General features: G+C 37.2%; 1 protein-coding gene and 1 pseudogene across 2 annotated transcripts; both read left to right on the top strand.

Moving 5' to 3' along the window:
- The first annotated feature begins 12,117 nt into the window (after window positions 1–12,117).
- LOC131071120 (bark storage protein A-like) lies at window positions 12,118–14,359 on the top strand (annotated as a pseudogene).
- A 26,287-nt stretch (window positions 14,360–40,646) lies between these two features.
- On the top strand, window positions 40,647–45,993 carry LOC131071119 (bark storage protein A). Of its 2 annotated transcripts, XM_058006831.2 has the most exons (6): window positions 40,650–40,942; window positions 41,028–41,095; window positions 44,041–44,196; window positions 44,694–44,933; window positions 45,044–45,223; window positions 45,331–45,993. In XM_058006831.2, exons 1-6 carry the CDS (start codon window positions 40,720–40,722, stop codon window positions 45,487–45,489), a joined length of 1,026 nt encoding a protein of 341 aa, XP_057862814.1. In that variant the 5' UTR covers window positions 40,650–40,719; the 3' UTR covers window positions 45,490–45,993. The 2 variants fall into 2 exon arrangements, with proteins under 2 accessions (XP_057862815.1, XP_057862814.1); XM_058006832.2 differs by lacking the exon at window positions 44,041–44,196 and having other exon boundaries at window positions 40,647–40,942.
- Window positions 45,994–72,089: the final 26,096 nt, after the last annotated feature.

Below are 72,089 nucleotides of genomic sequence, written 5' to 3'. Positions count from 1 at the left end.
GAGATGGATTGTAGTTGGGTTAGGATATGGAATTTGCATGACAACTTCCTCCAATATGACAATTCTAAAAAGTTGGAGAGATTCAACACTAGATGGTCGATCCCTCCTCCCTCATGGTTTAAACTCAACTTTGATGGTGTCGCTCGCAATGGGGTTGCAGTGGGAGGTGGAGTTATAAGGCACAACTTGGGAAATTTAGTTTTGGCCTATGCTGGAAATTTTGGTTCACCCTCGAGTAACATGGTTGAAGCCTTAGCGCTCTTTTGGGGTCTTAAATTGGCTCTCACTATTGACGCTAAAAGATTGGTCATTGAGGGAGATTCTAATCTGATTATTGAGGCGACTAAAGGTGTTTTTTGGATCAGCTGGATGATTCACAATGTTATCAAGAACATATGGTCTATGATTGTTTGGCTGGAAGAATTTCATATTCAACATATTTATAGAGAGGGCAATTCGGTGACTAACTCCCTGGCTGCAACAGGCCTTGAGATGGAAGGCATGAAGTGCTGGAGACACTTGGCTTCGCTCTCTGTCAGACAGAAATCCCTCATAGGGAGAGATCAAAATTACCTTTCCAACCAATGAATTTCTATGGTTTATGTTACGAGTGGATATACTTGTCTAGATCTGGGGGATCGTGATGAAGGCGGGAAATTCAAATTTGAACTGGGCGGGTTTTGCCAAGGTGGTTAACAGTGGTCCCCATGCTCTTCACCACTATGACCTAGCAATGACGTGTTTGGCCACCTATACTTGTAACACCGACGGTTTGTAGCTGCATCTTTTAATCATTATTATGATAAACTATAGTAAGTACAATAATTATTGCTTTAACTAGAGTCCGAGATTTTTCCAAAATGAAGTTGTTAGCAAGTTGGTGGAGGAGATAAAGGTATCATTTCACATGCTTATCGGAGCTGGTGGGTACTTGCCTTGGGAAGCACCATAAATGATAATTATTGCAGTTTTTATTACACTTCGTCTAAAATTTTGTTGGCCATTCTTGCTCTTCACATTGGTTTCTCTCTCTACAAGTCCATATCCAGTTCGACGCTGCTTACCAACTTCACTCTGGAGGAAACTGATATGGGTGGGGATTTAGTCTAGGTTGAGCCAGACATTATCGATGAGAGCATTCGCAATGACCCTTGTGTGTGGATGTCAAGGAAGGGGGCATTGTTCCATTCATGGAAGCCATGACAAGGTTTGATGAAAGTCTTTCCATGCAGTTTGTTAATAGCTGGAGCGACAGGAGATTCGTCATGGGTGATATCACTTTTCAAATTAATGAGGATGTCATTGCATAGGCTATAGGTCTATCTACCAAGGGAAGGAAATGGAAAAAGGCTAGCAGGGTCACCAATGAAACCAGTATGTACAGATTCTTCAAAAAGGATGAGGAGCTTGTTAAGCTGCAGGGGGGCTTCAACAGATATTTTCTTCCTTATCTGTGGGACCAGGTGTGTAAAATTGCCATGAAGTATTTTACCCTTGAAGGGAGATATGGGGTTTTCTATTACTACCACTTCCCATTGCTTAATCATTTCTGTAACCATGATATTATTTCCTCTCCATTCTTTTTACTGCATGCTTTGGAGTCCACTATTAAGGATGTTAGGCAACATGTATGAGTCAGGACAATAATTTCACTATCCTTCACCAGGGTTTAATGTTTTGTCTCTACAATTTCCACCGGTCCCTCTGCCCGCCCAAACCTATCCCTGTTCAGCTTGCCCCCTCCTACCTAAGTCCCTCTACTAACCCTACTGGTACTAAAAAGGGAAATATGAAGACCTCAAAAAAGCCCATTACCCCCTTGTCAATCCCCTGGCCACACCCCCCTCATTTCCCCTCCTAAAATTGGGGAAAAAAACAAATGTAACCCTTCTGCTACCAAAGTTGCCTCCAAAAAACCCAGGAATGAACCCAAGGTCTTTTTAGTTAAGTCTGACGCGGAAGATGGTGTGACCCCTCGTAGGTCCAATAGATTTGCTGGTAAACCCTGTATGAAACAACTTGTTGTGAGAAAAAACTATGCCAAAGATGATATGGAAGACCCAGAAAACGAGGACAATGATAAGGCCGAGGATGACATGGAGGACACTGAGGCTTCTGAATCTTCTAAGCTTGACACTAATGCACCTAACTCTAAGACCTTGCAGGAATAAAGTAAGAACACCTCCCCTTTATTAGCTACTTCCCTCCCCCATGATAAAGGTAAACAGATCTGTGAGGAGGATGGGAGGAAGTCTAAGGGCTTTCAGACTGCTATTGATGGAGGTGAAAAGGAGGAAGCGGTCCAATGTGCGGGATGTAAAGATATTTCCGAGTAACTGAACAATATGAAAAATAAGCTGGACTCTCTGGATATGCAGGTTAACAGAATTGCCAAAGTTACCCTGAAGGTCATGTATTCTTCGACCACTACTCTGTGTCTTCTGCATCAGGACAAAGAGAACCAGGGTTGCTTGGGAGGCGACACCACGAAGGATCTATTTGAGTTACTTGCTAATGATTGGAGCGGTTTGTTGCTTTCCCAGCACATGGTGGCTGGAAAAAATGAATAATGGGTGTTTTTTTCCATTTTTGTTTAAGGTTTTGATGTTGGATCTATTGGATCCTGCTTATGTTTAATTTTAGCATCAGCCCTGTGTGGCTTGTTAAAACTCTTTTATTATGACCAGATACTGTAGTACGAACAATTTTCTTACCACTAGGGTTAAGTGGTTTAATGATAGTTTCTTTATAGATATTTTCTTTATTAGACGTTATATGGACAAGATTGCCATCAATCTTGTGATTTTCTATAGTAGTAGGTGGATTATGTTTTTGATGGTTAATATAGGGATTGGCTGAGACTCTGCCATTTGGCTACTATCTATGTGCTTTTAATGCCCTCTTTGAGACTGGTTGTGTAATCCGGGCCAGCCCCCTTGTTTTGGTTGCTTTATTATAAAAAAATAATGCTATTAATTTTTTTTTGAAATTTAAAAATTATTTTAACTTGTCATAAATTTATTTTAATTTGTGGTAACTTATTGTTTTGAAATATATTAAATATAAAATTATAAAAAATTATTATAAATTAAAATAAATGATTGTTATCATTTTTTTTATTATTCTTTATTAATTATTCTTTATCATTATATTTTTTATTGAAAAGATTATGAATACAATACAAAAAAATGATTTTTATCCTTTGTTTATATTATTCTTTATTAATTTTTTTAATAAAGATTATATTCTTTATTAATTAAATTTTATTAATGAGGAAGATTCCTTTAGGGTTTGGAATGAATCTTATTATTCTTTGGAGATCCTAAAATAGTAGAAATATAATTGATATCTACATAATTATGTTAGAAAATAGATTATTGAAAAGAAAAAACTATAATGGATTAATACTTCTTCATCTTAATTCCTAACCCTAACCCTAACCAGGACATGGACACTAACCCTAGCAACAATCCTAAGCTTGATCATAAAACTAACCGTAACCCTAATCTTCCAAGCCTAACCTCAACCATAATGTAAATACTAACCCTAACCATAACCATATTCCTTCCTCTAAGGTTTGGAATGAATCTTATTAATCTTTGGAGATCCCTAAAATGGTAGAAATTTAATTGATATCTACATAATTATGTCAGAAAATAAATTATTGAAAAGAAAAATCTATAATGGATTAATACTTCTTCATCTTAATTCGTAACCCTAACCCTAACCATGACATCAACTTTAACCCTAGCCATAACCCTAAATCCTAAGCTTAATCATTAAACTAACCCTAACCCTAATCATCTAAGCCTAACCTCAACCATAATGTAAATCCTAACCCTAACCATAACCATATTCCTAACCATAATCCCAAGTTGCGAGTCTAACAATAACCCTCACCCTAACCCTAACCATGTTGTAAATCCTTACCATAGCCATGATGTAAATCCTAACCATAACCTCCTAACCCTAACCATAAGACTAACATTAAAATTATACAAATTATTATAATTAAAATAAAAGATTGTTATGGTTTTCTATATTATTCTTTATTAATTATTTTGATTATTATAGTTTTTAATTTTTACTATAAAATTATTATATTATATTGATAATATAAAGTATTAATCTTGTAAAAACTATAATAATAAAAATAATTAATAAATAATAAAAAAAAAAGATAACAATCATTTATTTTAATTTATAATAATTAGTATAATTTTAATTATTATAATTTAATATTTAATATATTTTAAGATAATATGTTACAGACAAGTTAAATACATTTATGACAAGTTAAAATAATTTAATTATTTCTTTATATATATATATATATATATATATATATATATATATTTTTAAATTTTTTTAAGTAAATAAATAATTTTATTGTAAAAGATACAAGCTAGAATAAAAATGATTTAAAAAATATAAAATCCAAGAAAACAAAAAACAAAGCATTTAATTTGTTTTACGGGAAAGAGAGCCTGAACGGACTGGAGGTACTGAAAGAAGGGGCCATCACGTCCAATCAAACCGTACACATGGCATGGGGGCATGGAGAAGGCATGGCATGGGGTGGGCCCACCCGAAATTGCACTGCATTCACTGATTCACAAACCTCATGGATGCTACTCCACGCGAATTTCGGTTCGGTTTAATATTTTTTTGTCTCAAAATAACGCTGACACGTCTCATTGTCAAATCAGATCATTTCATTTGCTATAAAAGCAGGCCAGGACAGAGAGAAAAAAATAAAAATATGGGAGTTTATTCAAATTTGCAGTACATCTTTCTTTTCTCTCTCTTTGTTTTTTAAAAATGCTTGTAGGGTATTAATAGCGGGTCAAAAAATTGAAGTACTTTTTGCTAACCTGAGTCACTGTAATAATGGAAAACCTGTTACACTGGCAAGGCTCCTCCGTAAATAGATGTAAACGTATCGGATGAAGGTTATGAAAGCAGGTATTATTGCCAGGTAATTAAAAGCTTTGGTACGCATTGGTCAAATAGATCTTTCGTATAGTGTGTTAGTGACAAGTTAGTCAATCACAATCGTTAATTGTAAAATCGACGGTGTAAAATGCGCGACTAACACTTCGTACTGTCTTTTTGGAGTCGGAATAGACGTGTCCTTTTCCATGGCCGCAGCTATTCTAGCTCCAAAATAGACCTTTCGTACAGCGTGTTAGTGACAAGTTAGTCAATCACAACTGTTAATTGCAAAATCGACGGTGTAAAACGCGTGACTAACATGCGTGTTAGTCACTCCATACTGTCTTTTTTGAGCCAGAATAGATACGTCCTTTTCCATGGCCGTAGCTATTCTAGCTCCAAAATAGACCTTTCATACAACGTGTTAGTGACAAGTTAGTCAATCACAACCATTAATTGCAATTGACTAACTTGTCACCTCATTTCTTGAACTGCTATTTTTTTTTAAATCTCCTTTTATTTTATTTAATAAAAAAATATCTTAATTATAAGATGAATATGAATAATATGAGACACCTCAAAAATGGTAATGGCTATCCAGACAGATAAAACTTACTCAATTTAGGGGAAAGGACCCAGTAGTCGTGCACCCTAACTTCACGCTTCTCAAAATCCTACTTGGAAATTTCGAATCACTCCGATTTTTTTACAGCAGCTTACTTGGCAAGTCCCCTGCTTATAACTAAGGTTTCAGGGCCACATCATCAAATATGATGCCACATCAGCATGCTTTTTGCCAAGGTGTCCAAAACAGCCCCAAAAAAAAGTGAGACCAATAGGCGTGCAAAAGAGACCCCAATAGTTGTGCAGCCGATGTGGCATCACCTGATTGGTTACTTTTTACAATATTAGTACATTTCTTAACAACTATTGGTACATTTCCTAACAACTATTGGTACATTTCCTAACAAAAATTGATATTTTTTGTTTCAAACAATAGGTTTTATTTGTTCAATTTTTGGAACAAAAGCTATCAACAACCCTCACAACAATTGGAACATGCTCAACTACTGGGTCCTTTCCCCTAGTGTAGTGCTTGCTGAAATCTTTATCCGTAACATCGAGGAAGCATTGATTTCAAACGAAGTACCTTTCAAGGTTTTAATGCATGTCATAATTTTCTATTTTCTTCTCATTTTTCCTTCGTTTTCATTAATTATAGTTGTACAATGTGGTAATGATATGGGTGGCAGCCGTAACAATGTAAAATGTTTGAGATTTTTTAATTATTTTTAAATATTATTCATTTAATTCATATAAGATGATAATCCACATTTAATATTTTGAACGTTAAAAAGGTAATTCATGTTTATCTGTTAATGATATTTATGAGTTTTCAAATGTCATATTGAATTGTTGATGGATGCACAAACAAATTATTCAAGTATAGGGGAAAGGACCTAGTAGTTGAGCGCATTCCAATTTTTGTGATAGAAGTTGTTGATTTAATACCCAATACTCGCTGATTTAATATCCAACCTTTGTATAACATTGCACCAATAGTTGTATGATAAGTATCAATAATTGGATGAAATATACCATTTGTTGTGAAAAGTAACCAATCATGTGATGCCACATCAACTGCACAAGTATTGGGCCCCTTTTGCACAGCTATTGGTCTCACTTTTTTTTATGATGCCTTGAAACCTTAGTTATAAGAAAATCAGAGTGATTTGAAATTTCTACATAAGATTTTGAGAAACCCGAAATTAAGGTGCACAACTACTAGATCATTTCCCCTATGTTGCACATCGTACAGAGAGTAGATTACCTCACTCCTATGAATTAAATGTAAGATTATTGAAGTTGTTGCTTTTGGGCGGGATGGATTTACGAGCTACCAGAGTCTCTGTTCGAACAACACACCGTTCAAGATTTTAATGTGCCTTAATTGTTTTTTATATTTGGGAATGCAGTATATGGTTAGAAATACTATCAATTAGTCTTAAATATTATCTATTTTAATGGAAAAATTCAATTTTTTATAAATAATTTTTATATTATCATTTATAAAATATTATTATCTATTCTTATAAAAAAATCATAAAAACGTTTACATTTCTATTATTCATAAAAATATTAAAAAATTTAAACAACAAAAATAATAAAATCAATTTTTTCAATAAAATATAACAAATATTAAATTTAAAATTATTATTTTTAATTTATCCATTATTGAAATCACTTCAATTCAGGGTCCTCTAGACACTCTATCTTATATCTTCCCTTAGAAGCCCCGGCCAACTTCTCGTCGTCATAATTTGAAGTTCGTGTTAGTTGCTGCGTGTGATGTGTTCTAACAAATACCATTCCGTCTGTTATTTTCTGTTTTATATTTTTTTGATAGTGCACAATAAGTAATTTTAAATTCTTTATAACAAACAGATGGAATTTAAAAGGATACCCGTGTTCTCACGAACACCAGAAGGATATCGTTTGGTAACGCTTGGTGAAGTTAACGACAATGGGGAAAAGCTTAGGAAACGAAGAATCCTTGACAGCTGCTCAGAGGCGCGTGTTCTAAATGGCATTGCCCGTGACACCACCACTGATATAAAGAATGCTGGTCGCAATTTTCAAGTTTTCTATGGCAAAATTCAAGTTGATTCGTTGCCTGAGACTATGATCGTCTATGGGAAGACCTCTACGCAAGTGCCAATTACTCCAGTTATGTAATTAATATTTTGATTTTAAGCTTTTAAAATAGTTACCTTAATCAGGCCGAAATCTGACACATACAGGTTTGCTGAGGAAGGAATTATATTCCAAAATTCCCCTCGGAGATTTGGGGAGAATTGTGGCATTCAGATTGTCGTTCTTTTATGAAGATATAGAGGTCATCTATTGGTTACGGTAATCTGCAACTTAGTCTCAGTTGGAAGACTTGAAAACTGAATATGATAAGTATAAGGATGATACTAATGGTTTCTCCAAGATTGTGATGTGGCTTTTGTTTGAGAATGAAGAGATATAAGGGAAGGATATGTCAGTCGCATGAAGCTATGCTTTAAGGGATACAGCAACAACGGATCGCGGATCTTGCTAATAAAAGATTATGAAAATAATAGAAGCTGAAAGATAATAAAAAACACAATATATTCATAACTGAAATAGAACAATCAGTATTCTGAAAACTGAAAGATATATTGAAAACTTGAATTCATAAACTTAAAAAAACAATTACATAATCTCTCATGTATAAAGAGAGCTAAAGAGAGCTAATCACCGGAAAGAAAAAAAAAAACTTAAAACATGGACTGGAATGTAGATCAGTACATGAACTTCAAGTACAAATATTTGATTTTTTTTCCCCTTCGAGTTTGACAGAGTGACCATGCTAATAAGATCACATTCTTCCAGCTCAGAAAGTTTCAAAACCTATATATAAATCGACCATCACATCGAGGTATATTAGATCAGAGTTTTCTCTCTACATAAACACATGGGACATTTTATCAATTCTTCCACATGATCAATGAAAACAGGAAAAAATAAATGGAAAAATGATCACCTTATCAAAATTGAAATAACAGATTTTGACCTACTTTTAACACAAATAATTGCAAGTGAATGCCCAATTAATATTTTGGCACTCTACAAAATGCTTTGTTAAGAAAAAAATAAACACCGGGTGAATAGAACCATATATTTTTAGCTCTTCCAAGACTTTTGGGATTTTGCATTTCAAGAAATGCAGATCGACTTACCCTATATGCTTATTCGCCTTCATCATGGTTAATACATATCTGACATCTCAATCTGTTTTAAAGTCCTGAATCAATTACTGTAACAAGAGGGCAAGTGCAATCTTCCTCACTGGTTGCCAAAGTATGACAATGTCCCGTGTACTTCACAAGACTCACATCCCTATCAAATCTCTGCTAGTTTGTGGCCGCTCTAATCCAAGTGAGTTCCTCCACCATCTCTCTCATGGACTTTCTTTCATTTGCTTTCACTTGCAAACATGCTTTGGCTAACATTGCCATTTTCTCCATCTACAATACATTAGGATCAATAATTTCTAAGTTGTCATTAATTGTGGAGAGGAAATGGTCATACAAAGTGCACATAGATCCTTGTACAGACAACACAGGTCATAGACCAGTGAGAAGCTCCAACAAAACTACACCAAAACTATAGACAACACTTTTATCTATAAACTGGTAGCTAACCTAGAGTGGCTGATGGAAACATGGTATTCAAATGTGTTTCAATAGAAGGCCGATCAGGAAACATGGTACTCGAAATGTGTTTCATCAGAAGGCCGTAGATGAGAAATACCAGTCTACTACCTTTGGTGTAAATTGTTACCTTTGTTATGCTGCATTGTCCTCGATGACAAAAAGGTTTTGGTGACTATATAGCTTTATCTCTATGAATAGTGGACAGGTGTAAGCAGATTAATTTTTGGTATTCATTGATAGTGAAACTTTTTGTGGAAGAGAAGAAGGTAGGTTCAGTGACCAGTGGTTCTTCAAATTCGCATTGTGGTATTTTTTGATTTAATAATCTACAGGTATGAATGCTTCAGATGGTAATATTTTATGGCTAATTTTGTGGGGATTTCTCGCAATTGTTTTAGCATCAAATTGTCAAATTGTTATTTTTGCAGTATGTTTTGTGAAACCGTGAGGGGTAAAAAGTAAAAAAGGAAGTGAAAGAAAAAAGAAAGAAAGATAAAAGTGTTTTCTCTTGTCAAACCATGAAGGGTAAAAAGTAAAATGGAAGTGAAAGAAGAAAAAAAAATAGAAAGATAAAAGTGTTTACTCTTCTATTTTTAAAAAAAATGAAAAAGATGGTCCCTAGTATTTTTCCAGTTATAAAAAATGCAAAGATTAAAAATATCTTTCTTGCTACTATATTCTTCCAAAGAAATAATCACAAGTAATTTTTTTTTGAAACAAAAATTGGGAAAAGGAAAGAAGTATTTCTAAAGAGATCCTATGCAGTACATTTATTTTGGTGATAAATTTTTATTAACTCCAACCTAAGTTAGGGTTTGGTAACCCTACTCAAGGATGAACACACAAAACAGTTTTATTCCGGTTGTGATTCAGTTCTATAAAACCCGTATTACAGTTTGGGAACCTGATTTTGGAGCGTGGTCAAGGAAGAAGTTTTGTTAGTTGGTTTTGCTTGATGAAGGATAGATCTCTTGAATATAACAGGGTGTAACAAAAAAAAAAATAGAGATGGCGGTGATAGACCATCTTTTGTATTAATCTTGTTCAGTGATTGACAAGTTGAGAGTTGCATAATATGATGCACTTCTGAATTTATCAGTGCTCGTAATTGGAGATATTTTCTTGATATCATTTGTGACATAGGGGTTGGTGCTCCTTGAAGTTTGAGACTTCTAAATACAGTGTAAGGAGTGGGTGCTTCTTGAGATAATAAAATATTCTTTTATCGAGTGGTTTTTCTACCCCAAGAGGGTTTTCCACTCATGAAAATCTGTGTTGTGTGCTAATCCACTTTATGTGTTCCATTAGATGAATGCTCTGATACATTTATTTATGCTTCATTGTTGTTCTACAAAATTTAAATTCTTTATGCTGGTCACTTTGTTTTTTAATTAATTCTACCAGTCATAATTTGATGCTTTGACGAGTTCAATAAGAAGCATATCAAGATTACTCAATTATATATATTGTTTAATCAGAAATGCATGCTTCGATACAAGTTAGGGTGTCATATGTGTGTTAAAAGAGTTTTCCAAAGTAAGAAAAAATTAAAGAGAGTTAAATTGATTATTGACTCTGATTCACCCCCCCCCCTCTCAGAGTCATGTAATTTGTAACTGTTCTTTTTAGTAATGAAAGATATAAAATTGAAGTTATAAAGGTAGTTGAAGATATAGCTGAATCACAGAAATCCAGAAATCCAGCTACAAGGACAATAAGAAAAAGACAATGATTACATAAGATGTATAACATCTTTATAAGGACTAAGCCTATTCTCAGACTGAAACTTCTTAACTTAACTTGTTCTTTAATTTGTTATAAATGTTACTTAATTTTGACATTCTTCTTGCATAATGTTTAGATCTGTGCGAAAAAAAAATCACCTAAAAAAATATATCAGAAGAAAGCCTTAGAATAATGTAATTGTTTATTTTTCTCCTCTCATTGTAATTTTTACTTTGAAAAAAACACTACTGAATCCTCTCTCAAACGTTTTGAAGATAATTGGAACCAGTAACTCAACTGATTATTTTTTTTTAAGTCTAAATCTTAGGTCGAAGTACAGAAAGCCATAATCCAATACAGCTTTAAAATGTTTAAACTCTTCCAATAGAGATTTAAAATATCTGTTTAATCATAGCAGTTGAGGGAGGCGGGTCCATATAGTTTCCAGGCATATCTGCAACCTGAAATTTCTGATCCAGAAGAAAATGTGTACAAAAATATTCATGGACTTGAGTCCAAATATAAGTGGCCTTCCACACCCTTTGAAGGCCAATTAGTTGTTGTACATTTCATAACTTATTCGTTGAGACACTACAGCCCTTCATTTCCTATCGTCCTTTCTCTGTTCATTGCAATTATTTTCACATGTTCGATACAGACCTTCTGTCAATAGGGAAAATGTCATGGTGGGTCAAGAAAAACGTGTAGTAATTTTCACATGTTTGATACAGACCTTCTGTCAATAGGGAAAATCGCGCGACTAATGGTTTTTCTTTTTTCTTGTGGGCCAAATATGTGGGTCTTTACCAAAAAAAAAATCTGTTTTTGTTGGATAGCTGAGTTTAAATATTCTACAATATAAAAAACAAAAATAAAAAAAGAAAAAAGATAAGATTTATAGTAAAAATAATAGAAGTGGAGAGAATGTAGATTAGGTGTTTGATACAATTTTTAAATAAGATATGATTTTGATTAGGAATCCAAATAATTATAATAAAGATAATTTTATTTAGAAGTTGTTTTTTCTTTAATGGACCTTGTATTCTTTCAAGGAGATGGCAAGGAGTGTAACGCTATAAAAATGTTAAAATAAATAATTTAATACATTCTATAGATTTAATTTAATAATTTACCCACCCCAAATAACACCTAATTCTAGATGATTAATAAAAGCCCTTCATTCCTTCTGGGATTCACACCCAAATCTCTCTGAGGCACAAGTTTGTTTTGTTTCCTCAGTATGGCTCTTAAGTTGTTTGTGTATATTCATATGCTCCTGCTCATTTTCATGGCCGGTGTATGTAATGCAGAGTATTCAGCAAAGGTTGTGAGCAAAGTCAATAGATTCAACAGTCATGGCCCTTATATGGGCCTGGTTATTCCCAACGCTTATGAAATGGACCCCCTACTAGACCCCTCAATTTTTATAGTCAATAAAAACGTCTCCTACATAGATCTTTCTGGTAATTTTCTTGCCTGCTCTTTCATACATGGCACTCTTTTTAGGGTTATATACAACGTAGTTATATGTATACTTGTTGCTACGCAGGAAGGAGATTCCATGTAGGAACTATTGCAGATCAGAGGTCATTGTGGTGATGACAGGGCTGGCAATGGTAATTACATTTAAAAGAGTCCAATTTTTAATGGGTTATATCGTGTGCCCTAAAAGACAATTGCGACCCCAAATTTTGGAGATTGAAAATTTCCCTAGTTAGATTTTCTTTCTTCTATAAAACATAAAACAAGAAATAGAAACGTTCATTTAAACAAGCTTATGGTAGAACACAGATCTTATTATTGCTTTTTGACAAAAGTTTATTCTGTCAGTCTAAATATTTGATATTAATGTTGTATTAAAATGTTGATTGTTCTCTTTTTAGTTTTGTATAACGATGATGGTCATCTATTTAAGACGTAAATGTAAACTAATTAGTTATAGAAAATCAGGACATTCCTTACCCTTTTACCTTCGATCAAATTAATCTCAGACGTATGAATAATAGTAGCAGGCCTTAAGCACATAACCCACTAATTATGTTGGTATTTGGATGCACAGATGAATGCAGCAATAACCACCCAGCTTCTCTTGAGTTTCTTCAAGATAAAAGGAGTTGTGCACTATGGAATTGCTGGAAATGGAAACTCTGACTACCCTATTGGTGATGTTACTATTCCTCGGCAATGGGCTCATACTGGCCTATGGAATTGGTAGGTTCTAAAAAAAATTATACATTTATTAATAGATTTTCTTCTCATTTAGTGTTTGATTAGGAAGATAAATAGCTTGTCATTTTTATGAATTTTGGTGGTTTAAAACTGGTGCATATTAGGATAGGTTTGTTGTCCTGATCTATGTAGAGACCAAATTGGGATTTTATTACTGGAGAGTTTTTGTTTGGTTTTGTAGATTTTCTTTCCCTTAAAGATATATATCATCATTATAAGGTGAAAATGCCTTACCATTAGGCCTCCATAGGCTGTACTGAAATGCTAATTTTATTGTACAGAGACATGGACAAGGAGTGAACGATGAACTTGCCTTGGAATCCAATGGAGACTACACTCGTAAAATTGGGCATATTCATTTTGCCAACTACAGTACAGAAGAAGGCGTTGACAATCTTTTAAATAATGTTTGGTACAACCCAGACGAGATTTTCCCTCTGAGTGGCACTCCAGAAGTTAGACAGCATGCATTTTGGGTCAATGTTTCTGAAACCTATTATAACCTTGCAGAGCAGCTAAAGGTAATTTATTCATATTGTTTTATTCCTAACTCGCCAAGACAATAAATCATTCATATGATTCTAATTAACTTTGTATTTGAATCTGTATTATAACTCTGGAACAATAAACAGAATATAACACTAGAGTCCTGCACCAATTCTACAACCTGCTTGTCAACCAAACCGAAGATTGTGAAAGTAGAGAGAGGATGCAGTGCCAGCGTCTATCTTGATAATGCTTCTTACAGAAACTTTCTTCATGGAAAATTTAATTGCACTCCCATTGATATGGAGAGCGCAGCAGTGGCACTGGTAATAATATATTTTATAATGGTTTGTGATGCATTTCTATAGTTACCTGATAACAGCTTCTTATGTTGTTTTTATCCATATTCGATTTGCAGGTTAGCCTGAGTATGGAGAAGCCATTCATAATAATCAGAGCCCTCTCTGATTTGGCAGGTGGATCGAGTGCAGGAAATGAAGCTTCTATTTTCGAAAACTTGGCAAGCAAAAATGCTGTGATTGTTGTCACTAAATTCTTTAATCTGCTTTCATCCGTAGCTGATAAACCTACAAATTTTAGGAGTACATGATATGTGATTCGATGCCGATTCACAAGCTACTTAAATAAGAGGGTATAATATGTCATAGCTAGAAGAACCATCTAGCTTTAGTATCTACAAAAGCTTAGATTACTAAATTGATGTAGATACTTTTCTAAGTATGGAATAATTATTATTATTAGAAGTATTAAAATTTTATCAAAATTTTAAAGATGATATGCTACCTAAAAGGATTGATAGTTTGAAATGATTTATCTTTTTGTCAGAGGTTTGATAGCTTTGAATGTTTCAAGTACAGTTAATACGAAGACAGCTTTGAGGGTTCATTTTTAATCTCAACTATGGCATTAAATCAACAAGTATGGGTATTAAATAAACAACTACTATCACAACAATTGAAATGCTCTCAACAATTGGATCCTCTCATCTATTACTTAGTTCATCTTAGGAATATATGCATTCACAAAAGCACCCTAGAGCTATGGGATGGGCCCACAAAAAGATGCAATGGAAGAATGAACAAGAATTGGAAACACAGTTGAACAATTATGCAACCTACATGTTAATTTTAGAATTACACATTTATGTAATTCAATTGAAAATGATATCTATGAGTGGAAATTTGAATTTTAAAATGCATGAACAATCATATATGAGACAATAAATCCAAACTTATGCAACCCACAAGTTTAATTTTAGAATTATAAATTAGAATTTTTGTAAATTTAACCTCTAAATTTATGTAATTCACTTGAAAACAAAACTTGTAAATGTAAATGTGAATTTGAAAATGCATAAACAATCAAATTTGAGAACACAAATAAAAAATTAAGGTGCAAGAAGTCAGGTTCACCAGAATGTAATGGTGGTGAACACTAGCTATCAAATGAATATAACTATAAGTGGATAAGATATATGTTTCATAAAATGATTGCAAACATGAATCAAGTTGATGCAGGAGCATCGTCGGTCTATGATAAATCTTGCATCAACCAAAAATATTTCCTTTCAATTTAGTTATTGTTTAGTTTAGTGTGCAGTTTTCTGTGTTCTTACTAGTAGGTACCGGTAGTTGCTTGATTTTTATTGCAGATCCTATTTTTGGTTTTCAGTCTAGTTCATGTGCTTAATTCCATATTTTTCATTCCATTTGGATTCTTTTCCGACTAGTTATCGCTCCCGATTGACTGTTTCTGGGTTCCGGGACAGTTCTTGTGCTTACCAGTTAACTTCCCTTCATTACCGGAGCGGTTCTTGGTGTGTGGATCTATTTTGGGTCTTGTCCAATGTTCTTTGGCATGTGGCCAACTTTCTTATTGAGCCACACTTCTTGGTTGTTATTTTCCAGAGGAATTTCTTTCATTATTAGGGCCGACCTAGTTACACATTTCATTTTCCCGCATTGGTAAATGTAATCTTTTGAGGCTGATCTATATATGTTCTGGAGGGCATATATATGAAATTATGTAATCATTTGTAGGATAGAGAGGAAGTAGAAATCGAAACAAGGATTGAGATTGTTGATTAGTGATTCGGTTGATTCTAAGAGTCTCGGTTGGATTGTATCTGGTTGATAGCCTGCATGTAATCGGTTAACTACCAGATGTTCTAAGATGATTGTATGATGATAACCGGTTGGTTTTCGAAAGTTCTAAGGAAATAATATGATCTATTTGTGTAATCTTACTACATTTTCTTATTTCTTTCGTTGTGTTATTCTTGTTGCATAAGTCAGTCAATGCTCTTTTGAGGGTTTCACCGGTTATGGTTGCATCAAGTGGTATTAGAGTTGGTTATGAACCAGTTAGTGGAAGAGTTGTTTGCGAACCTTAAGGCATTCCTTTGGGTGGACAGATCACCGATTGTAGGCAAGTTTCATGTGTGTTCAATAGATCGTCAAGGGGAGGCAATTGAAATCAGTAGTCTGATTGTTGAGTTGACGCAGTTCACCAGAGCGGAAGAGGAGATGTCACCGAGAAGGACAAACCCTCGAAGGGTAGAGCAGATGATGGAGGACTTCAAGAATGAAGTGAGGAACAAAATCCGAAACGCTTTGGCTAGTTTAGGGAGAAACCCTAAATCTGAGGATGAGTATGAAGAATTTGGTGAAGAGCTCGAAGCGGAAGAGGCTGAAGGACTGAAAGATGGAAGAGAGGAAATATTCCTGAGAGTAGTGGCACAAGCGAGTAAATTTCATAAAGTGGAAGTTTCAAACTTTTCTAGAATGCTGAATTCGAAGGATCTGATTGATTGGATTGAAGAGTTGGAGGATTACTTTGAGTTTAAGGATGTCAAGGACCCACAGAGAGTTCGGTTGGCATAGACTAAGTTGAAAGGGCATGTTGTCTTGTGGTGAAAAGAATTATAGAAAGACTGAGTGGAGAATGGTGAAATGAAGATCACGTGGTGGAGACAGATGGTTGCAAGATTGAAGGCCAAGTTCATACCGAGAGACTATGAGTTGGAATTGTTTAAGAAGTTGCAGAACCTGAAATAGAGAAACATGACTGTGAAAGAGTACACCGAAGAATTCTACAAGGTGGTGATTAGATCTGGACATAAAGAGATGGATAGAGAAAAGGTGGCAAGGTACATAAATGGACTTGCATTTAACATTTAGGATGAGATGAGTATGTTGAGGGTTTCCACAGTTGAAGAAGCTTACCAGTATGCTTTGAAGGTTCAGGAGAAGATGAGAATAAGACAATCAAATAACCTTAGAGGGAAGGAGAGATTCAAGGGACAGATGAGTAGAGAGAAGCAGGATGTTGAGGAAGAAGAAAAACCTAAGTGGAGTAAATAACCGGAACAAAAAACACAAAGGAAAGGCATTGGCAAAATTGGTAGAGAATTTCTTGGCAAATATCTCAAGTGTGGAGAAACTGGACATAGACTTTATGAATGTAAGCAGGGAATGGCAAGAAGTTGTGTGGCTAATGAGGAACCAAAAGGTGAAGTTACCGAACCTGGCTGTATACCGGAGCAAGGAGAATCCCTTATGTTCAAAAGAGTCATGATGGAATAGAGTAGTGAGGATACCGGATCTACTCAAAGAAAGAATCTTTTCTGGACTATGTGCAAATCAGGTGGTAAGTTTTGCAAGGTTATTGTGGATAGTGGAAGTACTGATAATTTGGTATCTGAGGAGATGGTTGTGACGCTTGGATTAAAGAGGCTTGAGCATCCTTGTACTTACAAGGTAAGTTGGTTACAAGATGATCAAAAGATAGAAGTAAAGGAACAGTGTTTGGTTAATTTTAATATTGGGCCTTTTAGGGATGAGGTTTTGTGTGATGTTGTATCTATGAGTTCTTGTCATGTATTGTTGGGAAGACCTTGGCAGTTTGATAGAGGAGCTATTTATGACTATAGAAGAAACCTAATCACTATTCAGAAGGATGGGTGGGTATGTGCACCAAGTTGTAGTACCAAGAGGGGGTCTTAAGATGCCACTTTTTTTCTGAAATCAACAAAGTTTGAACTTCAACAACAAATTGAAGATAGTTACACTCCAAAATTTGAAGATGCAACAAGAACAAGAGTCAGAGTGCTTCGAGTCTACTTTATAAACTACTAATGTTTTTTGAAAATGGTGGAGATTAAGGGCTTGAAAAAGGGGGGCCACAAAAAGTGGTCCTATTTTTATGCAAAAAACATAACATAGCATATCTTGTGGCCCCCCTAAAGTGTTAACTTTTTTTTTGAATTTTTAAAATTGCTTTGGTGAGAAATTAGCTAACACCTTGTAGTTAATACCAGATTTTTCAGCTAATTTTTTAATGAGTATATGAGTTTTTACTAATTTTCAAAGTGGACACATCCTAAAAAACAGAAATTTGAGTGTGCTCCCCCCTAAAATCATTGATAACTAATCAAAAATCAAAACTTTTTTTTTAAATTGTGTAGAATGGAGTCTAGTTTCTAAAAATGTAAGTTTCTTCAAAATTCGATGAACGTGTAAAAAACTATACCCAAAATAGTGCATGTTGGTTTTTGACCAAAAATGGACATGCTAACAAAAGAAATTATAGATGAAAGCCTTAATGAAATCAAAATGTGAAAAGAATTACATGCTTGGATAGCTAAGAGAGAGATCAAGGTCTCTATGGTGTTTTTTTAGTTTTATTAAAACACGTGCAAACCTAATGGAGAGCATGGCAAAAAATATGTGAAAATTTTCTAATCTTCTGTTAAAAACGTGTCTCAGGTTTGAAATGGTCATCCAACCCTTTGGGTCGGATGCCCAACTACAATCCAACCTAAAGGGTTGGTGGTTTCCAATGCAGACCATTTGGCGAGCGCCTAATATCGCGCTCACCCTATTTGGCACTCGCCAAATGAAAAAATTTTACTTTTCCCATTTGGCGCGCGCCAAATTTGGCATGCGCCAAATGAGAAAAGTCAACTTTTTTCATTTGACGAGTGCCAAATTTGGCGCACACCAAATGTCCCACATTGTCCAATTTGAAGTTTTTGTGATGCAATTTTTTCAACTTGGGCACAAGTTATACCCATCCTGAGAGGAGAATATATACATGAAATATAACATTTAAGTATAAGTCACTTTAAGTTATATTTCATGTATATATTTCCAATGTTTGAGAGTGGTTTCAACTTTATAGGAGTTATAATAGAGATTCTAGTTTTTAAGGATCATATTGAATTTCATACTTAGTCAAATTTCAGTAATCAACATGCTCCTATTAGCATTCTTTAGATCTGTATCTCACTATCTTTATCTTCACTAAACTCTACACATATCTCTCTCCCTCTCTTGTCTCTCTCACTTTTATCTCCCCTCTCTAGGTATATCCCACCCTCTTTACCTTTCATCCCTTCCTTGTACCCTAATTTATATCCTTGACTCCCTTCCTCTCCCTTCCTCTCTCTTCTCTCTCACTCTCTTATTATTTCTCTCCCCTCCCACTCATTTATCTTGTTCACTACCGATCCCTTCTATCCTCTCTCTCCCCATATCTAGGGCTCTCCTTCCCTCCCTATTCACTTCACTACCTCTCTCTCCCTATATTATTACCCACCTCTCTCTCTCCCTCTAGGTTTCTCACTTATCTAATTGTCCACCCTCTAGTTCTCTCCCTCCATATCCACCTTTCTCTCTCTTTCTCCTACCCCTATCTATTTATGAACACTCTCCCTCTCTTCTCTATCTCCAAACCTAGATCCATCTCCTTATTCTATAGGTCTCTCACTCCCTCCACTTCTACCTCTCCATCCATCCCCTCTTACTCATCTCTTTGTTCTTATATATCTTCTCTTCTCTCTCCATTCCCTCTCTAGATCTCCCCTTTCCTTTCTTCCTCTCTCCATTTATATCTCCTTCCCCCACTCTCTCATTATCTCTCTTCTCCTCTTAATCTATATCTTCATTGTCTATTTCATTAACTCTCCAACCTGCGCTCTCTCCCCTCTCTAGGTTTCTCCCTCCCTTCCTCTCCACCTATCTACCTTTGCATATAGGTCTCGTTATCCACCTCTCTTTATCCCCCTCTATCTATCTCACTCCTCTCTCACAATCTAGGTCTCTCACCTATTTATATGTCCCCTCTATAGTTCTCTCTCTCCCTCTCTATCTCTCTCTCCCTCCTCCTTAACCCTATCCATTTATGAACTCCCTCATCTTCTCCTCCTCCCCTAACCTCTTTATCTCCTCCTTCCATAGGTCTCTCACTTCATGTCTACCTCTCCATCTGTCCCCTCTTACTCCTCTCTTTTTTCTTATATCTCATATCTTCTCCCTACCTCGCCTCTCTAGGTATCTCTCTTCTTTTCTTCCCCTCTCCCTCTCTATCTCCCCATCCATACATACCCCCATATATATCTCACTCCCCCACTTTTTTATTCTCTCTTCCTCTTGTATTCTCTCTCTATAATCTATGTCATCGACTTTCTCTCTCCCCTCTCTAGGTTTCTAACTTCATTCTTCTCCACCTATCTACCTCTACATCAAGTCTCATTACTCACCTCTCTCTCGCCCCCTCTATCTATCTCAATCCTCTCTCTTGTCATTGAGGTCTCTCATCTCTCTTTCCCCATATATTATGACCCCTAACAACATGTAATGGATCATATGGTGCCCTAAGGGGTCATAGGACACCATATGACCCCTTAGGACACCATACAACCCATAACAACACCATACGGTGTCCTAAGGGGTCATAGGACACTATATGACCCCTTAGGACACAATATGACCCCTAATGACACCTAAGGGGTCATAGGGTGTCCTAAGGGGTCATAGGACACCATATGACCTCCTAGGTTACCATACGAACCATAACAATACCATATGGTTTCCTAAGTGGTCAGGACACCATATGACCCATAACGACACCATATAGTGTCCTAATGGGTCATAGGACACCATATGACCGCTTAGGTGTTGTTAGGGGTCATATTGTGTCCTAAGGGGTAATATGGTGTCCTATGACCCCTTAGAACACCATATGACCCTTTACTACACCATATGGTGTTGGTATGGTTCGTATGTTGTCCTATGACCTCTTAGAACACCATATGACCCCCTAGTATACCATATGGTGTCAAAATGGTCCTATGGTGTCCTATGATCCCTTAGGACACCATATGATCCCTTAGGACACCATATGACCCATAATGACAACATAAGGTGTCTTAAGGGGTCATATTGTGTCTTAAGGGGTCATAACACACCATATGACTAGTTAGGACACAATATGATCCCTAACGACACCTAAGGGGTCATATGGTATCCTAAGGGGTCATAGGACACCATATGACCCCTTAGGACACCATACGACCCATAACGGCACCGTATTGTGTCCTAAGGGATCATAGGACACCATATGACCCCTTAGGACACCATACGACCCATAATAACACCATATTGTATCCTAAGGGGTCATATGGTATCCTAAGAGGTCATAAGAAACAATATGACCCCTTAGGACACTATGATCCTTGACAACCCCTTACGGGGTTATAGGACACCATATGACCATTTATCACACCAAACAACTTATAATGACACCATATGGTGTCCTAAGGGGTCATAGAAAAACATGTAACCCCTTAGCACACCATACGACCCATAACGATGCCATATGGTGTCCTAAGTGGTAATATGGTGTCCTAAGGGTTCATAAGACACTATATAACCCCTTAGGATACCATACAACCCATAACGACACCAAGTGGTGTCCTAAGGGGTCACAAAACATCATATGACCCCTTAGGACATAATATCACCCCTGGCAACACTTAAGGAGTCATATGGTTCTCTAAGGGCACACCATATGACCCCTTAGGACACAATACAACCCCTAATGATACCATATGATGTCCTCAAGGGTCATATGGTGTCCTAAATGGTCATAGGACACCATATGACCCCTTAGGACATAATCTGACCCCTAATGACATCTGAGGGGTCATGTGGTGTCCTAAGGGGTCATATGACACCATATGACCCCTTAGGACACAATATGACCCTTAACGACATCTAAGGGGTCATATGGTGTCCTAAGGGGTCATAGGACACCATACAACCCATAATGATACCATATGGTGTCCTAAGTTGCCATAGGACACCACATGACCCCTTAAGACACCATACAACCCATAACAACACCATATGGCGTCCTAAGGGGTCATAGGACACCAGATGACCCCATAGGACATCATATGACCCACATTGAAACTATATGGTGTGCTAAGGGGTCATAGGACACCATATGACCCCTTAGGACTCCATACAACCCATAACGACACCATGTGGTGTCCTAAGGGGTCATAGGATACCATATGCCCCATTAGTACACAATATGACCCCTACTGGCACCTAAGGGGTCATATGGTGTCCTATGGCATCATAGGACACCATATGATTCATAAAAACACCATATTGTGTCCTAAGGGGTCATATGGTGTTCTAATGGGTCATATAACACCATATGACCCCTTAGCACACCATAAGACCCATAATGACACATATGGTGTCCTAAGGGGTCATAGGACATCATATGACCCTTTAGGACACCATACGACCCATAACAACACCATATGACCCCTTAGGATACAATACGACCCATAACGATGCCATATTGTATCCTAAGGGGTCATATGGTGCCCTAAGGGGTCATCAAACACCATATGACCCTTCAGGACACCATACGACCCATAACGACACCATATTGTATCCTATGGGGTCATATGGTGTCCTAAGGGATCATAGGACACAAAATGACCTCTAATGACCCCTTAAAACACCATATAGCCCATAATAGTACCATATGGTGTCCTAAGGGGTCATACAACACTATATGACCCCTTAGCACACCATATGACCCATAACGACAACATATGTTGTCCTTTATTTGATACCATACGGTGTCCTATGGGATCATATGGTGTCCTAAGGGGTCATAGGACACCCTATGACCCCTTAGGACACAATATGACCCCTAACAACACCTATGGGGTCATATGGTGTCCTCGGGGTTCATAGGACATCATATAACCCCTTAGGACACAATATGACCACTGACGACACCTAAGGGGTCATATGTTGTCCTAAGGGGTCATAAGACACCTAATGACCGCTTAGGACACCATACAACATGGTGTCCTAAGGGGTCATATCATGTCCTAAGGGGTCATATGACACCATATGACCCCTTAAGAATAGAGAGAGAGAGAGAGAGAGAGAGAGAGAGATGGTGACCTTGAGAATGGAGAGAGAGAGAGAATAAGAGAGTAAGGAAGATATATGAGAGAGTCATATGGTGTTTTATGACCCCTTAGAACACCATATGAACCCTAACCACACCATATGGTGTCCAAAGGGGTCATATGGTTTCCTAAGGGGTCATATGTTGTCCTAAGGGGTCATATGGTGTTCTATGACCCCTTAGGACACCATAAGACCCCACATGACACCATATGACCCCTAATGACACCATATGGTGTCCTAAGGGGTCATATAGTGTCATTAGAGGTTATATGGTGTCCTATGGGGTCATATGGTGTTCTATAACCCCTTAGGACACCATATGACCTCTAAAAACACCAAATGGTGTTCTAAGGGGTCAGATGGTGTCCTAAGGGATCATATGGTCTTCTATGACCTCTTAGGACACCATATTACCCCTAACATCACCATATGGTGTCCTAAGGGGTCATATGATTTCCTAAGGGGTCACATGGTGTCCTAAGGGGTCATATGGTGTTCTATGACCCATTAGGACACCATATGACCCCATACAACACCATATAATCCCTAACGACAACATATGGTGTCCCAATGGGTCATATGGTGTTATATGACCCCTTAGGACACCATATGACCCCTAATGATAATATATGGTGTCCTAAGGGGTCATATGGTGTTCTATGACCCCTTGGGACACTATATGAGCCCTTAAGACACCATATGACCCCTAAAAACACCATATGGTGTCCTAAGGGGTCATATGATGTTCTATGTCCCCTTAGGATACCATATGACCCCATACGACACCATATGACCCCTCACGACACCATATGGTGTCCTAAGGGGTCATATGGTGTCCTAAGGGTTCATAGAGCACCATATGACCCCTTAGGAGACCATATGACCCCTAACAACATCAGATGACCCCTTAGGACACCATATGGTGTTGTTAGGGGTTATATGGTGTCCTAAGGGGTCATAGAACACCATATGACCCCTAACACCACCATATGACCCCTTACGACACCATTTGACCCCTAACAATATCATATGGTGTCGTTAGGGGTTATATGGTGTCATAAGGGGTCATATGGTGTCTTAATGGGTCGTAGAATATCATATAACCCTTAGGACACCATATGATCCCTAACGACACCATATGACCCCTTAGGACACCATATGACCCATATTTGAGGGATCATATGGTGTCACAAGTGGTCATGTCATGTACTAGGATGTTAAAAGGGGTCATATGGTGTCCTAGGGGGTCATAGAACACCATATGACCCTTCAGGACACCATATTACCCATTAGGACAATATATGGTGTCCTAATGGTTCATATGGTGTCTTCAAGGGTCATATGGTGTTGTTAGGGGTCACATGGTGTCCTAAGCAGTCAAATGGTATTCTATGATCCATTAGGATGCCATATGACCCCTTAGAACACCATATGACCCCTAAAGACATCATATGGTGTTGTTAGGGGTCATATGGTGTTCTATGACCCCTTAGGACACCATATGACCCTTAAGACCACAATATGGTATCTTGAGGGGTCATATGGTGTCGTTAGGGGTCATATGATGTCATTCGGGGTCATATTATGTTCTAAGGGGTCATATGGTGTTCTATGACCCCTTAGGACACCATATGACCCCTAACAACACCATGTGATATCCTAAGGGGTCATATGGTATCCTTAGGGGTCATATGGTGTTCTATGATCCCTTAAGATACCATTTGACCCCTTAGAACATGCCATATGGTGTTGTTAGGGGCCATATGGTGTTGTTAGGGGTCATATGGTATCTTAAGGGGTCATATGGTATTCTATGACACATTAGGACACCATATGACCCCTAAAGACACCATACGGTGTCGTTAAGGGTCATATGGTGTCCTAAGAGATCATACGGTGTCCTAAGGGGTTATATGATGTTCTATGACCCCTTAGGACACCATCTAACCCCTTAGGACACCAGATGACCCCTAAGGACACTATATGGTGTCCTAAGGGGGCATATGGTGTTGTTAGGGGTCATATGGTGTCCTAAGGGGTTATATGGTGTTCTCTGACCCTTAGGACACCATATGACCCCTAACGATGCCATATGGTGTCCTAAGGGGTCATATAGTGTCCTAAGGGGTCATAGAACACCATATGACTCCTTAGGACACCATATGACCCCTAATGATATCAAATGACCCCTTAGGACACCATATGGTGTCATGAGGGGTCATATGGTGTCATGTGGGTTCATATGGTGTCCTAAGGGGACATAGAACACCATATGACCCCTTAGGACACCATATGGTGTTTTTAGGTGTCATATGGTTTCCTAAGGGCTCATATAGTGTCCCAAGGGGTCATAGAACACCATATGACCCCTTAGGACACAATATGTTGTCATTAGGGGTCATATGGTGTCCTAAGGGGTCATAGAATACCATATGACCCCTTAGGACACCATATGTTGTTGTTAGGGATTATATGGTGTTGTATGGGGTGATATGGTGTCCTAAGGGGTCATAGAACACCATATGACCCCTTAAGACACCATATGACCCCTTAGGAAATCATATGACCCCTTAGGACACCATATGGTGACGTTAGGGGTCATATGGTATCCTAAGGGGTCATAGAATACCATATGACCCCTTAAGACACTATATGACCCTTTAGGACACCATATGACATGTCCTAAGGGGTCATATAGTGTCTTGAGGGGTCATAGAACACCATATGACCCCTAAGGACACCATATGACCCCTTAGGACACCATATGTTGTTGTTAGGGGTCATAGGGTGTCCTAGGGGCTCATAGAACACCATATGACCCCTTAGGACACAATATGACCCCTAATGACACCTAATGACACCATATGACCCCTAACGACCTCATATGACCTGTCAGGACACTCTATCATGGTCGTAGAGGTCATATACTACCATATGACCCCTTATGAGACCATATGACCCTTAGGACACCATATGACCCCTAATGACACAATATGGTGTTGTTATGGGTCATATGGTGTCCTAAGGGGTCATATGGCATCATAATGGGTCATAGAATACCATATGACCCCTTAGGACACCATATGACCCCTAACGACACCATATGGTGTCCTAAGAGGTCATATGGTGTCCTGAGGGGTCATATGGTGTTCTATGACCCCCTAGAACACCATATGACCCCTTTTAACATCCTAGTACATGACATGACCACTTGTGACACCATATGACCCCTCAAGACACAATATGGTATCGTTAAGGGTCATATGTGTCCTAAGGGGTCATATGGTGTTGTTAGGGATCATATGGTGTCCTAAGGGGTCATATGGTATTCTATGACCCATTAGAGCACCATATGACCCCTTAGAACACCATATTGATGGGGTTCACCTAGCTTGCTCACTCTTCACCTAGTTGGTGTTGCTCAATTCCACCAACTCTCCAGGTCTAGCTATGCTCTAAGACCTCCAAGTCCTTCTCAATCTCTTCTAGGGCTTGCTTCTTGTCAATCTCAAGGTGTTTGCATCAAGTGTTTAACTAGGAACCCTACCATTTCAAGGTGTTTCCCACATGCTCATCATTGTTGTCTTGGCCTCAATTTGTCAATTTTACCTCCTATTGTTGTGAGTTGTTGCAGAGGTGTGGATGTGGCTTCTAACATAATTTTAATACCAGTTGGGTCCATTTTAGGTTTGCAACCATTAGTTGTCTTACCGATTTCACCATTTTGCCTAGGAAAGGGCTACAAGGAATGAGCCCCTATTAGGCCTCCAAAATCCGGTTTTCTAGGGCTTGGAGGCAAATGGTCCAGAATACCTTGCAACAAGATTGGTTTTTCTTCAAAGGCTCACCTATCCCCAAGTGATTTTGATGATTTTGGTTTCTCAACCCATCATACAATGCCCTAACCCAATAATAAGGGTTTTGAAGGGTTTCTAGGCCTTCTAACTGGCAGTGACTAGTCAAGTTTGTGAAATAGGAATTAAATGGTCTTGAAAAGGCTTCTCCTTGTATTGGCAACTCTGTATGAACTTCATGAAGCCCTCCAAAAGGTTTGGTTGTGGTTTTATGCTTGTATACACATAAAAATGGCTATGAGTGATTAAATAAATATTTTATATTTATTTAATGATTATTCTTCTATTAAATAGTTATTTTGAAAAGATTAGTTTATTTAATTCATTTTTCGTGTCTTTCTATTAATTAATATTTTATTAATTAATTCATCTATCCCATTCTTCTAAATAATTAAATATCTAATATTTAATTATCTCCTCCAATCAATTAAATATCCAATATTTAATAGTTATTCTCTTATCCTATAGTCTCCAATATTAAATGATTTCTTAAATTATTTAATCTTTTTTCCAACTCACCTTCCATCTCCACTTCATCTTTCCTTTGCCAACTCATCAAACATGTGGCTAAGGAAATTAATATTTCTTAAATATTAATTCATCATTTATCTTCAACCTCCAAACTTAATGAATCTTGTGTAAGTACACATATTTCATAACCATCTCCTATATTCTCTCCAACACCCCCTACATCTTAGGAAGGACTTGAGTCCACTTGTCCTATCATGCCTAAATCTTTTCCAACTATCCCTAGATTCTCTCAATCAGCAACCCAGTCAAGGTGAGATGAGTGACACTTGTCTTCTCCTTCCCCCTTTCTCTCAACCTTCACCTTTGCTCACAGCCATCCAAATCTACAGATCTGATCATGACTGTTGATCTGAGCCACATCATCTTATCCTTTCAAAGTCTATAAAATCAAGAGCTTTAGTTAAGAGAGAGTTAGACTTCAAGAGTCTTCAAGTGCATTTTCAAGCAAATCATTTGTGAAACTTATGCATCCGTGAGTTTTAATCTTGAAGCAAATAACAATTAACATTTTAGCATAATCATGTAGTATTGCATATCATAGTATCAATTAACTATTAGTTATCAGTCCATTCTTCATATGTCATCTTGGAAGCTATCAGTGCATTGTCTGAGAGCACACCATCTGTAACTAGGAACAATGGAGTTAGGACACAATGAGACATAAACCATGAAGGTAATATTAGTATTTTTATTTCATATGTATTTCATTTAGCTTCATTGGTTGAGTTTGGATTTCCTATAGCATTTCCATTGGTATTTTGTGAAACTAACTTGTTGCAGGTAACATTCTGAGGATGAAATTCAAGTTGACACATTCTGGTGCCCATCGTGGGGCTCATATACCTCGCATATACCTTTAAAAATCTTGCAAAAAGTAAAATTAACGCATTTGTAATGCAGATTCACACATATGTGAATTCTAACAGTGCTTTTGCTCATAGGTTAGTGCATTTACATCACTGGTTAGCACATATGCCATGCAAGTTAGCGCTTTTGTCTGAAAATCTGCACATTAGCATCATCGATTAGTGCTTTTGTCTTCTAGGTTAGCACTTTTGTCCTCTAGATTAGCGCATTTATTAAATAAATCACGCTTTTGTATCCGCAGAGTAGCGCTTTTGTAGTCTAGGTTAGCGTTTTTTCTCTACAGGTTAGCACTTTTGAGGAGAAAGATAGCGCATGTGTTAGAATAGTGCTATTGTTTCCAATTAACAAAATTTTCTTCCAGGCCCAAATGTCCAAGAAATTAGATTTTTCAAACTACTAACATGCATGTGCAAGATGGTGTTTAAGGCAAATTTTATGCATTTCCTCATCTAGTTAATTAAAGGCCTTTTTTTGGGAAGCAATATATCATGTCTTGTTCATTTAGTCTAACTAAGAGGATAAATTGACAGCATGCAACTTGCATTTTTAGTAACTTCTCTAAAATAGTTGCACATAGACTTCTAAAAAGGCTAAAATAAACACCATGCTTGTTGGAGCAACATCTCCAAATAGGACTTAGCCAACAATTGCTTTGAAAAGGTTAAAAAGAACACTTATATTTCATGTCTCGAAAGTGGTAGGTATATGCTCTCCCCTTAATTGGGTGACCAAAAAGCTAAACCCACTCTTTTTTTAACTTTCAAAGCAATTAAATCCTTTAGAGGGCCTGCCTTCCCAAGTTGCCTTGAGGGGGCCAGTGAGATGGGAATGACCTAAAGTGGAAATGGGCTAATATCGATTCCTTCCAATCCACTATAAATAAATCGTGTTTGTGACAAAAGTCCCAAACAACATGTGCTGATAAGTTCATACCGACACTATGTTTCCCCATAAACCATATGGAGCGTAACCTCTATAGGCTGGGAACACTCTGTATTTACAGAGCTGAAAGTGTCGCATGTATGGTCACATGACCGGAAGCCTTTACTAAAAACCACTTGTACTAGTTTCGAAAATCCTTCTAGTTGTTGGCGCAGGAGGTCGGACCTCTGAAGCAGCTCACACACATATAGTTCCTAGTAGAGATATAAAGTTTTTCATGGGGAATTTTCATGGAAACTGGTGCTTGGTTGCCCCGAAGAAGTGAGTGCCGAGAGTGGGGCCAGTGGGGTCAAGCATCTAAATATCCGCTTTGAATAGCATAGCCTCGGGGGAAACCCCATGTGAGATTCAACAACTATTGTCTCAGCCTGCCATAAGATTTGTACTTGCTTGTGCATTTTGTTTATTAAACATTGTGTCTTCTATGTCTGTTACATGTTCCAAATGGTCAAAAAAATGAAATTATCATCTACGCTTGAGCAAAAATCCAACAAATTGCTGAAAAAGTTTGATCAAAAGGGTAATACAAAATCTTTCCAACACTTGAAACACCAGATCAAAACTAAAGTATCAAAACGTCAGTATCAAAATACTTCTTGAAGTAGGTTTGTCTCTAAACCATCACGTATTTTCAATCTAGCTCAACAACTAGGTCACTAATCCAATAGGTTATTCCCAAAAAGTTCTATAAACATCAACATTCAACAAGCTATTGATTCAAACATCTTAAGTGCAAAAAAAAAATCAACATCATTATCAAGTCTCTCATCAGGATAATAAAATCCTCTATCACGAAGCTTGATCAATCTATACTAGGTTCATAATTTTGGATATATCTTTCCTATTTTGAACCTAGGTTATATCAAAATCAAAATTGCACCAACATTGGAATCAAACAAACTTGTAAATTGTCAAATGATTATATGACTTTTAAGTATCACCTTAAGAAAAGAAAACCCAGTTATAAAGCTACTTAGAAAAGAATAAGATTCTTCTATATCAATCGCAAGATCTTATTAAAACATTGGATATTCCTACACCATTTTTGTCACTACTTACGTGGCTGCGGTTTGGAGTTTGACGGTGAAATTTTGCAAAGACGTTATTTTCAACAAAGAGATGCTTTATCACAACGAATAAACAATAGCGCTAAAATCAACAAAGCATATCTTCCTAAACCAATAATCACCTATTGACTTTGTTCTTTGGATATTTCAACAACTTTGAAATAATCGCATGCCAGTTTGGACTAGAGCCCAATACGAACAACTTAGAAAACAACAACAAATGGAGGAAGAAGATAATCTTGTATTCCAAACTTTTGGGTTTACCGCTGCTGACGAAGAAGCAGTCAATAACACCATTAAAGACCTCGAGAAAGATTTCAAATTTGATAGGCTAATGGAAAAATTGTTGGCAAAACAAAAATAGAAAAATCTCTTGATGTTGGCAAAATCTGGAGCTAAACTACCACAAGACTTTAACATAGAAAGCTTGAAACAAGATGTAGAGCCAAGTAACACCCAAAACATAGATGATCCAAATAACAAAGATATGAACAAAGAAAGTCATGAAGAAACAATGAAAGAAAGGGATGACACAAGAAAAGAGCAAACTGATAAAAGAACTCACGAAGAAACAAGAAGAAACTATGTGGATAATCCATTATCAAACCTTACCCAACAAATGCAAACTCTACAACAATAGATACAAGACATGCAAAATGGAACAAGCTCCAAGAAGTATTCATTAGAAGATATATTCCCATATCCTTTCGATAAGAATTTGAATATGATACCATTTCTGCAACATTGTGAGATTCCTAAATATGACAAATACGATGAAAAATCCGATCCTCCAGATCACATTAGGGAGTTTTATACTATGAGCATGGAATTTGCTCATGATGAAACTTACCTTATGTGTCTTTATCCTAGGAGTTTAAATGGACAATCAATGGAGTGGTTTTCAAGATTACCATCCGGAATCAAATCTTTTGAAGAACTTGTGAATAAGTTTATTTCACAATACTCCTATAATATAAGGAATGAGATAGTGATGCTGGATCTCTGCAATGTTAAACAAAAGAATGGTGAATCTTTTATGATCTTCTTACAATGATTTAAACTCATGTTTAATAGGTATCCTCGAGATGTACCTAATCAAGAAAAAATGGACATATTCATTGATAATCTTATCAGTAAAATGAGTTATCAACTATGAATGTAATGTCCTCCCTCTTTTGCCAAAATGATCGAGAATGGTCTGAAAATAGAGAACGCAATGGTAAAGAAAGGAGAACTAAAACTTTACAATAATTCATACAACAACAATTCCAACAACAATTCCAACAACAACAACAATAACAATGGCAAACCCAAGTTCTGGTCAAAGAATAGGAATGTCAGCAATGAAGGAAATAACGATAATAGTACTACAAAACAACAACAACCAATTTTTAATCTATCAAGTCAAATCCCAAGCAATAATAATCTAGAAAACAATAAAGCCAAGTCCTTTTTCTCCAATCCTCGAAGGAAATTCACAAAAATTAGAGAACCTTTGGAATCAGCTCTATAAACTCTGCTTGCCAACAAATTGACTGTTTTACCAGAAGCAAGAAGTTATGAACCACTAGTCAAGCCAAATTGGTGGAATGACAATCATTTTTGCAATTACCATCGGAATAAAGGACACCTAACAAATGATTGTCAAAGATTGAAACACCTTATCCAAGATCTAATCGATAATGGAACCATCACAGTGGAGAGCCATAAGACAAACGAATCACACCTAGCTTTCAAAACTCCACTTCCAAATTATGACAAAGGTGAACCATCACAATTAAAAGATGACAAAGGGAAAGGCAAAGTGAATTCCACTTATACATATGATGATGTGGTAAATGTGAATATTGTTAAAGATAATCTATCTTTAGAGCCAATCAATGTTATTACTAGAAGCAAAGCAAAGGTTACCTTTCCAGGTATAGCAAAAGATCCAACATCCACTTCACAACAATACAATTTAGTAGAGCAATTACAAAGAATACCCGCTCAAATATCAATTCTATAACTTCTCAAGGTTTCACCTATGCATAAGGAAATTTTGGAGAAAGCTTTAGTAGAAACAATAGTTTCAAAAGATTTGGATATAGATCAATTCCAAAACATGGTAGGACACCTTATAGCTCCTCACTGCTTATCGTTTTTTGAAAATTATGACGCATCCTTACAACATCCTCACATTGCTCCCTTACATGTTGAAGTTTCCATTAATAAAACTCGTGTAAAACGTGTACTCATAGATGGAGGAGTCGGCTTAAATATTTGTACATTAAGTTTGATAAAAGCTTTGGGAAATTCAGAAAATGCAGTGTAAGTGCACAAAGATGGTGGTCAAAAAGGGGGTATAAGTGGACACTTTTTTTCTGAAATCAGGTGAACCTAAACTTGGAGGCAAAATTTGAAAGTCATCCACTCAAGATATGAAGATAATCAAAGAACAAATATTGTAGTACTCTGAATCTAGTTTCCAAACTATTAAACTTTTTCAAAATTGGATAAGATTAAGGGGGTCAAATCCTTCGCACACAAAAAACAAACCCTGATTTTTTCAGAAAAACATAACATAGTGTTTGACGTGCGCATCAAAAAAGTCATAGTTCGATTTAGTATTTTGGAAAATCCTTTGGTAGAAAGATAGTTAAGAGTGAGCACTAGAAGATGTGTATTTTTTTTTTTTTTGATGAGTATTTTTTTTTTTATGATTTTTCCAATCGAGCACATCCTGAAAATTAGGTACCTGTTCATGCGTGAAGCATAAGTTGCACTAAAAAATTCAAAAATACAATTTTTTTTTTTTAAATTGTAAAGAATCAAGTGCACTACAATAATATATAAATCTTTTAAAATTTGGATAAGTATATCAAAAGTTATTAAAAAAATGGTGCACATATGTCTGTGAGAACTATGGAGACACTGGTAAAAGAAATTCAATAATAATATGTTATTGTTGTTCAAATTTTAAAAAACTTATATGGTTAGAAAGCTCAGAAGATGGGTAAAAATATGGTGGAAATTTTAGAAATACCCACTTGATGAAGTGTAAACCTGATGATGACAAAGTCGAGAAACCAAGTTGATAAAATAAAACACATCAAAAAGGAGGGAAATGGAGGGAAATCAAACTTCCAAACTGTAGTTTTGTCAACCAGGCCTATTTCCAAGCCTAAACAGTCAAAAGCGCGCACGGGGGTACCTATGGTATAAAAAACGCGTATGGGGTACTTATGGTGTAAGAAGCGCGTACAGTCTATGTTTACTATAAAAAACATGTACGTGCTATTTTTACTATAAAAAGCGCGTACACGCTATTTATAGTATAAAAAGTGCGTACGTGCTATTTATAGTATAAAAAGTGCGTACGTGCTATTTATAGTATAAAAAACGTGTACATGTTATTTATAGTACAAAAAGCGCGTACGCGCTTTTAATGTTTAAATTTTGGGAGTGTGTATGGTATGATATTGTATATATAATATGTGTATATATATAATATATAATTTATATATAATATAAAAATATATAATATATAATATTTATATATATGTATATAATAATATATAATATATTAAGTATATATATACTGTAGACACCCAAAATTGTCATGTCTAATTAAATAAATATTTTATTTATTTATTTAATTATCTAAGCTTAATTCTTCTATTAATTAAATAAATCTTTGTTTATTTAATTAATTCATTTATCCTCTTCTAGCCTTATTTCTCATTTAAATAAATACATTTATTTATTTAAATTATCATTTTCCTAAATTAAATAAATATTTTATTTATTTAATTAATCCCACTTCTTCTATTAATTAAATAAATCTTTATTTATTTAATTAATTCATTAACCTTTTCTACCCATGACACATGTCATTCATCTCTTAATTCATACACTACCTACCCCTTTCATTATTTTATTATTTCTTTTACCTACCCTCTAATCATAGCCGACCTCCTTTTACGCCTCTCAATCGTATCCCTCCATTTCATATAGTGTCTTCTATATAAGGAGATGCTTCCTTCATTATCAAACCCTAATGATTCATGCTAATGAATTTTATACACTTGACTACACTACGATCCTACTTGCAACCACATTCCGTTCTTTGTTGAGCTCTTGTGCACATAAAATCTGAGAGCAAATATATCAAGCAAGATCAATGGAGATAGGAAGAATGGAGATCCAAACCCTATTAGACATGTGATGGTATAATCTTTGTGATTTCGTTTGATTTGCATTGTCTTAGGTAATCTTCATATGTTATGGTGGATCTTTGTTGTTGTTAGGCTAAGGTTTTGTGGTTGAATTCATTTAGCCTTTCAATATTGTTATTATTGTTATCCATTTTCACCATATACATATACACACATATGTGTGTATCTATGTGTATTGTCTCCCTCTCTCCCCCTCTCAAGCACGTACAAGGTCTCTCTCTCTCTCTCTCTCTCTCTCTCTCTCTCTCTCTCTCTCTCTCTCTCTCTCCAATATATATTCTTTTTGTTTGCATATATATAAGGTGATAATAAGATTGACAAGGTGGTCAGTTTTCTTTTTCTTTTTAAAGAAGATAGGATATAAAGTAGAACGATTGAAGAAAATGAGTGTATTGGTTTCTTTGGATTGTGTGGATGTATTGGTTGGATAATATTTATGGGTCGTATGGTGTACTAAGGGGTCATATGGTGTATTATGACCCCTTAGGTGTTGTTATGGGTCATATGGTGATCTATGATCCCTTAGGACACCATATGACCCCTTAGGACTCCATATGGTGTCGTTATGGGTCATATGGTGTCCTAAAGGGTCATATGGTATTCTATGACCCCTTAGGACTCCATATGGTGTCGTTATGGGTCATATGGTGTCCTAAAGGGTCATATGGTATTCTATGACCCCTTAGGATACCATATGATCCCTTACATGTCATTATAGGTCCTATGGTGTGCTAAGGGATCATATAGTGTCCTATAACCCCTTCGGATACCATATGACTTCTTAGATGTTGTTAGGGGTCGTATTGTGTTCTAAGGGTCATATGGTGTCCTATGACCCATTAGGACACCATATGGTATCATTATGTGTCTTATGTTGCCGTATGACCTCTAGGATACCTTATGACCACTTAGGACACCATATGGTGTCATTAGGGGTCATATGGTGTCCTAAGTGGTCACATAGTCTCCTACGACCCCTTAGGACACTATTTGACCACTTAGGACTCCATATGGTGTCATTATGGGTCGTATGGTGTCCTAAGAGGTCATATAGTGTTTTATGACCCCTTAGGATACCATTTGGTGTCATTATGGGTTGTATGGTGTGCTAAGGGGTCATATGATGTCTTATGACCCCTGAGGACTCCATATGACCTCTTACATGTCGTTATGGGTCATATGGTGTCCTAACAGGTCATATGGTGTTCTGTGATCCCTTAGGACACCATATTATCCCTTAGGACTCCATATGGTGTTGTTATGGGTTGTATGGTGTCCTAAAGGGTCATATGGTATTTTATGACCTCTCAGGACACCATATGATCCCTTAGATGTCATTAGAGGTCACATTGTTTCCTAAGAGGTCATATGGTGTCCTATGACCCCTTAGAACACCATATGACCCCTTAAGACACCATACGACCCATAACGACACCATATGGTGTCCTAAGGGGTCATAGGATGCCATATCACCCCTCAAGATACCATACAACCCATAACAACACCATACGGTGCCCTAAAGGGTCATATGGTGTTCTATGACCCCTTAGGATACTATTTCGCTTCATTATAGGTCCTATGGTGTTCTAATGGATCATATAGTGTCATATGACCCCTTAGGACACCATATGACCCCTTAGATGTTGTTAGGGGTCGTATTGTGTTCTAAGGATCATATGGTGTCCTATGAGCCATTAGGACACCATATGGTATCGTTATGTGTCTTATGTTGTCGTATGACCCCTAGGACACCTTATGACCACTTAGGACACCATATGGTGTCATTAGGGGTCATATGGTGTCCTAAGGGGTCATATGGTCTCCTACGACCCCTTAGGACTCAATATGGTGTCATTATGGGTCGTATGGTGTCCTAAGAGGTCATATAGTGTTTTATGACCCCTTAGGACACCATTTTGTGTCATTATGGGTTGTATGGTGTGCTAAGGGGTCATATGGTGTCTTATAACCCCTTAGGACTCCATATGACCTCTTATGTGTCGTTATGGGTCATATGGTGTTCTAACGGGTCATATGGTGTTCTATGATCCCTTAGGACACCATATGATCCCTTAAGACTCCATATGGTGTCATTATGGGTCGTATGGTGTCCTAAAGGGTCAAATGGTATTCTATGACCTCCTGGGACACCATATGACCCCTTAAGACACCATATGACCCATAATGACATCATATGGTGTCCTAGGGGGTCATAGGATGCCATATGACCCCTCAGGATACCATAGAACCCATAACACCACCATATGGTGCCCAAAAGGGTCATATGGTGTTCTATGACCCCTTAGGACACTATTTGGCATCATTATAGGTCCTATGGTATTCTAAGGGATCATATAGTGTCCTATGACCCCTTAGATGTTGTTAGGGATCATATTGTGTTCTAAGGGTCATATGGTGTCCAATGACCCATTGGACACCATATGGTATCGTTATGTGTCTTATGGTGTTGTATGACCCCTAGGACACCTTATGACCACTTAAGACACCATATGGTGTCATTAGGGATCATATGGTGTCCTAAGGGGTCATATGGTCTCCTACAACCCCGTAGGACACTATTTGACCCCTTAAGACTCCATATGGTGTCGTTATCAGTCGTATGGTGTCCTAAGAGGTCATATAGTGTTTTATGGGTCGTATGGTGTGCTAAGGGGTCATATGGTGTCTTATGACCCCTTAGGACTCCATATGACCTCTTATGTGTCGTTATGGGTCATATGGTGTCCTATGATCCCTTAGGACACATGCATGGATCCCTAGGATACCATATGACCCCTAAGAATACCTTTTGACCCTAGAGAGGGAGAGAGGGGGAGGAGAGGGAGGCAATGGGAGAGAGATACACCTAAGAGATGAGGAGACTGAGATAGAGACTGAGAGGGAGAGACAAGAGATAAATGAGAGAGAGAGAGAGAGAGAGAGAGAGAGAGAGAGAGAGAGAGAGAGAGAGAGAGAGAGAGAGAGAGAGAGAGAGAGAGAGGTGGATAGAGGGATTGGGAGAGAAAGAGAGACCTAAGAGGTGAAGGGAGGAAAGGTGAGAGAGAGAGAAAGAGAGGGTGAGAGATAGAGAGAGTCTGAGTGAGAGGGAGGAAGGGGTGGAAGGATATTACAAGAGACTAGAGAGAGAGAGGTGCGAAGAGAGGGAGAGAGTGAGAAAGAGGTAATGAGAAAGGGAGAGAGGGAGGGAGAGGGGAGAGGGAGAGAATGAGAGAGACACACCTGAGAGAAGGAGAGAGAGAGATAGAGAGAACGAGGATGAGAGGGAGAGACTTCAGAGAGAGAGAGACTTTATAGAAGAGGAGAGAGAGAGAGATAGATAAAGGTTGATAGCCAGAGATGTGATAGAGAGAAGGAGAGAGACTTGAGAGAAAGAGAAATGGAGCGAGAGGGGGAGAGATAAAGAGAGTTAGAGGGAAAGAAATACTTGACAAAGGAAGAGAAAGGGAGGGGGAGGGAGAGGGAGAGAATGAGAGAGAGAGACACTGAAGAGATGGGGAGAGAGTGAGAGATAGAGATATTTGAGAGAGGGGGAGAAAGAGAGGGATATATGAAAGAGAGAAAGAGGGTGAGGGAGATGAGAAAGAGACGGAGAGATACCCGAGAGAGGGAAGAAAGTAGAGAGAGAGATGCCTAAGAGACAAAAAGGTAGGGGTTAAGGAAGAGAGAGGGGGAATGTAGGGAAGAGATGAGAGACATAATGCTGATATAAGCATGTTGATTACTGAAATTTGACTAAGTCTAAAATTTATAAGAATACTCAAAAAACTAGAATCTGCATTATAACTCTTAGAGATCTGGAACCACTCTCAAACATCCTGACAATATATACATAAAATATAACTTAAAGTATAAGTCACTTATACTTAAATGTTATATTTTATGTATATATCCTACTGAAAAACCTAATGGAATGTAAGTGAATTGCATTTTATTGACAGACAGAACCGCGTACGTGATTTTAGTTTGTAAACCGTGTACGCAGTTAGTATGCTTTAAACCACGTACGTGGTTAGTATTATTTAAACCGCGTACGCGGTTAGTATGTTTTAAACTGCGCATGCGGTTTAGCTTTGGTTAGGCTCGGCAAAACGAGCCTAAACGCGTATTGGGTTCTTTAAATTTGAAATACCCCGTGCGCGTTTTGGTGTTTTTCATGCTTTTTTTTTGGTGTGTCCACTTTTCTGACCACCATCTTTGTGCACTTACCCTGCAATGGACCCGAAAAACAAAATAACCATCAAGGCTTATGATGAAGCAGAACGTTCTTCTAAAGGAACTATTGTGCTACCAATAAAAATAGGACTTGTGGAAAGGGATACATTGTGTGAGGTTTTAGATTTGAACCTCTCTTACAACATTCTTTTTAGGACGACCATGGATTCACAAGATACAAACAATTCCTTCTACATATCATCAATGTGTAAAATTTCTTTATGAAGGATAAGAGATCACTATAATTGCAGATTCTAGTCAATATTGCAATAATGTGAAGCCAACACAAGATACAAGAGTTCCACATAACAGAGAATCATTATATCCTACCAATGAAATTCAAGCAAAGTTATGGGAAACTTTTGAGGAAAAGCTCAAATTAAATGATGAAGGAATGAGAAAATATTCTTTGCATAATTTTCCACTTTCCCCTAAGTCATATGGAAAGCCTACAGATATTCAATCAAAGACATCAGAAAGATCAAAACATATGTTTAAAGGGACATTTGTTAGTGCTGGAACTCTTGAAGAAGAAAATGACGACAAAGACATTCTTGGTTGGTTGTACAAGGATGAAGATAAAACTATAGCAATAGCAACAGAAGTCAATATCCCCATAAAACAATATGGCAAAGGTTATGAAATCATGCAAAAAATGAGATATGAAGGAAAAGGACCAATTGGTAAGTGACATCAAGGTATTTCAGAACCTATTTGTCCACACTCGCAATCCAAAGAAGATAGTCATTATAATTATAATTTTATAAAAAAGTATTAAAATAGAGTTGATTCCTGAAACCCTATCCAATCCTGTCTGAAACCCTATCCAAAATAGAGTTGATTCCTTCCTCTTTTTCCAATGACATGGTTCTCTTCATGCCCTCTCGGTTGATCGGGTTCTCTGTTCTCCCAAGTTTGTTCTACCTTTGTTTGAATGATCTCCCTCTTTTTTGCTCTTCCCAAATTGTTAACTTCAATGCCTGCAACTGCCCCCATAGTTGACAAATCACTTCCAAACAATTCGGCCAAGCCAAAATGAAACAAAGACAAAAATTGAGATTAGTCTAATGCTCCTGCACCATGTTTGGACCTATATCTCTTCACCCCTCTATCTTCACATCTCTCTACCTCTCTATATATCATTTTCTATCTCTATTTTTGTCTTTCTATCTCTCCTCCTATCTCTCCATATCCATATATTTGTCTCTTTCATCTCTATTTATCACCATCCACACCCCATCCCCATTCGCATCTCTATCTCCCTTTATATCTTTTTCCCCAATTTCTCCTTACCCCTCTCTCTCTCACCCTCACTCTCACTCTCCAAAAACAAGACCATTTTTTTTATAATTGACCTTGCACACCTTTTCAGCGTACCCATTGCATACTAAGATGCAATTGTTGGTATTTTAGCTCACAAATACTTTTCTATGGGCATAACTCTTACACCTCTTTCAGATAGAATGCTAATTTTTAATTATTATAATCCTCAAAACCTTTCTAGGGGAGAGGACCCAGTAGTTGTGCAACCTAACTTTGCGCTTCTCAAAATCTTACATGGAAATTTCAAATCACTCTGAATTTTTTACAGCAGCTTATTTGGCAAGTCTTCTGCTTATAACTAAAGTTTCAGGGCCACATCATCAAATATGATGCCACATCAGCATGTTTTTTGCCAACGTGTCCAAAACAGCCCAAAAAAAAAGTGAGACCAATAGGTGTGCAAAAAGGCTCCAATACTTGTGCAGCTAATGTGGCATCACATGATTGGTTACTTTTCACAACAAATGGTCTATTTCATTCAATTATTGGTACTTATCATACAACTATTGGTGCAATATTGTACAAAAGTTGGACATTAAATCCCCAAGTATGAAGTATTAAATCAACAACTACTATCACAAGAATTGGAACGCACTCAACTAGTGGATCCTTTCCCCAATGTTGTACATGATTTTTTTATCTGCCCCCACAATTTGTTTTTAATTAACAAGTACTAACTGTAGATTAAACGAAAGATTCCTTCTCCGAATTACAAGCCCAACCTCTCTTCCAATCACAACTTATTTTGGGTTTCCAAAATGACGCTCAAGCTGTTGGTGTTTATTCATCTGCTACTGCTCATTTTCATGGCGGTTGGATGTAATGCACAGCACTCGCCAGAGGACTTTGACCAGGTCAATTTAATTAACAGTGCTGGCCCTTATTTGGGCCTGGTTGTTCCCAACTCTTTTGAATTGGCGCCCCTACTAGATCCCTCGACTTTTATACCCAGTAAAAATGTTTCGCACATAGATCTCTCTGGTAACTTTTTTGCCCACTCATTCTTACATTGAAAATTTCTAGGTTTTCATACAATGTAATTATCTGCATACTTCATGTTATGCAGGAAGGAGATTCCATGTAGGAATCATTGCAGATCAGAAGGTCATTGTTGTCATGACAGGGCTGGCAATGGTAATTGGCCGATAGGCTTTATTAGCTCAACTTTTTTGATGATTGAAATTCTTTTATCTGACTGACTGAAAAAAATTAGTTAAGCCCAATTTTTTTCCCCCAAATTTATGTAAAGGAAAATATATTTTATTTTTATTAAAGCCCTGGTATTCTGTATGCTCCCAAAACTCAGTCGCTCAAACTTGGGCGTTTACTGCAGCAATTTGCTTATTCACGAGTTTTACAGAATATAAAAGGTGAGCAGCTCCTTTCCATAGTTGCATGTTTTCGTTTGTGAGATTGACAGTAAAAAAGATCATGTTTCATTCAAAACTGTTTTAGGGGTTTCAATGAGAATATGATCTTGGTTCGAGCCCTGTTGAGTCTGGTTGCATTTTTGGGTATATACATAGATAGGAAAGAGGGAAATAATAGCATCTAGGTGTCTGGATATGCTACGCAAAATCTGTTTCAGTGTACACCAATATTAAGCAACATACTTCAAAGGATCTTCGCAGGATCGGAAAAATTTATCTGTACAGTTTGGCAGTTGAATAGAAGACGGCATAAAACCTGTTGATGGCCGCATCTTTCCCTCGCATGTGAACATTCTGTTTTACAAATTCTTTCCAGGTGTGATTTCAATGGAAATGTTCATCATCAACCAGATATGTAACTGTTTTGGGGTTTGTGTGAATAAGGGTTTTATGTTTGCTTTTAGCAATAGAGAATAAAATTCGCCCTTTCTAAGCTTTTTGCCATTTGAGAAATTTTGTTAAAAAGATAATGTTCAGTGTTTCATTCATTGTTGCTGGAAATAGCCAGTAAATGGCATCTGTTTGGTTGAAACTGTGTGTATTTATAATGGCATTTTGAATAGGATTTACTGTTTGTGTATTTCGAAATACAATGGCGTTCTGAATAGGATTTACCATTTCACCCATAGCTATATATTTAAAAGGATTTTGGCAATGATGCAAGCTTTTAGTGATTATTGCTTTATAATCACTATCACTAGAGGGTTTTGATTTGTAACCAAGATAAATTTTTTAAAAAAATTTATTTATAAAGGTTTCTCAAATTTCTTTTGAGCCCCCTGTTTATAATAATCATTGTGCTGTGATCTTAATTTGAAAACTCACTAAAATCATTTTTGCCAAGGATAAACGTTTGAAGTTTTCCCCAGTTGATGAATATTTTTTCCTTGCTCTAATCCGCATAAACTTCTAAAAGCTGTATCACAATGGTTTGGTCTGAGGATAGAAGTCACAATAAAGTTTTCAATCATTGATTGTAAGAATGGCATGCTGTAGCACGATAATTTGTAAATCATATGCATGATTCAAACACAAATGCAGTTTGACAGAGTTTTACAAACGTTGTTTTGGACAGATTAGTTCACTGGCCATTTAGATGAGATGAACATGCAGTAGTGAAGAAATTATAGAGTGGAGAGTTTTGATGATAAGTGGATAATGTGGGTATTTTTAAGATATACATGAAAAAAAAAAATTCTAGATCTTTTAAATTTTAGGATATATGTCAGCAAGTTACATAAATAAATCTAATGCTAAAAAGTAACTTTCATATAAATTTTTAAATGTTTCATATTGAATTAAAAGATATTAGCATTGAGTTTTGATATATTCCTCTATTTCTATTTCTGTATCTTCCTTCATCTCTTTATATCTTTATATCTTACTTTCTCTTTCTAAATCTTTTTATCTCTTCCTCCTTGTTTTCATTTTTGCTTTATACAAATGTGAGTGCATTATATAACAATAATGTGTTGTAACATGCTATAACATATTTGTGCTTGCTTTGGATATTGACGATTCTTAGGGTTGCATCACTTTCAATGTTAAATTAAAAAATTAAAAGTTTTCAACCTTTTTAATATCTTTCAATGTTAAGTTCAAAAATTAAAAGTTTTCAACCTTTTTAATATATTTTTTTCCCTAACTGTAATCTGCATAAATTCCTAAAAGTTGTATCACGAAGGTTTGGTCTGAGGATATAAGTCATAGGAAAGTTTTCAATCATTGTAAAGATGGTATGCTGGAGCAAATTAATTTGCAATTCATATGCATGATTCAAACACCAATGTAGTTTGACAGAGTTTTACAGACGTTGTTTTGGACAGATTAGTTTACTGACTATCTAGATGAGATGACTATGCAGTATTGAAGGAATTACAGAGTGGAGACTAAGTTGGCTTTCATATTTTAGAATTATGGAAACATCTTTTTAGACCTTTCGTTTCAGTTTATGCAGAGGTTCCAAACTCTGGTTTTGATCAGGGTGTTTTGAATTTTGATGATAAAGGGATGGTGTGGGTATTTTTAAGATACACATGCAAACTTCTTTTCCTAGATTTTTCAATTTTAGAATACATTTCATTAAGTTACATACGGCTTACTCTCTGAAAGCAATTTTCATTGGCACAAATATTTAAATGTTCTATTTTGAATTAACAAGCTATTAGTATTGACTGAATTTTAGATCTAAATCGATTTGGCACTGTCATGCTTCTTTTGGGAAAAAAACTCGGAACTTTCGCCCACATTCAAAAGAAATAAGTCTCTGTGATACAAAACCCCTTTGAAAATCTATGACCACTTGGTTGATAAGAAACTCTTCCAATCCAATTCAGATATCTGAATGAAAATGAAACTTTATTGAATGAGGAGAAATCAAAGTAGAATTAATTTGTCTTAAACTCAATTCTATTTAAATTATAATCACAACAATGGCGTGATTTTATAATCTCACAAATCTAAAAGTTTCTTACCAATCTATTTTTTTTTTAAATATTACATAAAAAATAATTGATAGTTTAAAAGAAAAATAATCCTTACCCTTTAACCTTAATCGAAAATAATCTTAAAACATATCATTAATAGTAGCAGGCCTCAAGTCACTTAAACTCACAGCACATAACCACTAATGCTGTTATTTGGGTACAGATGAATGCAGCAATGACCACACAGCTTCTGTTGAGTTTCTTCCGCATAAAAGGAGTAGTGCACTATGGAACTGCTGGAAATGCAAACTCTGGCTGTAATACTGGTGACGTTACTATTCCTCGCCAATGGGCACACACCGGCCTATGGAATTGGCAGGTTCTATTAAATTTCATACGTTTTTCAATAGATTTTTTTAGTAACATTTAAGATGGGTACATTTAAGATGGTTTTATTTTTTTTCATATAAAAAGAATAAAAATTTATTAAATATAAAGAAGATTATAAAGCAAGAACGATCAACAGTCTAACAAAAATAGAAATTTTCAGTTCTATTCTTCTTAATTAATTATTTTTATACATGAAATAAATCCAAAGATAAATGTCCCTTAAATCTCATATTTTTCAGATGTCAGACAGTCCACTACTCTATTCCACTTTTTAAAAATATGACAAAAAATAACAGATTTTAAAACCTTGAACATTGAAAAAGTTATTTTCTCTGAAGAATAATACTTGTTTTGTTTTATTTTCTTGATTTCTCATTTTAGTATTAAATTTCAATATTGTCTTTGGAATTTAAAATTTAAAATAAATTCCAATAAATATACCCTTCCCAATCTGATATATACTGAAATGTTAGTTTTATTGAGAAGACCTATGGACAAGGAGAGGACGACGAGCTTGCCTGGGAATCCAATGGAGACTACACTCGTGATATTGGGTATATTCATTTCGCCAATTACAGTACAGAAGAAAGCTGTGATAATCTATTAAATAATGTTTGGTTCAACCCAGACGAGATTTTCCCGAAGAATGGCATTCCAGAGGTTAGAGAGCATGCATTCTGGGTTAATGTATCTGAAACCTATTATAATCTTGCAGAGCAGCTACAGGTAATTCAATTCATATTATCTCATTTATATTCTTGCTGAGAGAATAAGTTATACATATGATTTCTAATTACCTTTGTGTTTGAATCTGTAAACTCTGGAATATTGAACAGAATGTAACACTAGAGTCCTGCATCAACTCTACAACCTGCCTGCCCACCACACCAAAGATTGTGAAAGTAGAAAGAGGATGCAGTGCCAGCATTCTTGCTGCTAATGCTGCTTACAAAAATCTTCTTCATGAAAAATTCAATTGCACTCTCATTGATATGGAGAGTGCAGCAGTGGCATTGGTAATAATATATATTATAATGGCTTGTAATGTATTTGTATGGTTCCCTGATGATATGTGCTTATGTTGCTTGTTTTTTCTGTTACCCTTTTTCTTTCTGATTTGCAGGTTAGCCTGAGTATGGGGAAGCCATTCATTATAATCAGAGCACTCTCTGGTCTGGCTTTCAGCAACTTGGCAAGCAAAAATGCTGTGATTGCTCTCACCAAATTCTTTGAACTGCTTTCGGATAAACCTACAAATGGTATAGAGATGTATGATAAGTGATTTGAGGTCGTTCACGAACTGTTGTTTTTCTCAGAAAGAAAAACAGAGCATAACAGAGAATAAGAGAACTCAGAAGACAAATCAATTTCTGAGGCAATTCATTGGTTAATTAATTATTAAATTGATACTTGCTGAGGGAAATCTTAAGTGAGGGGTTGTCTTAATTCTTGTGGGCAGTTGTGCTCTGTTTGTTGTGGGTTGCCTGTAGTTTCTTTGGCAGTTTGTCTCTTTGGGGTTTCTATCCATTCTTTTTCTGGTAGGCGTGCTGGTTTTCTATGTCTATTCTTTTTAGCAGCATTGTTTTGTTTTAGTTGGAAGCTGTAAAGTCAGTTGTGCTAGTTTTTTGGTTGTGGTTTTTTATTGTTAATATCTTTGCGCAGCCTACTTTGTTGGGTTCTAGATCCCGGTAAAATCTATTGGGTTTTGGGTCCCTTCAAAACCTGATTGTATGGGGTTTCTGGTCCCCTTAAAACCTGTTTTCCCTTATTCAAAAACAGTTATATATAGACAAATTGCCCAAAGCAGGAAGCTTCTAGGTCATAAAAATGGCGGTACCCAAAACGGGGTTTTTAAAATAATAATCAAAACTGTCAACAACCAAAATTATTAAAAGTATATGAGGTGGTTGACAAGGCAGTCAACGTTTACATGTGGCACGATCATTGAGCATTGTCATTATTATTCTTCAATAATACTTTATTTTCTCTAGATCTTTAAGAAAATGATTTTGCTATGATAAATATGGGAGAGGATTAGTAGTTGACCATGTTTCAATATTTTTCACAATATTGGTTGTGACTTTAAAGTTGTTAGTGTTGGTGATGACTATCCATAATTGAATGCGATGTATTCATTAGATCTAAAAGCAACAAATCACTGATGCCACATCAAGACACCAATAAAACTTACCTAAAAGCAACAAATCACTGATGCCACATCAAGACACCAATAAAACTTACTTAGTGCACAAGTATTTTGTCTTCTTTTCTTTGATCTTTTTGGATACCTTGGCAAAAAGCACGCTAATATCGGAGGTATTAGTTGCGATACTTTTGGGGCTGTTCAGTTTTGCTTTTTCATTTATAAAGGGTATCATACAAATAATTACATGGAGGCTCTTCTCATTTTGTGTGCTATGGAGAGAGATTGTCTTTTTGGTTGGAGAAGGTTTATTTGTGAATCTGATTCACAAGTGCTGGTGAATATGTTGAATGGTCAACAGGTTGGTGATGTTAACTAGCACTGGTTATTTGACAAGTTCTCAGATTGAGTATCTCTCTAGAATCAATCATATCCCTCGAGACTGGAATAGAGTTGTAGATTGTTTGGTTAAATGGGCATCAGATTGAGGACATGACTGGAATATTGTAGATAGGGAACATTTGCCTATGAATTTAGCTTATATGTTGGGACAATTAGTTGTGGTGGATAAACTTGTGTAATTCTTTGTTGGGATGTGGATCCTTCATGTTTTATAAATCTTCACGCGTTCAATAAATTTTTACCCCTTTTGGAAAAATAAATAAAAATACTTTTAATAAATTTATAGTCAAATGTCAAATACTTAGTATGATTATAGAAGATTGAATTTGTTGGTATACCAATTGCAGAGCTATTATTATAATAAATAATTGTTGTTTTATTTTGTTTATATAAAATTTGATAAAAAAAAAAATTAGTCAAATTGTTTGACATGTTAATATTGTTATATATTGTCTTTGTTTATAGTAGTGAAATATTTGACTGATCATTTAGAAACAAAAACTGCACTTGACCCCAAGGTGAATATGTATCTTGGAAATAGACATAAACAAATAGATTTGGAGGAGAGATAGAGAGATAGAGGGGGGGAGAGAGGGAGAGATATCTCAATAGAGGGAGAAAGGGAGGTGAGATAGAGAGTAGACATAGATAAATAAAATGAAGATGGAGAGAGAGAGAGAGAGAGAGAGAGAGAGAGAGAGAGAGAGAGAGAGAGAGAGAGAGAGAGAGGAGGGGGTGTTGATTTTAACACTTTCAGATTAATGTAAATTCAGAAAATCAGAATTTAATTACTACTAAATTGATTAGATGAAAGATTTATAGTTTCCTAGAATTAAGCATAACCAAGAAATGAACAAAATAAGAACAAGATACGATTACCTTGGGAAAACCTCCTAGGAGGAAAAATCCAGCTAGAAAAAATCCTTAGATCTGATTATGGATTATATTCATATGAAGATTACAACACTTATCTCAAGTATTTGAAGGCGATTGCACTTAGGGTTGATTATGTCTTTCACAAGACCGCACTTTCACAAGTATCCCTTTACCACTTCCAACAACAATCAAGTCCAAACCTTAGGTCTGCGTTATGAAATTTGCACTTTGTTGGACTGCAACCTTGGCTCTCAATTCGCTCTCCTCATGGATGAATTTTGCACCTTTAATGGCAGAAATAATTCGCTGATATAACAAATGTGATTCGCTGTAGTACTGCTCCTTCAAACTTGCATTAGGTAGATGTAGATATTTCGCATGATAATGTATATATTGAATGTTTGATTGAGGAGAAGGTAACTTTACTTATATGATACTGTATCTAAAAATCCATTTATGTCGGCTCATACTCAATTGTTGACCTTTAATTTATTGTTTCTCCTTTAACCGAATGCATTAGATAGGGTTGGCCCTATTTTGTTTGGCACGTTAACTTTCATGTGGCGTGGAGTAGCGTGGGGTTTTTATGATGTGTCGTGAGGTATAGGGCCCAACCCTATATGTTGGAGAAGGGGTTGGCCCCTTAGGCAGATTCTAATGTTGCCCAAGGCAATTAGAATCCGCCATCCCTAATTACAATCAACACTCCCTCTTAATTAGGGAGAAAGATAATCTTACAACCAGGTTACAAGATTAGGGCCCAACCCTAAGTAATACATACAATGTTTAAATTGTAATCTGAACTTAGTTGTCAACTTCAAATACTCTTGAGGGAGGATCACAACAAGTAGCCACAAATAGTAGCCCATAGTATCTATCTTGTATTGCTTGCGGAGGGTGAAAAACTTTAACATGCACACTTGCAAGTCATGAATATATACACGATTATTCATGCACATCATGGAGTCATTCCATGCCATCGATCACTCATATCCATCACTCATTGTCTTTACAATGTAACATCATAATCTTCCATCTTGCACCCAAGCATAGAGTGGAGTTACATAATCATGGTTCTCCATAAGCATAAAATGAAAACATAGTCTTCCATCTTGCACACAAGCATATAATGGAATCTAATAAACATAATCCACCATCTTGCACACAAGCAAGGAATGGAATAACCATAATCAGAATATTGTAGTCTTCCATCTTGCACACAAGCGTATAATGGAACTACATAGTATAATCTTCTAGCTCGCACGCAAGCATAGACTGGATCCACCTTACATTGCCCACAGAGGGTGGAGAGGATCTTTTCTACCATCTTACATTGCCTGCAGAGGATGGTTAACAATTACTCTTCTCCCTGAGAAGATTACAATATCATCTTACATTGCCTGCAGAGGATGGTTAACAATTACTTTTCTCCCTGAGAAGATTACAATACCACCTTACATTGCCCGCAGAGGGTGGTTTGATACAACACAATGTATCACTGAGGTTGAGAGTCCCTCTCAATCAAGGTGGTGTTCTCCACAGCTCCAAGTCTATCTTTTGAAGTGCTCAAGCTTCAAGAGACTTGGTGAGAACATCCGCAACACAGGATTGTCCTGCCATAAAACAATGAATTGTCAGGTATCTCTATACAACCTTGATAATAAATCAAAACAACATAACAAGAATTTTGAGAAACCACACTGCTTCTTTTGATGCAACACTTGCAACAATGTATTTAGCTTCAGCATTACTCAATGCAACTAAGGACTGTCCATGTAGGTCCAAGAGATTGCAGCGGGTGAATGCTTGAAGTGTTTTCTTGTCCGTAACACTTCTTGACCAATCTGAACCTAAGCAGTTTCAACTCATAACCAACTATGCCTCGCAAGTATCTTAGGATGTGCTTGGCTGCAACACGATGAACATGTTTGGGCAAGCTTATGAACTGGCTAAGAGCATTCACTGCAAAGCATATGTCCGGTCTAGTGTTAACTAGATACATCAGTGATCCAATCAACTACATGTACTCTGATGGATCTACAAAATCAGAATTAGCTGCAGAAACACTTAACTTCTTTATGTTAGATTCCATAGAAGTAGACATAGGTTTACAATCCATCATTTTAAATCTTTTCAAAATATCAATAGTATACTTTCTTTGACTTAGAAAAAATTCATTAGACCTTTTCCATACTTCTAGACCTTGGAAATAATGCATTAAACCTAAGTCCTTCATTTCAAATTCTGAAGCTAGTTCTTTCTTACATCTAATGATAAGTTCATCTTTACCAGTAAGAAATAAATCATCCACATATCGAACTATAATTAATATTTCATCATTGGATAACTTAAAGTAGATGTTAGAGTCAGCATCATTTTTACAAAATCCTAAACTTAATAAGTTTTTATCAATTCTTTCATACCAAGCACGAGAGGCCTGTTTGAGGCCATAGAGGGCTTTCTCCAATCTGCACACCTGAATCTCATAACCCTTTAAGATATACCAAAATAGCTAGAACTCCCTCTCAACAACATATGTGTTCAATCACAACTTCCAAAGCACTCGAACTTTCTTCGAGTGTATGCCCATCCCAATAATTTCCCTTTGAAGAATTAGTATGCCTTGATTCAAAAGCACTCCAAGCCACTGAAAGATCCAATCAATATCCTGTACTCAAGGATAGGAAATCATACACTGAAGCATCAAGTTAGTTCAATCATAATGAAATTAAAAATGCTTGACCCAAGAAAAGAATTCCATGCTAATACTCATAATAAAAAGTAATCAACCAACATAAGTTAGAGTATACCAAAATCAGAAAGAGGCGCTCCCTCTTAACTTCTGCACAATCAATCTTTTATGTTAATCTCAAGGATACTATCCATCTATCTTTCAATAAGGTGGACCCATAGCACAATTGTTGAAATCAAATGTCATCAATAGAAAACGAAAATCCTAAGAGATCAATTGCGAAGTCTTTCAAGGAGGAATCACAAATAGAATCACAGATTTGTAGAAAATAGTTTCAGCCAATGAATAGCAACATTATGCAACGTTAGTAAGACAAGATATAAATTCAATCTCTTGGAGCAGACGACGGAGTAAGCACAATAAAGAAAACCTTACAAATCATCCAACCATGCCCCATCAACCTCTTATAGGAGAAGCGATGAATCTACAATTATCAGAACTCAAGATTCCATTAAGATCCATAGTTGATCATTATCTTTGGTATTACAAAACCAAACAAGAAAGATTTGCCCTAAAACGTCGAGAAAAAAAGGGATCTTTAATACACTTCTAAAACAAGGAGCCACACATAACTTCATAAAACATTTATAGTAGATCTCATTCTTCACATCAATGATCAGATTTGAAGGTTGAGAACATCGCAAAGCTATGTTCTAAAACACATGAATACTAGAACAACTTATTGGTGTAACAATAAACGAAAGTAATAGTTCACTCAAATCAGAAGAAAGAACATAGAAAAGACCACATACTAAATGCAACCATAATATCCATTAGTTCATCTATTGCAGTTTAGTCCAGAGGGAGTAATCAGAAATAAATCAAAATGAGTGAGCATTGATAAAATTGATCTAACAACAACATCATTTTGCAAAATCATATCAATAAAATACTCATTAGTTATACTTGTTCAAAACCAAATAGATCTCAAGGTAGTTTATGATAGTAGAAGAATCCCATACATCAAAAAGAACATGAAGAAGATCTATATTTTACGAACTACAAGGCTGTGTAATAGACAAGAGAAATAAGTTTCTTCATCTAGCATTAACCCTTGCATACTACGAACATGATTGCAGATCATCTTTCAACTAAACTTTTCTATCAGGAACACCTATTAATAAAATTACACATAGGCCAAAATATTAAGTCAAAGTGATCTCGATCTGTTCATTAAAAGTTCATCTCCATAATTAATAGAACATAAAATTCCTACACCTCAGTCGATATACTTATATCAATGATGTCAAGGCAAACAATCATTAGCTCCTCATAACTGTACACATCTCCATAAGTCGTTCATGTCAAGTAGAATTCAAGTTAAAAAAAATGTCATGAATGAAGATCATTTAAAAAACATAACTCAACCAAGCATAGCTACTCACTTAGAATGCATATAAGTATTCATCACAAGAATACTTAGAACTTTTAGATCAAAAGTCAATAAATAGAACCAGTCCACATAATAACAATATCTAAATTACATGTGCAGAGAACATAACAAGCATTTAGATCATAGTTATATAGATAACAACTATGGATGATGAGTCCAAGACATTCCTGATTCCAGTCAAAGTATTAACGAAGAATCGATCTATAATACCTTGCAATACTCAAGCAGAAATTTAGAATATCTTCTAAGTTCCAAAAAAAAGAGAGTATGCAAATCATGATGATATCTAAATAATGTTCTATATTAGATAAGTCTACCAACTAAGGCAATTAGAATCATAAAATCAATACGACCTAGAACTAGGTCAACCAAACGATAATACTTCAATCCTATGGATAAGCTGAGTATAATAATCAAGAATGTAACGACTCAAAAATACTTAGCTTGAATGATGCTGAAGAGTCAGATCTTCAAACATACTGGATCACGATGTGACCATGCTAAACCTTTGATCACAAAACCTTTTCAATCTTTCCTTAATCTTGGAACCTGTCATCAATTATACGACAGCAAGAAAGTGCAAGTTCTAGACTACAAGATGCTAGATCTTATTATGGTTAGTACAACTTGGCTATGATACAATGTTGATTTTAACACTTTCGGATTAATGTAAACTCAGAAAATCAGAATTTAATTACTAACTAAATTTATTAGATGAAAGATTTATAGTTTCCCAGAATTAAGCATAACCAAGAAATGAACAAAATAAGAACAAGACACGGTTACCTTGGGAAAACCTCCTAGGAGGAAAAACCCAGCCATAAAAGATCCTCAGATCTGATTATGGATTATATCCATATGAAGATTACAACACTTATCTCAAGTATTTGAAGGTGATTGCACTTAGGGCTGATTATGTCTTTCACAAGACTGCACTTTCACAAGTATCCATTTACCACTTCCAATAGCAATCAGGTCCAAACCCTAGATCTGCATTATGAAATTTGCACTTTGTTGGACTGCAACCTTAGCCCTCAATTTGCTCTCCTCATGGATGAATTTCACACCTTTAATGGTAGAAGTAATTCGTTGATATAACAAATGTGATTCGCTGTAGTAGTGCTCCTTCAAACTCGCATTAGGCAGATGTAGATATTTCACATGATAATGTATATATTGAATGTTTGATTGAGGAGAAGGTAACTTTACTTATATGATGCGGTATCCAAAAATTCATTTATGTCAGCTCATACTAAATTGTTGACCTTTAATTTATTGTTTCTCCTTTAACCGAATGCATTAAATAGGGTTGGCCCTATTTTATTTGGCACATTAACTTTCATGTGGCGTGGAGTAGTGTGGGGTTTTTCTGATGTTTTGTGAGGTATAGGGCCCAGCCCTATACGTTGGAGAAGGGGTTGGCCCCTTCGATGGATTCCAATGTTGCCCAAGGCAATTGGAATCTGCCATCCCTAATTACAATCAACAGGGGGGAGGGATGGCGCAAATGGAAATATAAATATAGAGGTGTACGAAAAGGGAGAGAGAGGAGGGATTTGTATTTAGGGATAAAGGAGAGGAAGATAGAGGGAGGGAGAGGGAGAGGTAGAGAAATTGATAGAGATGGGGATGGAGAGAGAGAGAGAGAGAGAGAGAGAGAGAGAGAGAGAGAGAGAGAGAGAGAGAGAGAGAGAGAGCTTAATAGATAATAAGGGAGATATAATTAGATATAGAGAGATATATCGATAATGAGATATAGATAGAGAGGGAGGGAGAAATAGAGATGGATGGAAAGATGTACCCCTCTATCTTTATTTCTATCTCTTCCTCTCCATCTCTTTATATCACTATATCTCACTTTTCCTTTCTAAATCTTCTTATATCTCTTTGTCATTAGTTTCATTTTTGTTTCACACAAATGTGTGTGCATTATATAACATGTTTGTGTTTGTATATGACCAAACCTTAAGGTTGGATTTGCTTGGGCATCCAACCCAAATAGTTGGACTTACATATAAATGCCCAAAGATGTGTATTTTGGTTAATTATAAAAAAAGTGACTAAATCTTGAGTGTGCTCTCCATCAAATTTGTACTTTTATCAATGTTGAGTTGAAAAATATCACATGATATTGAACTCTCTTACCTTTCTAGCCATGCAAATTTTTCTACATATTAAATATTTTAAGTTTTTTATCTTTAACTTCTTTTGTCAGTGTCTTTCTTTTTTGTCAAAAATCTATATATAGTATTTTTGTTTCATTTTCCATCCATTCATTCAACACTGAAATAATTTACTTTTTATCTCTAATCTTTATTCTATTAACATTAAAATTTTGATTTTTGATTAGTTTCTTAAAAAAATTAGGGGGTAGCATGCTCAATTATTTTTAGAATGTGTCCACTTTGAAAATTAGTAAAATAATTCCACAACATTCAACCTTCTATACATCAACTTGGTTAGCTATTGAACCTACATAATTTATCTTAAACACAAAAACAAAAATGAACATGTACTCCAAAAGAAGTTAAGAAGCAATCTTCCTTTCAACCACTTGAAGTTATTCTTGAAGTTGACAGATAGTATTTTAAGTTCATTATTGGCATTCAATTTATCTTGAAGGTTGGCTAATAAACGTGACATTTAAAAAAAAACATTCTAACAAATCATTTAAACTCCAATTTGAAGGTGAAAGAAGGTGCTAGTGAAGACAAGAAGCAAGAAACTTCCAAATAAGCTTGAGGATGACTTGTCTTCTTGATTGTGTGAGGATATTATGTAGAGGGGAGACACCAAGCAGAACAGTTATCCATCTCCAAACATGCCGGAAGAGAGTAGGAAGAGATGAAGAAAGGGAACACCAAATGTTGTGGGCATGAGAAGAAAACCAAAGGGTATGTTTTATGGATTCCATTTTGGCACAAAAAAGAATATGACGGTTAAGGATGAAAGAACTTGAGGCAGCCTCCAATAGACAGCTTGACCTAAAGAATTTTCCATCTTAAAAATTAAGATTGAACATCTACTTTAGATTTCCAGATTTAAAGATCAAACTTGTTCCAATTTTGACTGAATTTGCAGGTCCAGAGTCTTAATTTATTTCATTCCAAATTCTTACCATAGTCTTTCCCTATAAATATAGGGAATCCTTATGGTGATAACCACAAGAGGATATTTAAAGCCCAATACCATGTGAAAGATGAATATACTTAGCTTAGGATTGGTGTTGAAAATACTTTTGACTTAGGCACTGAAATATGTTTTCTCTCCTTTTTTCTTTCTTTCTTGCTCTGTTTCTTCTTCCAATGCCACTTCACACTTCCATGATTTCCTTGCTCTCCTTAAAAACTAGGATCAGCTTTGCCTCCTTTGTGACTGAAGAAATTACCCCTAAAAGGGATTGCGAACCTCTCAGTGCATATTCCTTCCCTCTCCTCTTCACTCCCCATTACCCAATATTCCCCCATCCTTGTAAGCTTTAATGGACGTCCTTAGCTTGTTTGGAAGCTCCCATTTTGGCACAGGCAGAAGGAATGCTAGTCACGACTGTGGAATTATACTTTACACCTGCCAATTGGATTTACTTTAGGTTTTTAAAATCTTTTCAACAAATCGATTTTGTGCAGATATTGTGATCATGGTATTCCTTAAGAACACATTTATACTTTTCTGTTTTTCTTTGTGAGATTGACAGTTAAAAATTTCATGGTTCATTCAAAACTTTTTGGGGAGTTTCATTGAGACTGATCTCGGTTCGAGCCCTGTTGAGTCTAGTTCCATTTTTTTGTCTATCCATAGATAGGAAGAATAGTATCTAGGTGTCTGGATATGCATTGATGGCGATTCAAATGAAGAATTTGTTTCAATGCACACCAAGCTGCATACTGCAAAGGATCCTGCCAGTATCGGAAATTTGCATCTCAACAGTAATTGGCATCGGTTTGGTTGAAACTGTTTGTGTATTTGGAAATTTAATGGCATTCTGAATATGATTTACCATTTCACCCTTAGTTATATATTTCAAAGGATTTTGACAGTGTAGCAAGCTTTAAAGAGATTATTGCTTTGTAATCATTATAGGTTTTTGATTTGTTAGGCCGGATAAATTTTTTTTTATTGATTTTCAAAGGTTTCTTTCAAGGACCCTGTTTATAATGATCATTTTGATGTGATCTTAATTTGAAAACCCACCAAAATCATTTTTCAAAAGAGAAAAACTTAAGTTTCCTCTGCTGATTTTATTGAAGCTATTTTATAACTTGCTGTAATCTACATAAGTTTTTACGAGTTGTATCACAATGGTTTGGTCTGAGGATAGAAGTCATAATAAAGTTTTCAATCATAGTAAAGATGGTATGCTTAAATATATATATTTTTTAAACTTTCTGGAACAAAGAAAATTTGTAAATCATATGCATGAGTTAAATGCCAATGCAGTTTGACAGAGTTCTACAAACGTTGTTTTGAACAGATTAGTTTATTGACCATTTAGATGAGATGATTATGCAGTGTTGAAGGAATTACAGAGTGGAGACTAAATTGGTTTTCATATTTTGGAATTATTGAAACATTCGTTTAGACCTTTCATTTCAGTTTATGCAGCAGTTCCAAATTCTGGTTTTGATCAGGGTGTTTTGAGTTCTGATGATAAACGTATAAGGTGAGTATTTTTTAAGATATACAAGAAAGCTTTATTTACTAAATCTTTTTAAACTTTAGTAGTAATTTTTTTTTTCACAATTGTTTTAGCTATCTGATATGGAGCATGAGCTTTAGGCTGAAATCTTTTGGCTAAGAACCAAAGATTGAGGGGCATCCATTCTGTCTAATTGTCCTAGAGTACAATTTCAACCTCAACTTTTATAATGTTGAAGTCTTGCACTCAACAAGAGTTGATCTTTGGTGAGCTTATTAAGAACCATTCAGCTTCACAATCAGCATATTGTTAATTATAAACTGTAAAATTTTGCAAACCTACAAACAAAATACAGATCTATAGAATGGTCTAGCTAGAAAATGATAGAAGACAAAACTTGCAGATAATAGCACATAGAAGACAAACAAAGTTGCAGAGAATGAAAATAAAATCTCTTCTATTAACCATTGTATAATTTACTGTAGCGTCCTAAAATTGCGACACTTGCAATTTCGACTGCATTTCGGTCTTCACGATGGCGACGCAACACGCAACCTGAATGGAGACCCCGAAACTTGCTCACGACACTGAAAACTGCATTTCTCAAGCACCCTGGCCTGAACCTCCTTGCACCCTGCTATCCCGGGAGGTGGGACCAGGGCGCTGGGCGCCCTGGTCCCTCAGGACCATGGCGCCCAGTGCCCTGGTCCCCAGGACCATGGCGCCCAGCGCCCTGGTCCCTGGGTCCTATTTTGGGCCCGGTCTCCTAGGGAGATTGCGGGTCTTTTTGTTTGCAATTTGGAAATTATATTTCCTGGTCAGCCTAAGGTCGGGAAAATTAGTCTATCAGCCCTAATTGACAAGTATATAAACTACATTTTCTCTCTCATTTGGCATATGAGGAGGATATGTGTACAAGCGTGGAAACTATACTCTAGCATTCAAGCATTCAAGCAATTGATCATTTCAAGTCTCCATTCAAGGCTAAGTGTTGCATTCAAGTCAAGGATTCAACCATTGAAGAGGAGATCACTTACTACATGCTATTACAACATACAACAAACAACAACATCTAAACCTTCGCACATAAGGATACAAACATCCTTAGAACAAGGTATTAGTACTTGTTTTACATTACAGTCATTTATATTTACAGCACTTGCTCATTTCTTGGTTAATTCCAAAACCGGGGTTTGACCTAAAGGCAAACCCCTAATCCCTAACCCCCCAATCGTCTTCGCTTTTCTGTGTGTAGGTTGCAGGTACGCGGTTGAGATTGAAGATCTGGAATCCTTGTGCAGAGACGAACAGATCCCACTTCGTTTCGCGGATTTTTCGAAGGACCGTGGAGCCGGGCGCCATCGTCCCGACAACTTTTGCTCAAATTTGCAGGACAGAGCCGTATCGACATTTTACTGCTAATTCCAGGTCCGCAGCTTCATCCTATAACCCGAACTCAGTTTACAAGCGAATCTTTATGACTTTCTATGCATTCCTAGCTTATTTCCTTTATCAACATTCTTTACAAAAGAGGGTAGCCTTGCTTTCCTAACCCTTGAAATTCATTTAGCATCCAATCTTACATTGTGTGGGATTGGATCTTATGAGTTTCAACCCCTCTTTTGAAGGTAAAGTCTCTCCCCTAAGTGAAAACCATCGAATCCTAGCGAACCTCCCTTCTCTCTCCTCGGAGTTGGAAGAGGGGAGACCAACTAGGGTTCGATTGCGATTTTCCGCTTTACATTTACATTAATGCAAAAGCAGATTTATACAAATAATATCTACCGCATGATCAGAGAATTTACGGTGAAACAAAGGCATAACAACCACATTATACAAAGCTTGCGGTGAAAGAGGCAGAGCATGAATGGTTAACTGGCTGTTGAACTATTCACTTAGTTAGGCTTACGCAAATATCATGCAACCATGAGTGATGCTCGTAAATCACGAAGATGACTGAGAAACTGGAATTACCACTGCTAGCACTGCATGATATGTTGGAATGTGAAGTCCAAATTGGACTCTTAGCTAGTAGTGGTTGAGTCATCATGGCTATCTTAGCTAGCAGTGGTTGCATCATCATGGACTACCTACTAGTGCGTTGCTAGGCACTCATTGTTAGGCAACACGCCGAAGGCGTCCTGCCAGGACGCACAAATGTTTTTGAGACTTACTATAAATAAAACGTTTTGTTAATTAACTTTCTATAAATAGTAATTTTGACATGTGTTATATGTGCAGTTGTGCGAACTCTGTAATTCCTGAGAATCAATACAAAAGACAAAATCTGCCCGTGGTTTTTAACTAGTATATTTTTACCAGATTTTTCCACGTAAATCTTTGTGTTATGTGCTATTGTTCTTTGAAATTTTTTTGCAGTTATTATTTTTCTCACATGATATACACTGCTCACACACAAAACAACATAAAGAAAATAACGCAAACACACTACACATGAATTACATGGTTCAACAAAATTGACTACATCCATGGGAAATCGAGGAAAATCTTCTATTAACTGTTATCCAATAATATATCATACATGGACTGCACAATCACATTTAGTTGTGAAACCAAGAGTTAGAAGAAGGCGAATGGTCATGTGACCGTTGAACTTCACATTCCCAACAATCTCCCCCCTAAAGGCCAACCGATACAACCACACATTCTGGCATCCCATACATTTCCAATTCTAAACTCATAACACAACCAACCTACAAGATTTTAACTTTTCAAACTCTTGTTCACGTACACTTCAGACAAGCCTTCCCCAAATCAAATCGAAGTCAAAGACATAAAAACCATTTAAGTTCTTTGAAAGAACATCAATATGTCTAGCTCTTGCAATCTAATATTTGATCACACTTTACTTTGATCAAAATAAACTCATCCTCTTTTCTCTCCCAATCCTAAAACTCAGCCTAGCACGTTCTCTAGCCAACATGGCCATTTCTTCCTTGTGCTAAGATTTTGCAACGACATCCATCATTTCCCCATATGCCTTGAAGTACTCTTTTAGAGTTTCTTCATTGATCTTTGGTGCAGGAGCACCCTTCCAAACTCTTTCTTTTTCTTTGTTTTGTTTGTGTTATGCTTCTTTAGAAGCCATTGTACATGAATAAGAGCCATGAGCTCATGTGTGCTAGACTAGGTCCTAGTTCTAGGTCCTTAGTGTTTTTGTTGTGATTTCTTGTGTAGGAGAGGTTGAGTGTGTCTGGAATGTATGTTAGGGCTTATTGGCATGTTGATGTCCTTAGGATAGCCCAAAATAGGCTTAGGAGTCATGAAAAGCAACAATGGCAAAGTTGCTCAAAAGATGCAAAAGTTGCATAACAACTTTAAAAAGTTGTCAAGCAACTTTTCCACCCAAAATGGTCATAGACCCTTGTTGTGCATGGAGAGCCCTAATTTTGGCACACCGATCGAGGTATGGGTAGAATAAGTATTTGCAAACCCTAAATTAATGCGTTGGATGTCAGACATTGTACAGCTCTAGCAAAAGACCAGACCGAGACTGCAAAACTGTTACCAGTCAGTTTGAATGAAGCAACCAAGCAAGTTGATGGATTGAGATACGTCCAAAACTATGTGGAATGTCTTTCATGGTGTAAATACTTTCATTTCAAGCAATTAGTTTAGGTGTTTATTTGCAGATTGAGTGTGTTTGTAAATAGTTTGTAAATTGTCTTCTTACTGTCCAGTTTTGGACAGGATTGTGTAAATGGCTACATAACTCCATTCCCCGTTGTGGAACCACCATGAAACCATGGGGAATGAGAGTGCAGACCTTGTACCATATTGCAAAACAAGCAGGGCCCTTGAAAATGTAGGGAGGCCATCAAGAGACCCAATCCTAGGCGAGACTAAACAGTGCCCAACTAGGAGAGGTTAAGTTGCTGAGGTCTTGGAGAGCAAGGTTGGATAGAGGAAAGTACACCCTTTGGAGGAGGTGTAGAGGAGTGTTTGAAGCATCATTGGTGTGAAGGAGGAGCCTCCACCAATCCAAACAAAGTGGCTAAAACACAAAACATTCACTGTGACCTAGGCAGACCACAAAACCCTCACAAAACCCTTAAAAACCCCAAAATTCGCCCAAGGCACTGTACGACCACTTGGAGGCCCAAAACCCAGAAAATCATTGAGCCCTTGCCAATTGAATGGTAGTCTATTTTGGGAGTTTGGGTTGTGTATGCATCATTTGTGAGAGAAAGCCCTAAAGGACCGGGTAGGAGGCCTAATTGGTCCTAATCCTTGTAGCCCTATTTTGTAAGCAAAAACACAAAATAGTGAAATCGGTAAGGAGTTGGAGTCTTGGAACTTCTTGGGGGCACATGAATGGGTGGAAAGAACATGAAATAGACCTGTTGTAACCTTGCTAAGACCCTGGAAGGTGTGGAACAAGCCTAGCCCTTATTAGCCATAGTAAGGGGTTTTGAGTCTCATGAGTAGGTAAGACCTTAGGAGCAGCATAGCAACTCATTGGTGGGTGGATTGGGCAAGGCCAGGGGATTCCTCAAGCAAAGGGAGTCCTAGAGACCCTAGGGTGTGAGGAGAACACCAGGTGATCCAAGGAAAGGATCCAAGAGCATAGACTAGGCTAGTCTATCCCAAGCACCAACCCATCAGATTGGTATCAGAGCAGGTTAAAGACTTGTTGGACTGTGTATGTCTCTATATACTGGTGAATTAGTAGGGGAGAGCAGAATGGTCACTAATGCAGAGCTGGCTAGAGAGGTGGAAGAACACAAGGAGAAGAATAGACTCCTTGAAGAAGCTATGAGCGAGATAAGGGATAAACTGCAGGAAGTGGTGGATCAGAGGACACAAGGACCTTGGGATGAAGACACCAAGGGTAAAGGTAAGAAGACTATAGACATAGATGACATTATCCCTGAACCAGATCCCTTGTTCAATGAAGAACCTTTTGTGAAGGCTATTAAGGCCTTGAACACCAAAGCCTTTGAAGGATTGCCACATTTCAGTGGACGAATGGACATAGACACTGTTATGGAAAGGATTAAGGGCATGGAAAACCACTTTGAGTGTGAAGGAGTGACAGAGGCTCAAAAGGTTAAAGTTGTCAAATCAAGATTAAGGGGAGCATCTTTGACATGGTGTAAGTACCTGCAAGAAAAAAGAGTTGGTATGAGAAAGCTACCTATTGCAAATTGGAAAGCTATGGTGAGTAAGATTAAGGAGAATTGCTTACCAGAGGATTATGAAGTTCAACTTTATAAGAAGAGACAAGGATTGAAGAAGAAGGATCTTGATGTGACCTCCTACACAAAGGAGTTTCAAAAGCTATGTCTTAGAGCCAAAGTCCAAGAAGATGAATCTATTAAGGTGGCTAGGTATCTAAGTGGCCTAAAGTGGAACATTCAAGAGGAGATAAGCCTATGGACTCCTACTACTGTTCAAAAATGTCATCAGCTTGCTACCAAGGTAGAAGAGAGGAACAAGAGGAAAGGAGACTCCAATAACAGGGGTAGAGGCAGAGGTAGAGATCAAGTGAATCACCGAGGTGGTTATCAAAGCAAGACAAATGAACAAAGGAACCAAGGAGAAGCCAAGTTGACTGAGCATGGCAGTGAAGCCAATCTCAGAGGAGGACATTCTAGAGGAAGAGGTGCACAAGGTGGTCCAAATAGGGGTAGAGGTATCGACAGAGGTAACTCCTATTTTGCAACAATGAAGTGTTACAATTGTGGACAACTGGGACACCCAGCATATAGATGCCCTGACAAGCCTACATCATCAAACTGTAGAAAGAGGGTTGCATATGCACATCAAGACTCTTCAAGTAGCAAGACACCTAAGGTGGACCATATTGAATTAGAGATTGGAGAAAATCTGATGTTCAATAGGGTCTTGATAAGACAGCCAGAGAAGAATGAACCCAAGCATAGGAGAGCATTGTTTAGGGTGAGGTGCAAAATTCTTGGTAAAGTTTGCAAGGTGATAGTTGATTTAGGCTCAACTGACAATATCATATCAGAAGAGGTAGTCAAGAAGTTGAACCTCACAAGGATACCCCACACTAACCCATACAAGGTGACATGGTTGAATCATGAGCAGAGTGTACTAGTCAATGAGCAGACTTGGGTAGAGTTTTCTATTGGAGGATACAAGGATAAGATCCTTTGTGATGTGTTGCCTATGGATGCACGTCACTTATTGCTAGGAAGACCCTAACAATTTGATAGGAAGGTGATCTATGATGGAGAGGAGAACTTCATTTCCTTTAAGAAGGACAACAAGACCTTCAAAATTTAGTCTTTGACAGAGAATGAAGAGGGAACTTCAAGAACACCTAGTGTTTTATTGGCTACCAAAAAAGAGTTTTTAAACTTGCTACATGAGGAGGAGATAGTGAAGTGTGCCATCTTTGTGAAGCCAAAGGAGGAAGAAGACAAGTTGTAGGCAGAGATACCCAAGGAGGTGAAGCACATGTTGCAAGAGTATAAGGACATAGTGAGTGATGGAGCACCTGCAACACTCCCACCAAGAAGGTCTATAAGTCATCAAATAGACTTTGTTCCCGGTGCATCCTTACCTAACAAGGCAACATATAAGCTTACACCGGATCAGAATAAGGAGGTAGCAAGGCAAGTGTAGGAGTTATTGGAACAAGGACTAATTAAGAAGAGCATCAGCCCATGTGCAGTCTCGGTAGTGCTAGCATAAAAAAAAGGAGGTAAGTGGAGACTTTCCACTGACTCAAGAGCAATCAATAGGATTACCATAAGGTATAGGCTTCCTATTCCTAGAATAGAGGATCTAATGGACTATTTAGGAGGGGCTATGTATTTCACCAAGCTAGACCTTAAAAGTGGTTATCACCAGATAAGGACCTTAAAAGTGGTTATCACCAGATAAGAATTAAGGAGGGTGATGAGTGGAAGACTGCTTTTAAAACCACAGAAGGATTGTATGAATGGCTTATGATGGCATTTGGACTCACCAATGCTCCGAGCACCTTCATGAGGTTGATGAATGAAGTGTTGAAGGATTTCATAGGCAGATTTGTGGTGGTGTACCTAGATGACATTCTCATCTATAGCAGAACCAAAGAGGAGCACCTTGAGCATTTGAGGTTAGTCTTAGAGAGGATGCATGAGGAGAAGCTATCCATCAACCTAGAGAAGTGTGACTTCTTGAAGCAAGAACTGGTCTACTTAGGATTTGTGGTGTCTAAAGGAACCTTGAAGATGGATCCAAGCAAAGTGGAGGCAATCTTAAACTGGCCTGCACCTAAAACAGGGACTGAGGTTAGAAGTTTCCATGGATTAGCTCAATTCTATAGGAAGTTTGTGAGGAACTTCAGTGGCATATGTGCACCAATCCTTGACACCATCAAAGGAGGCCTTAAAACTAAGTTTAAATGGACTGAGCAAGCTGACAAAGCATTTCAATTGTTGAAACAGGAAGTAGCCACAAAACCTATCCTTCTCCTACCTATGTTTGATAAGCTATTCACTTTGGAGTGTGATGCAAGTGGAATTGCAGTAGGTGGTGTGTTGAGTCAAGAGGGAAGACCTGTGGCATTTTTCAGTGAGAAGCTTAATAAAGCAAAGAAGAAGTACTCAGCCTATGACCTAGAGTTGTATGCATTAGTGCAGTCACTAAAGAAATGGAGGCATTACCTACTCCCAAAGGAATTTGTAGTGTTCACAGACAAGCAGGCATTGAGTTACATTAACACTCAAGAGAAGCTCAACAATAGACATCTGAAATGGATGGAATACCTCCAATCCTTCACCTTCACCATCAAGCATAAGAGGGGGCAACTTAATAAGGTGGTAGATGCATTAAGCAGGAAGTTGTTGACAGTTCAAGAACTACAGTTGCAGAGCATAGGAATAGAAGGTTTCAAAGACCTCTATGAAGGAGATGAAGACTTCTCATCAGCTTACAAGGTTTGCAAAGAGTTTGAGAACCATTTCCATGGTGAGTATGCAGTTTACACTCTCCAAAATGGTCTCTTGTTCAAGGGTAACCAATTGTGTGTACCTAGAGGATCCATGAAGGAGAACCTTATAGGAGTTGAGAAAATACAACACCACAGGAGCCTAAAGATCTTCTGCAAGCCGAATAACCTGTTACAAGGAGAAGCAATGAAGCAAAATCTGAAGAACATACAAAACATGGAGAATATGCTCAAAAAGAGAGAGCTCAATATTCACAAAAATATGTAATGTGATTCTTACAATGAAAAGAAAGAACTCAACCTTTAATAGGTCAAGAAAACCTGAAAAGGAAAGAACTCAACCTTTAATAGGTCAAGAAACCCTAAAAAGGAAAAACCCTAGGTTTGCACACAATAATTAATTAAAATAATTAATTATATGCACCTAAAGTTAGCTTAAATGTAAAAGAGATAAAGGGAACTTAAATAATTAAACAAAGAATGTTTAATTAATCAAGTAAATACCCGAATACTCTAACACCCCCCCTTAAGCTAGACTTAGGGATAAGCTAAAACCTAGAATAGCTACTGAAAGCAATAAAGATGGGTCCCAGCAACAAGGCCTGATCAGGTGCCCAAATACAATGAAATCTCTATGAATTGGAGAAATAGAGAAAACCACGTGGGAACAAAACTCTACTCCAAAAAGAGATGGAAAAAATATCACTGAAGCATGAAGACCTTGCAAACTTTGTCGAAGAATAACTGCTGATCTGAAGAACATCCACTGAACTAGAACATGACCAGGTAGAGAAGACTATAATCTGCATGAGTGCCCTCAAATGACACTACTCGAATCAGGAGGCAAACAAGGCAAAACAATTGAAATCAAAGATACAGATGGCATGAGAAACCAAAGCCTGAAGAGTTGATCAATCGAACCATGGAAGCATTAGAACCAACAGGATAAACCTCCCCATAATGCGGAAGTGGGAGAGGGACAGGAACACTGAAAAGGACAGCCAAAAACAATTGCATGATGAAGAACCAAGAACATCAAAGGTGTTGAGATACATCATCATGAGGTGAATGTCGTGGAAGGAACACTCACTTGACAAAGGAAGATGGCAAACAAAGGCAAACATCAACTCCCTCATGGCACTTGTTCAACAGTGCATGTACAACAAGACACAAGATATGCAAGATTCCAAGTAAACAATGCATGATGGCACTTTATCTTAGTGCATTTGCATAATTACAAGCTACAATGATAAGAAGACTGGAAATAGAAACCAGAAGCAAAACGGAGACACCCTACTCAGAAAAGAGATCCCAGGACCTGAAACAACCACAATATCCACCAGAGTGCTGAAAAGAAAAACACTGAATAAAATATGCATGGAGTAGAATCTGGAAAAAAACTCATATTTCTAGAAAGTACATAGAACACGCTTTCCGAAAATATAAAATTTTTGAAAAACGGAGGTTGGATGCTCAGTCTACGTCTCCCGGAGTGCAAAAAAGAGACCTCACTTTGACTGTAAAAAAATAGTCAATCAGCAAAATTGAAAAAAAATACCAACACCATGAGGTCGGCCTCGGAACCAGCTTTTTGACGCCTATTTGTTCGCCAAAATCCGACTCCGTATGCCCAAGATAGGGCCAAGAAACCAAACCCCACCTTGAAAAAGCCAAAAAAGGGGGTCTGGTGGCCAATGGGTGGTCCGGTGGCCAGGGAGCGGAGCTCTGGTGGTTGGGCGACGGCTCGGTGGCAGAGCGGTGGCTGGCTAGAAAACAGGCCAGGGAGCCGGAGCGGCGAGGAAGGGGCCGCAGGCTGGCGAGGGCTGCAGGCGGTGGCAGAAGGCGGCGAGCGCAAGGAGTGGCGGCGACCGGTAGGGAGATGCGGCGGCCGGCGAGGTGGTGCTGCCGGGAAGCGGTGGCCAAGGACTGAGCGGTGCCGGAGGCTGCAGGGAGGCCGGCAGGTGGCCAGACCGACGGGGGCCGGTGCCGGGAAGAGGGAAGAAGACGCCGGAGAGAAGTAGGGCTACCGGAAACTGGATGGAGGGGCTGCTGGTGGGGCCGCAGGGACCAGACTGACAGGTTTGACAGGATTGTCACTCCGGTACCCTGCGGTACCCAAAAAACTTTTTCCCAATTTTTTTTTTTTTTTTTTCTTAAAAAGAAACAAAAACTTCTTCTTTTTTCACCTTTTTTTGAAAGATTTCTTAAAAGAAAATTTCGGCCTGCATGCCGTAAAAAGGAAAAAAATAATTTTTTTCAAATTTTTTTTCTCGATCTATGTGCTAGGGCCGTACGGACTGGATCTGAGAAAAAAAATTGCTCCCAGAGGCTCAGGAACCAAAATAGGTCAAATTTTATATGACCATAGGGGTTTTCGGGCCTTCTGAGCACGATGGTGAGGTCCATTTAGGCCCAAAGTGCTCAGAAAAAAAAAGGTCAAACCCTAGGTACATAAAAAATTCTTGAAACCCCAGATCTGCTTCCAAAGCAAAAATTCTCAAAACAAGAATAGGCAGCTACAGATCTATGCTGTGATACCATATAGGAGTTGAGAAAATACAACACTATAGGAGCCTGAAGATCTTCTGCAAGCCAAATAACCTGTTACAAGGAGAAGCAATGAAGCAAAATCTGAAGAACATACAAAACACAGAGAATATGCTCAAAAAGAGAGAGCTCAATATTCACAAAAATATGTAATGTGATTCTTACAATGAAAAGAAAGAACTCAACCTTTAATAGGTCAAGAAACCCTAAAAAGGGAAAACCTAGGTTTGCACACAATAATTAATTATATGCACCTAAAGTTAGCTTAAGTGTAAAAGAGATAAAGGGAACTTAAATAAAAAAACAAAGAATGTTTAATTAATCAAGTAAATACCCGAATACTCTAACAAACCTCATGCAAGAGAAACATAATGGCAGTTTAAGTGGACACTTTGGAGTCAACAAAACCTTGGATTTCGTACAGAGGTACTACTATTGGCCAAATTTGCCAAGAGATGTAAAGAGGTATGTAGAGCAATATGGAGTGTGTCAAAGAGAAAAAGGAGGATCAAGCAATGTTGGTCTTTATCAACCATTACCGGTCCCTAACAGACCTTGGCAATGTATAAGCATGGACTTTGTAGTAGGACTTCCCAAGACTAAAACAGGTATGGGCAGCATCTATGTAGTAGTAGATAGATTTTCCAAGATGAGTCACTTCATACCATGTAAGACTACACATGATGCCAGCTATGTTGCACATCTCTTCTCCAAAGAGATTGTTAGGATTCATGGACTCCCTTTAAGCATTGTTTCAGACAGGGACAACAAGTTCATGGGTCATTTTTGGCAAACATTATGGAGGAGACTAGGAACTAACTTGTCATTTAGCTCAGCTTACCATCCACAAACAGATGGTCAAACTGAAGTCATCAACAGGGTGTTAGGCAATTTGTTGAGGTGTCTAACTAAGGAATATGGTCAGACATGGGACCTAATAATTTCTCAAGCAGAGTATGCATATAATGACAGTGTGAATAGAACCACTGGTAGAAGCCCTTTTGAGGTTGTGTATGGCAGACATCCAAGGGGAGTATGTGAGTTGAGAGACCTTAGTACTTTGGAGATGAAGAGCGGGCAAGCAGAGGAATTCACTCAAACCATCAAGGAAGTTCAAGAGCAAGTTAAGAAGGCCATCCTTGAATCCACTCAAAAACTGAAGGCCAAAGTGGATGAGAGAAGGAGAGAGGTTCAATTCAAGGTGGGTGACTATGTGATGGTACATTTGAGCAAAGGCAAGATGCAAAGTGGTAAGCCTACCAAACTATAGATGAAGAGAGTAGGAACTTGTCAAATTCTAGCAAAATATGGTGAGAACGCCTATAAGGTTGATTTACCTTCAGACTTAGCCATTTCACCAATCTTTAATGTTGCTGATTTGGTAATGTACAAGGGAGAGATAGCAGGGCAGACTGAGAACCAAGCTAAGGTATTACAAGACTTGAATGTAAATACCTTACCTCAAGTGAAGAAGCCTAAAGCAGAGGAGATCTTGGAATCAAGGGTGAAGAAGTCTACTAGACACTAGGTCTACATAGAACACTTGGTGAAGTGGGCAGGACAACCTGAGTCAGAAGTAACTTGGGTGGAGGAGAGTAGGTTCAGGACACTTGGAATAGACTCGGCTCTCATCTCTTCTTCTATTTCTTATTTGTGTGCAGAGGGGGAGTATGGTACAGGAGCACCCTTCCAAACTCTTTCTTTTTCTTTGTTTTGTTGGTGTTATGCTTCTTTAGAAGCCATTGTACATGAATAAGAGCCATGAGCTCATGTGTGCTAGACTAGGTCCTAGTTCTAGGTCCTTAGTGTTTTTGTTGTGATTTCTTGTGCAGGAGAGGTTGAGTGTGCCTGGAATGTGTGTTAGGCCTTATTGGCATGTTGATTTCCTTAGGATAGCCCAAAATAGGCTTAGGAGTCATGAAAAGCAACAATGGCAAAGTTGCTCAAAAGATGCAAAAGTTGCCTGACAACTTTTAAAAGTTGTCAAGCAACTTTTCCACCCAAAATGGTCATAGACCCTTGTTGTGCATGGAGAGCCCTAATTTTGGCACACCGACTAAGGTATGGGTAGAATAAGTATTTGCAAACCCTAAATTAATGGGTTGGATGTCAGACATTGTACGACCCTAGCGAAAAGATCAAACTGAGACTGCAAAACTATTACCAGTCAGTTTGAATGAAGCAACCAAGCAAGTTGATGGATTGAGATACGTCCAAAAATATGTGGAATGTCTTTCATGGTGTAAATAATTTTATTTCAAGCAATTAGTTTAGGTGTTTATTTGCAGATTGAGTGTGTTTGTAAATAGTTTGTAAATTGTCTTCTTATTGTCCAGTTTTGGACAGGATTGTGTAAATGGCTGCATAACTCCATTCCCCATTGTGGAACCACCATGAAACTATGGGGAATGAGAGTGTAGACCTTGTACCATACTACAAAACAAGCAGGGCCCTTGATAATGTAGGGAGGCCATCAAGAGACCCAATCCTAGGCAAGACTGAATAGTGCCCGACTAGGAGAGGTTAAGTTGGAGAGGTCTTGGAGAGCAAGATTGGATAGAGGAAAGTACACCCTTTGGAGGAGGTGTAGAGGAGTGTTTGAAGCATCATTGGTGTGAAGGAGGAGCCTCCACCAATCTAGACAAAGTGGCTAAAACACAAAACACTCACTGTGACCCAAGCAGACCACAAAACCCTCACAAAACTCTTAAAAACCCCCAAATTTGCCCAAGGCACTGTACGACCACTTGGAAGCCCAAAAACTAGAAAATACTTGAGCCCTTGCCAATTGAATGGTAGTCTATTTTGGGAGTTTCGGTTGTGTATGCATTGTTTGTGAGAGAAAGCCCTAAAGGACCGGGTAGGAGGCCTAATTGGTCCTAATCCTTGTAGCCTTATTTTGTAAGCAAAAACACAAAATAGTGAAATTGGTAAGGAGTTGGAGTCTTGAAAATTCTTGGGGACACATGAATGGGTGGAAAGACCATGAAATAGACCTATTGTAACCTTGCTAAGACCCTGGAAGGTGTCTAACAAGCCTAGCCCTTATTAGCCATAGTAAGGGGTTTTGAGTCTCATGAGTAGGTAAGACCTTAGGAGCAGCATAGCAACTCATTGGTGGGTGGATTGGGAAAGGTCAGGGGATTCCTCAAGCAAAGGGAGTCCTGGAGACCCTAGGGTGTGAGGAGAACACCAGGTGATCCAAGGAAAGGATCCAAGAGCATAGACTAGGCTAGTCTATCCCAAGCACCAACCCATCAATCTCCCATGAAATATTACCTCCAATAAAGACCTTCATAGGGTCCCTGAATTAAAATGACTATTGGACATGCTCTTCATTGGGGGCAATTTTCTAGGCCTTTTGAATTATTACAGTGTATCCAAATTTTGTGCTGGGAACAAATTCCACTCCATAGCCAAATACAACCAAGTCCAATAAACATCCATAAACTGCAAATAAGCAATGAAAATTTCTACCAATCTTAGACAATTATTACTACTATTCACACCCTCATACAAGTAGGGGTAGCAGGCGATTCTCGAGCAAAAAGTGGTAATCGGGGCTGTAAAGTGGAGCTTTGATTTTTTGATTTTTTTTTTAAAAACTCAATAACATGAATTTTATAACCACTTTTTGGAACTAGATTAATTGCATCCATCTAACGACCAGGTGTGAAAGACCATAATAAAGCCCATGTTCTCTCTCCCTTCGTAATCCTTCCCTTTGCAATTGCACAAATCTGAGGCACTGCAACTCCTCCAACCATGATGTCTCGCTACACTCGAATATCTCTTGCAACACATCAATCTCATCGAACTTGTTGGGATTGGCCAAGGAAACCAAAATTCCTCTGCCACTATCTTTTAATGTTGCAATCACACCGAAAGGTGATTTGTAATCTTCTCTGTTTTTTGGTATTGAGACTTGTGTGAGGGGAAAATATGCATGCTAAACTAAATAATTGAAATAATGAAAAAGACAACCAAACAAGCTGTTAAACTCAACACTTTGAGATAAGAATGTTAAAATCAAAACGAAGAACACAAATGACAAGCAATGCAAAGCAATATCCTCGCTTTGATTTGATTATTCCAGGATTTGATGTGTGCTCATGACTGTTAGGGCCAATATGGAAAGCTAATGTACTGAGAGGGGAGGGGTGAATTAGTACTTCAAAACATTTCTTCAATAATAACTTTACTGTTATGCATAAACCGAATAGTGCAGTAACATAATATAAAGCTAAAACAAATAGATAACAATCATACATGATTCACTCCATAACACATATATTTTGGTTATGCAAAAACTCTTGGTTAGAGAGAAAAACTGTGGTGGGGATGGCACCCACAACTTCACTACTGCAATAATAAAGGTTGCTCGATTAGAGCTACATGTTTAGCTATTTCTGATAGCTTACCCTGTTAGGAGTATCAAGATCTATTAGATCTACCTTGCTAAAGGATTTTGCAACACTTAATCTAAATGCTGCACCTAGTTAGAGGCTTTACAATTTATAGACTTGATTAGAGTCTTTTACACTGTTAAAGGTTTCTTTTACAACTTCAAAATATTACAATAAAATCATTACAAATATCTACAACTTTACATCTGGAATGTTATAACAGATTCTATGTGCTCAAAATAAGATTACCTTGCTTATAGCATATCTCAGTAACCCATATAGTAACTCGGTAAACCCTTCTGTTTACTCTATTCTTTGACTGTTCTCTGAAATCCTTCTCGGTGACCTTTGTGTCTCTGTAACAGTCATAACACTTAGTGCTTTTACATGTCTTGCTTCATATATTTCTATATCTTCCTTTCTGTCATGCTACATGTATGTATCTGATCTTAATCCATGTTGTATGAATAGATCTCTTATGTTGGTGATCCATTCATTGCTTTGATCTTACAAACATATTTTATCGAATTCATAATCATGCAAAATATTTCATTGGTTAGACGACCTCAAAATCATACACAATGTTTAAGTGCAATTTTCAATGTGATAACGGTTCTATGTGCCTCGATCTTGTAACACATTTTCATATGTATGTCTAGGTTCAATGAATCTGGTAACACGTTTCACTCAGTGTATATCAACTCGGTGTGTCATCTTTGCTGCTTGGTAGACATGAAATGATACTCCGTAGATAGCTCGGTGTATATTACGCTCTTAGACTACTTTCTTCTATAACCGAC

Source organism: Cryptomeria japonica, chromosome 11 (assembly GCF_030272615.1).
Source record: "Cryptomeria japonica chromosome 11, Sugi_1.0, whole genome shotgun sequence".
Taxonomy (NCBI): Eukaryota; Viridiplantae; Streptophyta; class Pinopsida; order Cupressales; family Cupressaceae; genus Cryptomeria; species Cryptomeria japonica.
This window is presented reverse-complemented; position numbering and strand designations above follow the sequence as displayed.

Coding starts and splice junctions, on each gene's coding strand:
- LOC131071119 (XM_058006831.2), top strand. CDS start 40,720: ATGACGCTCAAGCTGTTGGTGTTTATTCATCTGCTACTGCTCATTTTC. Junction 41,096..44,040: donor TCATGACAGGGCTGGCAATG/GTAATTGGCCGA, acceptor ATTTGGGTACAG/ATGAATGCAGCAATGACCAC. Junction 45,224..45,330: donor AGAGTGCAGCAGTGGCATTG/GTAATAATATAT, acceptor TCTGATTTGCAG/GTTAGCCTGAGTATGGGGAA.